This window comes from Pelodiscus sinensis, chromosome 7 (genome assembly GCF_052426305.1).
Source record: "Pelodiscus sinensis isolate ZL-2025 chromosome 7, ASM5242630v1, whole genome shotgun sequence".
Taxonomy (NCBI): domain Eukaryota; kingdom Metazoa; phylum Chordata; order Testudines; family Trionychidae; genus Pelodiscus; species Pelodiscus sinensis.
Window position 1 is genome coordinate 35815522 of NC_143058.1, and position 72089 is coordinate 35887610.

At 40.8% G+C, this 72089-nt stretch overlaps 1 protein-coding gene across 4 annotated transcripts; it reads left to right on the forward strand.

Moving 5' to 3' along the window:
* The first annotated feature begins 10022 nt into the window (after nt 1-10022).
* TANK (TRAF family member associated NFKB activator) lies at nt 10023-49973 on the forward strand. 4 transcript variants are annotated; one of them, XM_006114832.5, is made up of 11 exons: nt 10023-10156; nt 13837-13947; nt 21880-22026; nt 26052-26160; nt 27122-27252; nt 36055-36234; nt 37301-37377; nt 39508-39626; nt 39752-39835; nt 43043-43629; nt 48392-49973. In XM_006114832.5, exons 3-11 carry the CDS (start codon nt 21928-21930, stop codon nt 48584-48586), a joined length of 1581 nt encoding a protein of 526 aa, XP_006114894.1. In that variant the 5' UTR covers nt 10023-10156; nt 13837-13947; nt 21880-21927; the 3' UTR covers nt 48587-49973. The 4 variants fall into 4 exon arrangements, with proteins under 4 accessions (XP_006114894.1, XP_006114896.1, XP_006114895.1 ...); XM_075933500.2 differs by lacking the exon at nt 10023-10156 and adding an exon at nt 10178-11018; XM_006114834.5 differs by lacking the exon at nt 39752-39835.
* The last annotated feature ends 22116 nt before the right edge of the window (nt 49974-72089 follow it).

Genomic DNA, 72089 nt, shown 5'->3' on the forward strand with positions numbered 1-72089 from the left:
GGAGGCTTTTCCTCCACTGCTCTGATTGGCTGTAATTGCAGCCAATAGGAGCAGCAGAGGTGGTGCCTGAGAGTGGTGGGGGATATGGAGCCATGTGTATTGCCCAGAAGCTGCACCAGTTAAGCGCCCTCTATTGCTCAGAGCCTGCACCTCCATCCTGCTCCTGCACCCCCTCCTGCCCAGATCCCACCCCTACCCTACTTCTGCACCCACCTTCCCCCAGATACTCTACTCTACTCCTGCACCCTATCTTCCACCTATACCGCCAATCCCCAACCCATTCCTGCACCCTACTGCCCTCCAGATCCACCAATCCTTTCCTGCATCCTCCCTCCTTTCCAGACCTGACACCTAAGCCTGCTTTCTAGCAATTATTTTCCCCCACCCCAGAGCCTAGAAGGGGCCCACAAAACCTACTAGCCCGGGCACCCTAGGTTCTACTGTGCAAGGGGAATGTGGGGAGTATCTTTCTGCTTCTCAATCAGGGGACCATGTCAGTGAGGTGTGGTTTTTTTGCTTCTCACTTTTGTGCAGTCCCCAATTGATTTTTTTCTGTGGGTCAGCAGTCCCCAACCCAAAAAAGGTTCCCCTCCCCTGTCCTAAGGAGTTGGTGTCTGCATTGCTACCTGCCCTCACTCCTCCAACTCCATGTGGTTTGTACAGGAAGTTATCATATGTAGGGAAATTCTTGGAAGTCTGTATCAGTATGATGTCTCTAAGACCATGCTGCATCAGAAGGGTGTGAGAAGAAGATATGCCACTGTTCCCAGAGGAGAGAAGAAAGGAAGTTTTCTCAGATAGATGACCTCCACATTCTAATAGCAAAAGTTAATTTATAAGTTTCTCTAATTTTTTTTTTTTTTTTTTTGGTGGGGAAAAGAATTTTCTCTAGAGATAAAATCTACCCATGCTCACAGTCTGCACCACTAAAGTTCCTGTGGAGCAGGGCTACTCAACTTTGGAAGTCCCAGGGGCCACAATGAAACTCACAGCACATGCCAAGGGCCACAACTTAAGTATTGTGGCACATACATGCAAATAGCTTCTTTCACAGTGACGGGCATGAATACAAAAATAAAGGCAAGACTACACCACACAGAGACCCCATTTAAGTCAGTTCTGCTGATATTCATAAAATGCAATATTTACCCAATTTTCACCCATATGGCAGCATTTTTAATGAGCAATGACCGTCCAGGAATTTAACTATTAAAACAAATATCAACAGGAGACCATTATATTGACTACTTTTTTGTTTTGGCTCCCACCCGTGTTGCCGCATGTTGAGCCCCACGTAAACCCAAACTGTGCGCCGCGGGCCACAAACAAACGGGCCATGGGCCACATGTTGCGTAGCCCTGCTGTAGAGCTTAAATGAGACTTAGGTGATGGCTTAGGTTTTGCTCAGGCTCTCTGCAGACTGATGAATTACATTTTGTATTTATATACCATATATAGCTAACCTCTCTGTGTATATTTTATCTAGGTATAGACAAAGTTGTTGCTATTTACTATCACCATTGTTAGTAACATTTCATGCACATTTTGGGACTGATGTTTAGCAAAATATTAGAACAGTAAAAAACAAGTTATGAATGGAATAGTTTTATATTAGTTTGGAAAAAGCAGCCATTTATATGAATAGGGCCTGAGTCTGCAAACTTTACTCACACAGAGTAGCATTTACTCATGAAAATAGTACCATTAAAATAATTGAAACTGCTCAGAGTAAGGATTGCAGGATCAGGCCCATGCTAGTTTACAGACTGTCTTTTGCTAAAAGATTTTGTTGCTGACAGTATCTGATAATGATTGGCTGTTTGCAGTTGCATACAAGGAAGTTCTTAAGTGGGGGATTTCTCAGTGGAAGTTCCCAGCTATCGTCAGTCAAAACCAATATAGGGGACTGGCTGAGTTGCATTTCAAAATCCTGTTGACAAAAGCTTCCAGCCTACGTAAAAATTGCTATCTTGTTATTGAAAATGACTGAAGAAAAATATTCTTAAAGAGATTACTTATAAAGGTAATCAAAAACTTTAGCTGTTATTGCTTGTAGACAAAAGATTGCATGCAGTCAAACTGAAATAATTAAAACAATGTCAGACTAGGATTTGCTCCTCTATCTATCATTTTACTTGATCGCTATAGGGTATGTCTACACTGTATTCCTCTTTCAAGAGAGGAATGCAAATGCAGACAAACGAAATTGCAAATGAGGCACAGATCTGAATTTCCCGCGCTTCAGTTGCATAATCACATCCAGCTGCTATTTCAAAATACCCTATTTTGAGATAAAAAACACCATGTAGAAGCTGTTTCAAAGGGGTTTCTTTCAATGCATTTACACTGCATGTTTTATCTCAAAAGAGGGTATTAGGAAATAGCAGCTGGATGCGATTATGCAAATGAAGCATGGGAAATTCAAATCTGCGCTTCATTTGCAGTTTCGTTTGTCTGCATTTGCATTCCTCTCTCGAAGAGGAATGCAGTGTAGACATACCCAGGTTCTGAGATGTAAGTACTATAATTGCACTCACTTTTGCCTTAACATATATTAGATTGAGGAGGATTTAAAACCGCATTTAAAGATAACTAGCTAGTTTGTTTAGTTACTCTCTAGAACTCAAACTTTTCATGAATTTCCTTCTGCTGTGAAAATATCCAATGCAAAAATCAAACCCAATTTTTTTAGCCTACAGCTAAAGTTTACACTGTCTCAACATATTACTGGTTTCTCAGAAAAAAAGTTAGTCTCCTGTATCTTATAACAGTTCTACAGATTTGTTCTGAATTGCTCTACAATTCCTGCTCCACTCGAGTTGATACTTTATACCTGCATCAACATAGTGTAGTGTAGATCCTCCCCTAATTCTGACATGTTAGTTCTGTGACCAAACTTCAGATTTTGTCTCCTCTCTTAGTCTTATAATATACCTTTTTGTGAATATCCAGAGTAACACCAGCTTCTCCATTTGATAGCAAAAAAATGCCAAAAGCTATGTCTGAGTCTCATTATGTATTACAGACAAAGCACAGAAGTTAATAGTCCTGGAGAAAAAAATTAAACATCTGATGTGGGCCACCTAGTGTTTGAAAATGTGGCTACATAAAGAAGCTTGGAGAAATATGTTAGTCTTTCAGCTTCTCAAAGTTGATTTCTAGAGACCAATTCATATAAGACCAATAAAACATCATGAATGATCATCCTTAAACTAATAGTTAAATGTGGTCTTCCTGAAGCTATGTTGCATTGCAAACATATCTGTAGTAAGTTCTACCCCACAGTGTATTGCTACTTGATTTATAATGGCAATAGTCTGACTGATATTATCTACAATAATACATTTTTTATATTGACCACAGAGAGAAATATTTGTATCTTGGTTAAACTGCCCTTTATAACAGAGATGTCAAACACCCAGCCTGAGGCCAACTGCAGCCACTTGAGGTAGTCATGTGGTCCATCTGACCTATTCAGTTTGTACAGAATGTGAGCTGCAAATAACTTCCAAGTATAACCAATAAGTCTGCAGGAAGCCTGGAACAACACTTTAGAAATGTGAACTCTTCCTCTCCCACTAATCTCATTTTAATGTTACAGCTAACGCCTAATGATGGCACTTGAATATCATCAATGATAGTGTCAGATACTAATGTGGGAGTGAAGCCCATATGGAATGGCTAGTGGGAGTTGCTGCAGGGAAGGAAGTGCAAAGGGAAGAGGAGAGGAGACACAAATACAGTGGAGAAGAGATAAAAGAGAAAGTAAGATGGGGAAGAGAAACAGAAGGCAGAAACCACAGTGATTCTATAGGGGAATGTATTGAGCGATGCAAACTATGAAATAAGGTTATAATGGGGCTCACTGCCTTCCATGCACTCTCTTAGGCTACGTCTACACTGGCCCCTCTTCCGGAAGGGGCATGTAAATTTCACGAGTCGTCGTAGGGAAATCCGCGGGGGATTTAAATATCCCCCGCGGCATTTAAATAAAAATGTCCGCCGCTTTTTTCCGGCTTTTAAAAAAGCCGGAAAAGAGCGTCTAGACTGGCCCCGATCCTCCGGAAAAAGTGCCCTTCTCCGGAGGCTCTTATTCTTACTTCAAAGTAAGAATAAGAGCCTCCGGAAAAGGGCACTTTTTCCGGAGGATCGGGGCCAGTCTAGACGCTCTTTTCCGGCTTTTTTAAAAGCCGGAAAAAAGCGGCGGACATTTTTATTTAAATGCCGCGGGGGATATTTAAATCCCCCGCGGATTTCCCTACGACGACTCGTGAAATTTACATGCCCCTTCCGGAAGAGGGGCCAGTGTAGACGTAGCCTTAGGGTATGTCTCCCCTCAAAGTTAATTCGAACTAACGGACGTTAGTTCGAATTAACTTTGATAGGCGCTACACATGCAAATCGCTAGTTCGAACTTAATTCGAACTAGCAGAGCGCTTAGTTCGAACTAGGTAAACCTCATTTTACGAGGACTAAGCCTAGTTCGAACTTACTAGTTCGAATTAAGGGGTGTGTAGCCCCTTAATTCGAACTAGTGGGAGGCTAGCCCTCCCCAGCTTTCCCTGGTGGCCACTCTGGCCAACCCCAGGGAAACTCTATTGCCCCCCTCCCAGCCACGGACCCCTTAAAGGGGCACGGGCTGGCTACAGTGCCCGTGCCAGGTGCAAGCCTGCCAGCACCCAGCCAGCAGACCCTGCACCTGGCACGGCTCGAGCCAGCCACCCGATGCCCCCCAGCCCTCCCCCTCTTCCCGGGACCAGGCTGGCGGCTCCCGGCAGCTTGCCCAGGACTGCAAGAGGTGGGCACCCGCCTGGTCCAGTGCAGACATCGTGGACCTCATCTACGACTTCCGTACTAGGCACAGGAAAGTGGCCGTCTAGGGCAGGAGAGCTGCCAGCCTGGTCACCCAGGAGCAGGTTTGCATGAAAATCAAGGTGGTCCACTGAGACCCCCGACCCTGAGCCCTGAGCTTAGAATGGCCGTACTGGGTCAGACCAAAGGTCCATCTAGCCCAGTATCCTGTCTGCCGACAGCGGCCAACCCTAGGGACCCTGGAGGGCATGGACCAAAGACAGTGACCAAGCCATTTGTCTTGTGGCATCCCTCTCCAGCCTTCCACAAACTTCTGGCAGGGACACCACTCCTACCCCCTGGCTAATACCACTCCATGGACCCGACCTCCATGAATTGATCTCACTTCTCTTTAAACTCTGTTCTAGTTCTAGTCTTCACAGCCTCCTGTAGCAAGGAGTTCCACAGGCTGACTCTTTGCTTTGTGAAGAAGAACTTTCTGTTGTTAGTTTGAAGCCTGCTACCCATTCCTTTCCTTTGGTGTCCTCTAGTCCTTCTATTATGGGAACTAATGAAGAACTTTTCTGTATGCACCCTCTCCACCCCACTCGTGCTTTTATAGATCTCTATCATATCCCCCCTCCATCTCCTCTTTTCTAAGCTGAAAAGTCCCAGTCTCTTTAGCCTCTCTTCATATGGGACCTGTTCCAAACCCCTCATCATTGTAGTTGCCCTCCCCTCTCCCACCGTCTCTCTTCCCCTCTCCCACCTCCTTTTCCCAGTCTCCCCCAGTTTTGTTCAATAAAAAGAGATTCTATTTTTGAACACAATTGTCCTTTATTTTGTACATCAGGAAAGAGGGCTAGGGAGGGGTAAATAGAAGGAGGTGAGGGAGGAATGGGGTACGAGCCCCCGATGGGGAGGACTGGGCTGGCTCTGTGGGCTTATGGGGGTAGAACCTCTCCTGCAGCCCCCCAATTGTCCCCTCTCCCCAGATGGCAGCCTGCGGCAAATGCAGCCAGTCTGATGGCCGAGTGCTGTGATGTGCCCAGTGTGGGTACTCCGGGCAATCCAAGCCAGGACTGCTTTGCAAGCGGGGCACCCCTGAGAACTGTCTGTCCGGGGTGGGGGTCGGGTCCCTTTAAGCACAGTCCTCGGCTAGCCTGAGACAGCAGCTCCACGCTCTAAGTCCTCCTCTGATGCACTGCTGGCACTGTTTCCGGCCATCCTTAACCCCGGTTCAGGGTCCACTCGCTAGTTCGAATTAGCAAAACGCTAATTCGAACTAGTTTTTTAGTCTGGATGCGTTAGTTCGAATTAGCTTAGTTCGAATTAACTAATTCGAACTAAGTTAGTTCGAATTAGCGCTGTAGTGTAGACATACCCTTACATTGTAAGGTCACATTACAGGCACCCTGCCTGAGTATCTCATCTTGGGCTATTCAAGAAACTCTAACTCTTTAATCCATTCCCATCCCTTCTCAGGTTTCTTAACTTTGTTAAATTATTAAACATTCAAACTAACGTTTTCAAGCCCATCCTAACGCCCACACAAACATTTCTCTTTCTCCTCCCAGGCTCTACCTGACTGGAGTCACAATCTTAACTCCCAGAAAGCCTAGTTCTATATTTATATTTCAGCCTATAGTCCATAATAAAAAATAGAAGTTGGCCATTTCCACCAAAATATCATCACATCTCTGATTTCCTTTAATCCTGTTAGAAAGTATAGGTTTTACACTGTGGTTTTAGAGAGTTATTTTTCTTTTTAAAAAGACTATAGAACTAGGTTTTACTTATGATATTTGAGATTTCTGAGGAAAATTAGGGTAGGTCTTTGTACAGCATGTGCTATTTTATATATCAAATCATACTTGGGGAAACAGAAAAAGACTGCTAAATATTGACCAAGGGGGACAGACTAGCTTCCCTCGTAGCATATCACCAAATGATATTACTGACAACGTGCTAAGCAGAAGAATAATGTACATGAACTGAAAAAAATTCTAAATGGTTGTCATTTTGCTCTGGCAGCTTTAATAAGTTCACATGAAATTTGTACTGAGTGTATTAGAGTTTGATCAGAGAACTTCTGTTTCCTGTAAAACCATCAGCACATACACTGAGGAAGCTGCTCAGCTGGTATAAATTGTCATAGCTCCGCTGAAGTCAATAGAGTTATGACAGTTTACACCAGCTGAATACATGCCAGATTATCTTCACTGTTGTCAGATAACATTATTTGATTTATGACACACTTAGCCTGTTTTTAATGTGGCTTATATTGTACTAAATTTAGCATAGCTTGAATTGAATACAGCAGCTGGGGAGTTCTCAGTTATTTCAGCTACTTATTGGGGTCAGAGCATACAAATTGGAGCTAAAAAGCAGAATGCTGAAGTACAGCTGGTAGGTGGTAGGACTGGGTCAGCTGAAGTTCAAAAAACTTGTATAGTAGAAAAAACAAACAGTAGGAAGGATTATATACCCCTCCCCCCAAAATTTAAATAGCTCCAGAATTTGAGCCTTGTAAGTTTGTTGGTGATTAACGCCCCCTCCCCCAATGGAGGAAAATGAAGGCCTAGTTCCCCCTGTCTTTAACAGGAGAGAACCTTCAGCAAGACTTGGGAGGCATGTGAAGGCCTCACCTTAGGAGGCCTCAAAGACAAACTAATGTCCTGTCATCTGAAGAAGTGGGTTGCGCCCACGAAAGCTCATGATACCATCTACATGTTTTGTTAGTCTTTAAGGTGCTCTTAGGCTATTTGCTGTTTTTTAAGTTTTTCCTGTTAAAGACTAACTGGGCTACCCCTCTGAAGCTAATTTCTTTGTGGCTGCCTTCACAGTCATAGTAGCATAAATGGACCCAAACTGGTCCCGTGTGCTTCAGTTGTCCTGGGAATTACTAGTTGTGAGCTATCAACTGTGTCAAGTTGGGAGAAACTCCTGGTTCCTGCCAGGATGTATCCTCTGCTCCACCCCCCACTGCTCCACTGATTTCTGGCCAATGGGAACTGCTTGTTGTCAACAGGCAGTTTACAAAGCACCTTCCTCCCCTCCCCTCAGACTCCTAGCTGGTCACAAAACTCCCTGCAGCCAGTAGGGACAGGCAGGAAGTTTGCTTAAGAAGGCTGCTGACTGGGAGTCAAGCATGTGATCCTTACTGGGTGATGCTTACCGGATACCAGTTAACCAGAACCTAGGAGTAGCCCATGACCTGCCATGGGTAGAGAGCTGCTCCAGCCTTGCGGGGATCAAAAGCTGACCCCCTTGCTAGCATTACCAGATGGCTTAAAAAAAATACTGGACACACTTGATCCCAGATGGGGGTGGGGGATGAGGGGACTGGCTGGGAGGGGGTTGGGAGGAACGGGCTGGGGGGAAATGGAGGGAGAAAATTGGCCAGCGGGGATTGGGGCTGGCCTGGGCGCACTCAGATCGAGCAAGTTTGGCCCCAGGGAATCCATCCCACCTCAGTCCGCCCCCTTCCCCCACCTTGCTACTGCGTAGTTGCGTACTGCCTGGCTGGTAGACACACTCCTGCAGCATGAGCGTGTCTACCAGCCAGGCAGTACGCAACTACATACTGATACTCAGGGCTCGACAATTAATGTAATCTACTCGCTCTTGGTGAGTAGATTTTAGCCACATGCGGCTACACAGCACGGTCAGCACATGTGCAGTGCAGTCTGCGCATGGGCAGAGTGCAGTTCTGTGGAGCTGGCGAGCAGGGCTCGCTGCTGCTTGGCCAGCCCTGCTGATACTCATAATAATAAAACGTACTTAATTAGAAAATACTGGACATTTATATGTCTGCTATTTTCTCAATTTATTTCCCAGAAAGAAACCTCAAATACTACTGTCCAGTTCAAAACTGGACACCTGGCAACCCTACCCACTGGACATGGGGATCCGGAGCAGGAACTGACCCTTTACACCAGGTGCTGGGCTGCCAGCTCCTGCTGCTGCTGCCATTCTGCACAGGGAAGCTGGGAGCAGCAGCTGGAAGCCTCATGTGCAGGGGGACCAGCAGTAGCAGCCAGGAGCCCCACACATGGGGGGAGGGGCAAGAGCAGAAGCCATACTCACATGTGGCTGCGGCAGGGGAGGAGGGGCAGGAGAGGGATTCCGCTTACGTTTAACCCAGGGGGTGGGGTCTTAGGCAGAAGGTGTGGTGCCTTGGGTGAAAAGGGGCAGTTCCCTTTATGCCCCGCCTGGGGGTAGGGTAGCAGCAGGGCAGGCCAGATCTTGACCACTCCTTGTTTAACCAATTAACAGATGAACTGGGATTTTACATCCCTAGTTACAATGAGAATTTAGTTGCAACCTTGGCTCTGGAGTGACAATTTTGTCATCCATAATCAATATAGATAAGAAATGACTGATGAACTTATTTTCTCATCTTATTTTCAAAAAGAGACAGAGCAGAGTAGCTTGGAGAAATAGAATTATTTGCCCAAATCAATTGTGTGGAAATGTTTAGTATCACCTTAAACCCATGGGCAGGATTAAAGATATTTTCAAATCCCTCGATGAAAGGTGCTCTGTGACTTAAGTGTATTATTTTTGTCTCATATGTTTCTCACACATTACAACTTTACAAATGGCATGAACAGAGGAGGAAGAATCATTCCATTAGCCATGAAAGAGCAGCCACTTCAGGAAAGGCTGAGGGATAACACACAGGCACAAAATTAGCAGGTAACACTGCAGAAGAGTGAATGGAGTAGGGATGGCCAAAGGCACTGAAACAATCATTCTCCTGTTTTTAAGAATGGGTTTCTGGGCTCCTTCTGGCTACTCTACACTGCCAAGCTATTTCAGGTTACCAGAAGTATCCCAAAATAGCTATTCAGTATCCTTTGAGTGTGCCCATTATTTAAAAAGGGCTTGCTATTCCGACATCCCTCATTCCATGAAAGTTAAGGGATTACCTCAAAATAAAGTACACAATTGGCATAGCGCAAATTGTGTAGCTCATTTCGAGATAAGGGTGCAGTGTAGACACACTTCATGTCCAGGTTGCAATACAAAGTGTATGTCTGCCATAGACTTTAACACCTAAGTTATGTCTTAGAGGGGTAGCCCTGTTAGTCTGTAATTAAGAAAAACTTCCCACAACAATGGTCCGGTGGGTGCTACGGGACAATTGTTGCCTCTTTAAGTTCTGTCTGGTTTAACCCTGCAGCAGCTGGTAACCTCTGAACCTGGGGGAAAGGGCAGGGCTGTGAGGCTCTCCCGTACACTGTCACATGGGCTGGGGCGGGCGTGGGACACAACAGGAAGTAAATGCGGGTTCCTGAGTTAACAAGAGAGGCTGGGGAAGGACCGGCTGCAGCGCTACAGTGCGAGCCCAGCAGAGTTCGTAAGTTTAACTCGCTTTTCAGCCTTTGTCTTTCCCCTGGGCAGAGCAGGCGGGCCTGGAGTCGCTGCTCGGAGAAGAGGACTAGCCCAGTTCTGGCACATGCCACTCAGCGGTCGCTGCTGTTCGCTGCCTGCTTGCGTTTACAGCCAGCTTCCTTCTCCTTCCGCCCTCTGCCCCGCAGGTTCGGGGCGCCCCTGCGCCCCGCCGCTCAGTATCTCGCAGTGGAGCAGGCGGCTCGCAGCCCGCACGGGGTGAGCCGTGCAGAGCCTGACAAAGACGGAAGTGAAGCGCCTGCCCGGGGACAAGGGGAAGGGGGATGTGGGGGGCTACTGAGCCGCACCACGGCCCTGTTTTCTCCTTGCCCCTGGCAAACTCAAGCGCGGGCTGCTGGGCTTGTTTGGGACGGGGCAGGCAGGGCTGGGGGTGAGGAGTTGTTCTCTTTGCTGGCAGGCGGGGGCTGTGTGTAGAAGCAGCTGCAGAGCTCCAAGGGCAGGCGGGTTTTTTCGCTCCTCTGCGAGCCAGCGTGTCAGGCATATAAGAAAATGACACACACCCACACACCCTTCTCAGGTTTTATTCTGCAGGGGCTGAGCACAAGTGGCTGGGACAATGGGACAGGTGGGAGATTTTCCAGATCAGGAGGGGAAAATTCTGTTGAAAGTAACACAGTGGGAAGGACTTTGACCACACTTTTTCTGGACCTGAACAGAGAGCTTTTGTAATTTCTTTGTTCAGTTATTTAAAAAAAAACTACCATAAAATGAATCGATAGTAATAATAATCTGTCCTTATAGGATGTACAAACAGAGGGGTCCCTGATGCTTTATTGTGAATAAAGGTGTCGCAGCACCAGAGGCTTTGGGTATGATTCTACTTTCGCTTAGTGGTGGTATAAAAGCAGGCATTATTGGGTGCATTTGGGGGAAAAAGAGCCCAGCTGCTGACAGTGCCTCAATATTTTATGAATGATTACTTCAGCTGCTTCACTATTCCCAGTGATGGTCTAGCTGTGGCAAAATAATAAAAGATATTCCTGTGGAGGAAAACTGCATAGAAAAGTGGAAGAAATGTACAGAAGTGCTTTCTGCTGGAACACCAATATTCTGATGGGAACTTTTAGCATTAAGGGGGTGTGATTATATGTATGTACACACTCAATTTGATATTTTTTAAGCATTTAATTAGGCTTTTGAAAAGTTGCTCGCAAGAACACTCATGGTGTTCATCTTCATTGTCAGTATGCTGAAATATGAAATTGTTCATATATAAATAGTGACAAGCTAAGTTGTTACTTCTACTTCCTTAGAGTATGCTCACTGGCTGTGCAGTAGTTCTGTTAATGGAGCAGCATAGCACAGCATTAAGGAACTCACTGCTTTCAGCAAACCAGTGGGAATCTTGTGTGGAGATTGCCTACAACAGGCATAGGTTCAAATATTTTTTGTTTCCTCTCTTTCATGTATAATGTCTGATTTTGTGCCTATCTGAACACTTGCTAATGTTAATACTAGAATGTCTTAGTCCTGATGCATGTAGCCATTTCCTATTGTAATATATTTTGCATGTTATTGTACCATCTTGTAGAAGAATGAGCCATCAAAACTATATAAATATGGTTGTGTATTTAGACGGCAAATACTTAGCGAGACCCCACTGGGATTCTATATAATTACAGCTGTTCATCTGCAAGGATTGGGCCTTATGGATGTCACATTGACTTTGACTCTTCTCTCTTCTTCAAATGCATTTCAATAAATATTTAATTACATGACCACAGAGTTTGTACAGGGATGTGATGATGTGTAAACAGTGTAATGTGTAAGAAGTATCATGTAACAGTGTAAACGTGCTTCTCAATACTGTTACATGATACTGTTTGGCAAATGCAATACAAGAAGGGCCCTTTAGTCAATTTCACAGTCAAGTCTCATGAAAGTTGCAATTTTAAAAATCCTGATTTCAGCTGCTTAAATCTGAAATCTCTTGGTGTTGTAATGGTAGGCCTCCTGACCCCCAAAAGGAGCTGTGCTGGATTTGGCAAAGCAATTGTAGATGGAGGTGCAGTATTGCTATCTTTGGGTGTGTATACACAGCACCCTTAGCTCAAAATGTGCAAATTGCGTAGCTTATTTCAAGTGCATTATGAAATAACTCGCTATGAAGCGAGGGCTACCGGAACATCGGAATAAGCCATCCATTATTTTTAAATCTATTTCAAAATAATGGGCTACTTCAGTAGATGTGGAATCGTTATTTCGGGATACTTCTGGTATCCTGAAAGAGCTCCGCAGTAGACGTACCCTTTATGTCTGAGCTGCTGCTGGTGGTGGCACCACTTTCAGAGCTGAGCAGCGGCTGCTGAATGGGAGCCAAGCTCTGAAGACAGCGCCACTGCCAGCAGAGATGGGGCCCTAGGTTAGAAACTGCCATTCTCTGGTTGTCAGAAGTTAGGGTGGTACAGTATGGTATTGCTACACTTACTTTGGTGTTGCTGCTGGTGGGGCACCTGGCCAACAGACACTGCTCTCTAGCTACCCAGGTCTGAAGGCAGTGTAGAAGTAAGAGTGGCAAAACCCATAATCCCTCTAAAATAACTTTGTGACCTCTTAATACCTCCATTTTGGGTCAGGACTCTCAATTTGAGAAATGCTGGTCTCTCCAGTGAAATCTACTTAGTATAAGGTAAAAGCACACAAAAGACCAGATTTAACAGTCAGTGACATGTTTTTCATGGTCATGAATTTGATCTGGCCCTAAATACAAGAGTAGATGTATATAGCATTTTGTATTGCTCCCTCTGTGCTATGTTTCTTTTGTAATTAGTAAAGGGGCACAAACTTAATTTTGGAGGATCAGACAAGTATCCAGAACTGTGCATGCTTTTTCTAAATCTTTGAGATCCTTGTCTTTTAATGACTTCTCCTCCTTGTGTCATTTCCTCTGACACTAGCGCTACGTCTACACTGCAGGCTTCTTGCGCAAGAACTGTTTTGTGCAAGAGTTCTTGTGCAAAAGGTCTTCCACAAGAGCGCGTCCACACTGCCATGTGCTTTTGCGCAAGAGCATCCATGGCACTGTGGATGCTCCCTTGCGCAAGAAAGCTCTGATGGCCATTTTAGCCACAGGGCTTTCTTGCACAAGAAATTCACGTGGTCTGTCTAAACTACCTTCTTGTGGAAGAGCTCTTGCACAAAAGGGCTTATTCCTTGTGGGGAGAGGAATAACTCTTCCGGAAAATGCCCTGTTTTCCGATGCTGTACTGTAAATTTACTTGCGCAAGAACGTGTGTGCAGTGTAGACGCTCTGCAAGTTTTTGTGCAAGAACAGTTTTCTTGCGCAAAAAGTCTGCAGAGTAGATGTAGCCCTTCTGTTTACTATCAATGCTTCCCCCAAACAGTGTTAACGTTAGTCTGGAATTTTTTGACAACTTTTGTTGTTGAAACTGTCGTTGTTACAATAACAGGGCAGTTTTGACCAGTCTCCTGAGTCAAGCTTTTTAAAGTGTCAAGGTTATCAAAATGACTTGTTTTGATATTTTTCAGAATGAAAATTTCCAGTTTTCCTGTTCAAAACAGCTTTTTATGTAGCATTTTAAGTCAATTAGACTGAAAAAGGCTTTTGGGGGGGGGGGAGGTGGAGTCAAAACCGAAACAAAACCGTTTAACTTTTTATCCATTTAGGATAAGAAATCTCTCAAATACAGATGGGACATTAAGTGTTTCCTGCCTAGCTCTACTTTGATTCTGGAATGAGTCTTCAAGGAAGATTTCTCAGCCCTCTCCCAACAGCAGGTATGGGTAATATGATGCCTCAAAAGACCTGGATTCCTGAAATGATTTTTTTTCTAGAGTTTATTAAGTGCAGTCTAGTCCTCTGACCTGAGTGATTAAATACTAAACAGTACAGAAGGAGCCATATTTCAGATGGTATAAGTCACTATAGCTCTCTTGACCTTGGTGGCTTTACATTGATTTACACTAAGGATGTAAAATTTTAATCCGTAGTGGCTAGAGCAGCTCCCTGCCTGCGGCAGGCAGGGGCCTGCTCCAGCCCCATGGGGCATGCTGGAACAGCCTGTTGGTGGCAGGCCCAGCTGCACCCCTGGCACATGTTATACGTTGGCTGCCAGCCCCTCTCCTGGGGAGATGATTGCAGAGCCTACAGCAAAGTTTCCTCCCTGGAAGTGGCACTGGCATCTAGGGAGGCTTTGCTGTAGGCTCTGAAGAATAAAGCTTTATTTAAGCTTTATACTGCAGAGCCCACAGTGCATGTAACCACTATAAATTTTAGTGGTTACACTGTTAGATTTTTAACTGCATTTGTACATCCCTAATTTACATCAGTGGCTGATCTGGTCCCGTACCTTCAGTACTCTGCCCTGAGTGGTACGCCTCAGTACTTAGCATTTAATCACTGAATGACTGTCTCAGAGAATTTGAGCTAAACTGCCCAAGTACAAGACACTAGGCTAAAGGTATTTTGGAAACAATCTAAAGGGTCTTCATATTTCTAAAGAATATGGGTCATCCTTCCTAACAGTCAGAACGGTTAAACACTGCAATAAATTGCCTAGGGAGGCTGTGGAATATCTATCACCGGAGATATTTAAGAGCAGGTTAGATGGAAATCTATCAGAGATAATCTAAATGCAGCTTGGCTCTGCCATGAGGGTAGGGGACTGGACTTGATGATCTCTCGGTCCCATCCTGTTCTAGTGGTCTATGATTCTGTGTCTAAAGCTATGAATTGTACCTTCCTGTACTTATGTTCACAATTCTAAGAAATCTTTCAAACTCCACTACAACCAGTTCCTATCCGCTTTAGTCACAATTATTTTTGTTAGTAGTACAGGTTGAACCTTGGAAATACGGGATTCTGTGGTCTGGCAACATTTGTGGTCCAGCAGGATGATGGATGTTGCTGGATCAGAAAGCCCCAGTGTGCGGGAGTACAAAACCCATCCCTGGGGAGCCTGGGTTGGGCAGGGGACAAGGGGGGCCACGCAGCTGGGGAGCTCTATCCCCGGGGAGCCCCAGCTGGCCAGGACCAGCAAGTCCCATCCCTGGCAGGTGGGGGAGAAGTGGGGCTGTACAGCTGGGGAGTTCCTTCCCCAGGAAGTCCTGGCCTAACAACCTGTGGGGTGGTTTAAGGGAAGTTATAAAAAGGTATAAAAAACAGCTTCATTGTCTTGTGCCAAACTTGAAGGAAAAGAAAAGCACACTTTCAGTCATTCTGATTTTTAACAATGCTTTTCCTTTTTTACTTATTAGAGACAACCTCTAGCTTGCCCATCTCTTAAAAAACATAATCCATAGACTACAGTAAGGAATATACCATTTAGTGGAAGACTTTTAATCTTGAGGTGGGGGAAGAAATAGTGTTCATTACACAAGATGCCTTGAAGCCATATGCCTTGCTGGAGGAAAATGATGCCTTTCATAGGACACAAGCTCACCTGGCTGCTTATATTCTAATAATCTTACATCCATGTGGTGGTTTTATTCCTAAAATCCACAAGTACTTCAGAACCTAATATATAGAAATCCCTTCACTTGTTACAAAAGTGCACTTTTGGGTTGCATTTAATTTACTTCAGCAGCACTCAGAAGTATTCCACAACAGTGAGTGAAGAGTTACATTATTCAACTGCATGTACAGTACAGAAAAGTGGAACGGTGCTGTCATCCTTCATTCTTGTGAAAAATACTTGAGATTTAATGATCAGATCAGACAGTTACTGTTGTCTCTTCCCATACACTTACAGACTCATCTATATTTCATATCTAGAAAACAAGAGCAAGGTCCCAGCAACTCTCTTCTTTATGCTATGCTGCATTTAATCACAATGTAGACACAGATTCTGCAGGAGAGGAGAGCTCTCCATTTTAAGAAAACAGTTCAAATAAAACAAATTAAAACTAATACAACTACATACCCAACCGTTAAGGTTTTTGGTTTACAATTCAGCTGAAAGATGACCCCTTGAAGTAGTTTGAGGACTTGTCTGTACACCCACATACTGCTTTAACTATACTGGTTATCCCCCCCACCCCTTGGATACAACTGTATCAGCATACAAGTACTTTATTCCCAATAAGGGAAGGGGAAAAAGCTATACTAGGTTAAGGCATCTTTATACTTGCATACCTACATTCACATGAGGGGTTGCACTCAGAACTAGTTCAGTAAAAGATCACATCTCTAAATGAAGTAATTACACCAATGCAAACATTGTGTAGAATCTGTCTACAATACTGAGGGAGTGATTCATTTACTGATTCAGAAGCAGTAGTGCCACCTTGTGAATCACTGACACCATTTCCTGCAGCACCTGGGTTTTTCCTGTAGTCTTTGCAAGTACTAGCCTACACTGACCTTATTCACCTTATGGTAGCTGAAGCTACCACAACCGTAGGTGATATGTAATGTGATAAGAGATCTACCATAAATGCTATATAATGTATATTTCCTTTCTCTGGTATAAATGTGTGTGTTTGTACCTGTTAGCATATTTATAAGGATAACACTGTATGTAAATAGTGTTGAGTGACTCTCAAAGCTGATAGGAACCAAATGTAACTGTCTAAAAAATGCTGAACCAAGTTCTATGGCTGGTGTAAATCACTGTGGTTCTTTTGAAGTTAATGAAGCCTTGCCAATTAACACCAGCTGAGGATTTAGCCTTTATGGCCAGATTTTTCAGAAGGGCTCAACACTCACAATTGTGTCACTTAAAGCACTGAACACCTATCACCTCCTATTAAGAACACAGAGATCTGTTTATTGCTTTTGAATGTTTGGCCACTTTGTCTAACTGGGAGCTGAGCTGCTTTTTTTTTTCTTATTTTCAATCTAAGCCCTTATTGAAAATTTGGCCCCACATTTACTTAATTCCTTTCCTGATAAGTGAACTGGCATTCCCTCATAAAGGGCTGCAGCTATGATTGTTGCTGGTAGCTCACCAAGCAATTAATTGCAAAATTGTGGGTATCTACTTTACACAGCTGCATGTTGTACCTTCCCTTTTTCTGCCTTTCTATTCAGGTCTTAATTATACACTGAAATATATATAAAAATATATATAGTCAAAGTACACATCCCCTTTACATCTGCTAACTTGTCCAGTTTTAAAATAGTATCCCACTCCATAGTAGCCCATTTCATTTATTTAAATATACTATTTTCTTTCCCTTGTAGCATAGCTTTATATGTGGCCCTTCAGTCATAAGTCACTAAAAATTCCCATCCTAAAATCTGCCTCTGGTCAGTTTACTAGTTCCACATCTGTAAGGCCAAACTCTCTTCTATTGGAAGATAACTAGATTATTTTTCCTTAATATAATGTATAGTATGAAAGATCAGCTTGTGCATTCTGCCTTATGTCCCCGTGAGTCTCCTTGCTTTGCAGCTTACCAGGAGTTTAATTGCGATGATGTAGTAGGGATTGTGATCTACAATAATATTTTTGCTTCTGCATTATTGAAGCTTCATTTAAAGTTGCCTCTTTAACACCTACAAAGAATGGTAGAAAAGTGCTGTAGTAGCAGAAATGCTGTTAAAACACTGTGGATATGCTGACTGTGGATTTGATGAAGAACCATCTTTAAAGAGAAATAATGAACAAGAACTCAAGTGCATCTTCTGATTTCTAATTCATCTGAAACTGTTTTAATTTTCATGTTCTAATTCCTGTAGCAATAGCTGTCTATCCAGCCACGTCATTAATGTGAATTTAGTAGAAGACATACCTGGTGTAACCCTCAAAACCATTAGATCTGAGGGACTCCTGTAACCAGGGGCATCAGTGTAGAGGTTCCCCTTTTCCTGGCTCACCCTCACTAGCATTATACCCAGAGTCCTCCACAAGCTTCAGGAACATGAAGTATGGTATATGGTGACAACTGACTCTAGCCTGTACAGAAAGGGGAAGGGCTATCCTGCTTAGGGAATCCTCTGGAATGGTGCATTTTATTCCCCCTCCCAATTGCTGCTCTTTCTTTTCACTTGTTTCTTGTGAACTTACACACTTGTTGCCTATATGACACATGATGTACCAAACTTAATCTTATTCTGTAGCTTTTTAAAAAAAAGTCTTGAAACTGGAAGTTTTAGGATTTTTCAGCCAAAGTAATGTGTGTGCATTTTATTTCTGTAAATGGTAACAGAGTGTTGTGCTTTCTGTGAGTTCTGTAAAGTTCAAATGTTTTAGCAAAATTAATTTTCCTGTGGTGGTGATGTGCAAGCAAAATATTTATGGCAGTATGTTTTCACTCTGCTTGAAATGGAAGTCTGTTACAGTTGTGTCCTGGGAACTGTTTGTTTGAGAGCATGAGAGGAGGCTCCTTACTCTCCAGCTCTTAAAAATTAGTATTGTTGTTGTTCATGTTTACATACAATAAATAGACACCCCTGTGACACAGCTACCTTCTGAATACCTCACTGTGGTCAGAGGTCACTCAGTAGTACCCTGCCTTTGTTATCCACTCTTTATTGGATTTTATATGTTTTCTGTGATCAAAATATTCCTTCGGGGGAGGCGGGGAGGGGGAGGAGAGGGCTGGGTTCATTCACAGAAGAGTAATTCAAAATAAAACTCAAACTCCACCAGACATACATTATCCCCTTCTAAGCCTTCAGGCTGGGCAGGTCTCTGTTAGCCACTCGCAAATCCTACCTAGTTGAAGCCTTTGTCCCAATTTATTGCTTGCACCTGCTCACAACTAGCAGTCTGCCATCCCTGTGCAAGTGTAGTTTATTGCTGCTGTTTATAGGGGAAATCATTGATTCCTCTCAGATGTGCCTCTTTTAAAGTAATCAGAATTATCTAGCCCCCAACTGTCCATCCTTTGCTATTACACATCTCAACAAATGGAAATAGGTCTGAAGTAACGATTGGTCTTTAACTTTTGCCTGTTTATGAAAAGTAGGTCAAGTTATTTTCGATACAGAATGTTAATTAAAAACAGTTGCAAGAAAACCAACAGGAAAAGCTAGATTAGTACAAACAACAAAGCCTAATAATATGTCAGACTTTAAGCAAGTCAGATTTTGTAAATAAGAAAATGTTTAGAAATTAATATTAGACCTAAATGGTTGACACATAATGAGGAGATAAGCTATTTTACCCATCACACCCTTTTTAAGCCCTTAAATAAAATGGGACAGGGAACAAACGGAGGCTACTAGAACAAGTTTCCCCATCATGTCTGTTGCTCCTTTTCCTTCAACCTGCTTCCCTGTCACCTGGGACTCTACACCTTTATCTTAATCCTGAGAGATGTCCTGACCAGCTCAGGCCAAAGAGAGAGCTCCAGATGATATTGCTACACCTAGCAGCTCCAACGGAATCCCAAATGCCATCTGAAATTAATCAAGATTAGATTTTAGCAGCAGTAACAGCTTCAGGTCATACCAGCTAACTTTCTTTTTTTTATCCAAAAAGACAGTTGGTATACTCTTTAATACTATCAAAAAGATTGCCAAAGGATTCTTTCCTTCTAATGCTCTCTCTAGCTAAAGGGAACAAGAATGTTATTACAAGCCTTAATTAATATTTTACACTTCAAATACTTTAACTCTTTTTCTTCTCTTCTGTATCTTTAATTCATAGATTATTTTAAAATGTCAATGCCATGTTTGTAATTGCATTAAGGAGACTGCAGTCTCCTTACCAAATCCCAGATCTCATTTAACACTGAATGTTAACACCGCTAGCCCATTTATTCAGTCTAAATTAATACAGCAGGTCCTAGGTTTTTTGCTAATTTTCACTGCTTGGTATTGTTTACTTGTAGCTAAAAAGTGTTCTGATATTCATGGCAGCGTTTCTCATATTGGCCATCTTAGATCTGACAGGAAAGAGGATGGGTCTGTGGTATTGTTTAGTTGGTTATTTTTTTAAATTTATTTTTGTTCCATAGTAGAAAATTTTCTGGTGTTTGCACAGTTGAATAATCATTAAACTCCTCAACATGTGTGTTGAAATCAGAAAGCTGATGATATATAACAATCAGACTCAGTCTTACAAACATTTAAACACGCATGACACAGTGGGACTATGTATGTGCATATATAGCTTGATCCAAAGCCACACTGACTTCATTAAGGCTTGAGTCAGGCCTACACTTGTATCAATGTTTGCATGAGCAGAGCCATAGTACATAACACTTGGTTATTTTGATAATTTATCCCATGTACTTGTTTTAAGCGTGTGATGTTGATGTAAGTTGTGACATGATAAAATTATAAATTTACCTTTGTATGCATTGTTGGGTATAGCAATGTTTGGACTCAGAATATTAGAGAGAGAGAAGGTGAGTGAGGTAACAGCTTTTATTGGACCAACTTCTGTTGGTGAGAGAGAGACAAGCTTTTAAGCTACACAGAGCTCCTCTTCAGCTGTGGGAGTGGTACCCTAAGGCTGCCTCTACACTAAGGATGTAAAATCCAGTTTAATTAGCTAACCAGTTAAACCATATTGTTTAACTGGTTAACTGATTGAAGGGGAGGCACGTTCCTGTCCGTGGCACCTCCTCCCTCCAGTTAAACCTTACCTGTTAACCAATTAACTGGTTAAACCTTTACATCTCTACTGTACATTACTAAAGTAAATTGACCTAAGTGCTGCAACTTCAGCTCTGTGAATAATGTAGCTGGAATCGATGTACCTTAAGATGACTTACTGTAGTGTCGACAGTGCCCTGGGTTGATGGAAGACACTCTTCCCATTGATTTACTTTTACTTTTTTCATTCGGATTGAGTACGAAGATTGACTGGAGAGCCATCTCAAGTCGAGTTAGTGGGTTTTCTTCACTAAAGCCCCTAAATAAACTCTGGTGCACCAACTGTTGGAGCGTTGATCTGGCTGCAGTATACATGTAGCCTGAATGTCTCAGCTTCACCTTGTGTTTAACTGTATCATCAACATAGGTTGTTGGGCCATTCTCAACCTTGAATATGTGGTGTTAACAATACTGTAAGATAAAAGGAGGGATTAAAGTGTTTCAGATTAGTGTAATGAACCCTAAATCCAGAGTCTGTTAGTACTTAATAGAGTTGTGAATTTAAGCTCCGAGACTTGTCTTTTGAAAGTGTTGTGCAAGTTACCTTTGGGGATGACTGATAGCAGATACAGAGTGAAGGCTTTGTGAAGTGTTTGCCTACAAGTGCTAGGGTGTGTTAGTATTTTTCAGTGTGAGTTCATTCAAGAGCATAGTAATTATCATTTTTTCTGTGTGACAAAAGAAACACCCTATCACCTGTGAGTTAACACTTTTCACAAAGTCATATATAAAATGATCGCTCAGTCCTCAGCCTCACCTATGCACAACACATTAAAAAGATGAGTTTAGGAGTTAACTTCATAAGTCTGTGAGGCACTAAAAATTATGGACTGAAAAGACACGGAATTTATGGTTTATTACCCCAATCTGTAACCCACTCATCACATCTCCTTTTTGTCCTATCACTTCATGGGTGTTAAGGAGTCACTCCACCCTACATGGTCCCTTTTTTTAGAATATGTGCTAACTACCTATCCTAAACAGTCTGTTCCATCTTGGACTGAGCCCTGACACTGAGTTCCTTTTCTAGACCTGAAGAAGAGTTCTGTGTAGTTTGAAAGCTTGTGTGTCTCACCATCAAAAGTTGGTCCAATAAAAGATATCTCTCTCAAGTTTACCTTTGTTAATTAACTGTGCTTTTCTTTCTGATCACTTTTCAGGTCCATTAATTTGTCCGTCTTTTCAGTGATGAAACAGTGCTGGGAAGTATGGATAAAAATATTGGAGAACAGCTTAATAAAGCTTATGAAGCCTTTCGACAGGCATGCATGGATAGAGATCAAGCCAAGAAAGAACTGCAGCAAAAGGTATGTATTGTCTTTTGTTTTTTTTTAAAGCTAGCTCTTTTGTTGAGACTCATGGTATATGTGGAGAGTTCAGTTTTGCTTTACTTCAGCCACTGAATTTTCAGTGCCTCTTGTTGAAGATAGAAAGTGCAATTTAATAAACCAAACTACTAAATCCAAGGGTTATGTCTACACTGCCCAGTCTTGTGCAATAACATATGCAAATGAGCTGCCATTTTTGTGAAAGGGGCTCTTGCGCAAGAAGGAGCAGTCTATACCGCTCCTTGTGCAAAAACCCCCCTCTGAAAATAGACTGAGCTTTTCTGCCTGAAAATAGACTGAAAGCCCCTTGCACAAAAATGGTGGATCATTAAGTATGCAAATGAGGCACGGTGGTATTCATTGTCATGCCTCATTTGCATATGGTCTTGCGCAAGAGTAGGCAGTGTAGACATAGCCAAGGAGAATTGCACATTATGGTGTGAGAGAGAACTCCCAGTATGCGTATGTATCATCTGGCATGTCTTTATCTTCTATTCATTTCTAATTTTGAGGTGGTTTTAGATGTGGGAAAGGTCTCTGGAGATGAGGGACACTTGTATTTTTAAAGAGCTATCTTTGCTGTTGCCAAAGTGTCCATCCTTCATGGAAAATATTAAGCCTCATTTATCTTACTCTTATTTTACAAGAAATTGATAGGGAAACTTGAAGGTCTTTCAAACAGTTATTTACATTGTCACTTAGCTGACAATAATAACTAGTAAAACATCTTACGTGTTGTTAATAATAATTAGTTATATTGAGATAGTGACCAAAGTCCACAGCATGCTAGATGCTGTACAAGCACATAGAAATATACCGCCTCAGAGGGGTAGCTGTGTTAGTCTGTAACTTTAAAAACAAGGAGTAGTCCTGTGGCACCTTAGAGACTAACAAATATATATGAATAATATCATGAGCTTTTGTGGGCAAAACCCATTTCTTCAGATGAGTCTGGGTCTCAGAATTTATAACAGAAGAAGAAGAGAGAGGAGGGGGAAAATGTACCTGTCAATAGTAATGCCTGTGCTAATGAGGCTGAGTGGGCTGGCAGTGTCCTAGACTTAGCTTTCAATGTCAATGATGTGTAAAATGTAAGGAAGACTGGTTTTATAATGGGTCATTCAGTTAATGCCTTTGTTCAGGCCCAGGAAAACTGTGTCAAATTTTTCTTCTGTTATAAATTCTCATAGTCCCCCTTTTTTCTCAAACTAGTTGTGGCTTTTATAGAAATATACAGTTCCTTCAAGAATTTTCAATTAACTGAATATTAAAACAGCTTGTAATTTACAGCCTCAGACTATATAGTTATAGCCTTTTATCCAAAAATGAAGCACCGAAGAGGGAGATTCAAGGAAGATTCTGAACAGTTTATAGCACTTTAGGGTTTTTCCAGGTTTTTGGAATGATGCTAACAAGCATTTTTAGGGATATATTGTGACCATCATGTGGGGGGAGGGAGGGGGACACAAATGTTGTTGAGTTGCCTGGAACTGTTAGTCACACAGTCCAGTACTCTGCAAAAACAGCAGTTCATATTTTTGTGATACTGCTTAGCACATAGTGGTCTCTAGAGCATTTCACATCCTGCTCTTGAATGAGAGATTCCGTTTTTCCTCAGTTCACACACAATTAAATGGAGGTGCTATAGTGGGGGGGCCTGTCTAAAGGAACATGGGTCTATCTTGTCTCTGAACTGTAAGATACTTTAATAGAGTTGGGGATAGAATAAAGTGTGCTGTGTGGCACGCATTTCATTAAATCCAGTATACTATTCTCCTGCCCCCATCAAAAAAAGCACCCAGTACAGAATAGCCTGGTGATGGGGGCTCTTATTTGGATGTGGGAGACCCCAGTTCAAGTGCCTTTTCTGCCTGAGTCAAAGATCGGACACTTGATTCTGGGTCACCTACATCCTAGCTAAATTCTTTACCCATAAGCTGTTTGCTACTCTGGATTGAGTGGGTCTCTTTCTCTGTCAGAATTGAGAAGCTCCTAAACTCTAAACCTGTGATCTTTGAAATAATTGCTAAAATATCATTTTAATTTTGTCCTCCTTGTATACGTATGCTGCATTCAAAAGAAAAAAATACATATTTGTTGCATAACCTTTCTAAAGCTAGGTGGAATATTAGAACATAAGAAACAAATGGATGAGACTGGTGAGTATTTCTATGGTGATGGAAACAAATTTTTGGGGGGGTTATTATGCATTTTTATTCTGTTTATGGAAAATCTGCTTATTGCTTATCTTTAAAGTGTTCATAATAGTTTAAGTCTTTGCCCTAATCAACCTTCATCCATTTTTTTCTGACTGCAGAAAAGAACTATTATGGGCAGGTTGACTTCCCTTAGGAAATACTTATATAGACACTGCAGTTTTTACCAGATATGCAGTTTTTTGGATGACCTACATATATTCCTTGCTATAATGTTTCCTCATCCTTCCTCTATTCACTCCATGGCCTCAGCACTTTGTTGGCTTGTCCATCATTCTGTTGTTAACAGTTTACTAAAGTTACTGGTAGGCCACTTGTTTTGCCAGTCTCTAGAGTTGGGAGCCATGTCAAACACACAGAAGCCAGAGTCATCTTGGCCAGATGGTGTTTGATACAGATGGATAGTTGGTTGTCATGCAGATCTTCTAGTTGGTAACTTGTTGCTGCCATCTGACTCAAAGAATAATTTGTGCACACTGGCTGTCAAAAGCATCTTCTCTTCTGTCTGTTTTAGCTGTCATGTCTGTGCTCTGTACAGAAGTGTTGACAAGACATTGCTGTTGTACATTTTCAATTTAGTTTTCAGTGCTTTTTTTCTGTTTCCTGAGGTCTTTTATAGCTGCTGAAGTTTACTGCTCTATGATCACTTTTTTTTTAAAGTGTTGTTATAGTGCAACAATTATTTGGCCTTTTAGAGTAACCTGTAATCAGATTGTAGGTTTATTCTTGCGTGTTTTATGGATAAGTGCATCTTTTCAATAAAAAGTCTTAGGCTTATAATACTGGTACATTAACCATGAAGTAACTAAATACATTACTGTACAGAATAAGTGGGGGAAAGATGAGAGGCTGCTCTCAGTCAATGTATGTGTCATAATTTTAGAAAAATTCAAATAATCCACCTAAAACTTTCTTGTTGGAATTTCACAAATTTTTCACAACTTTACCACTATTATTAGTGTTGTACAATCAAGAATGGGCTAGTGGAATACTGTATATGTTTGAATATCTGTTATTCAGCTACCTGAGTAGTACCTGTTTGTTAATCAGTAAACTGGCTGACTAATACTCATAAATCCTAGAGTTAGCTCAGTGATCTGGGAGGTTCTGCCTGGCCTAACTGGGTATGTCAAGCTAGGGGAGGAGATGAAGAATTCAACATTGATCAGCTATTATTTTCCTTGCTATTTGGGCTTTCCCCCAATTCCTCTTCCAGAAGCCTTGGAAGGTAAAGGTAGCAAAGACATGCGGTTTGATATATTAAATATAGAGGTGTGCTTATTTTTGGTTAAACTGAAAACATGGGAAGTGGAACTATAATAGTATTTCAAATTAAGTTTTCAAAAATGAATCAATATATTTATTTACACATTGAGATTTACTTCCTGAAGAGTTAAATTGGTAGTGTCCTTATGTAGACCTAACAGATTAACTAATTGGCCTTGAGGAGGAGCAAATACACGAATCCCAATTTTAAAAAACAAACACTTTAATATGTGGTTATGAATGAAAATTGTCTTGTAAATGTTATCCTGACATTTACTACCATCACTGTTAACCAAGATTTACAGCACTCTTGTTTCATCTGGTGTTTGTTACCTTTTTTCCCAATCAGTACAGACTTAAAATTAGACCAGTCACAGGTGACAACTGTTGAGTTTCTGTGCACAAACTGTAGCCACAGGCATCCTAGAAAGAAAGCTGATAAACTGTATCTGCTAAAACTGAAGCCCATAATCAAAACAAAATAGGACTAATGCTAATTAAATTAAATTATTGTGTTTTCAGACAGAAAACTATGTGCATCAAATACTTGAACAGCAGGAACAGATAGAGTTTCAAAAAAGTATTATTACAAAACTTAAATCACAGTTGGCTCCTATGAATGCTAACAGAGGTATGTACTCTAATTTATTGCTTTATATATCTTTCTTTTTATCCTGTATTGTACTGCAGAATATTTTTCACTTCTTTTTACAATGTGAATCCACAAAAGGACATTCAGAAGTACTGCTATAATTTTTGGAAATAAAACTATTTCTGTGTGAACAGAAAGAGTTAGCATACTTTCACATTTTCAAATTCTGATTGTAAAATGAAAAAAAAATTAAAAACATTTTCGTTTCTACTTAACGAAAAACTAGTGAGTTGGTTTTGTGTTTTGTTTTGTTAAATATAGAGCTAGTGCACATTGGATGAGTAAAGGCAGAGAAGTTACTGTTTGTAATAACAAATGATCTGTAAACAGGATGTGACTTATTTTTATGAATATTGATCACAATTGTTTGACTAATTCATATGAATGAGTTTTAGCTTCTAGTTTGTTCTAAAACTGAACAATAGGTGTCTGCTTCTTAATGCTGTGTGGTCAGCTAAGCTTCATGTCAATCTTTAACTTACTGGATGACTTAAGCTTTATAAACAAGAGTTTCTCTTTCTGGTCAAATTGTCAGTGAAAATTCTTTATTATTTGAATCAATTCTACACAAGATAAAAATGAACATTTCAAAATAGCCATTAGAACTCGTTCAGTAGAAGCACTCTTGTGAATATTTATTTATTCACACTAATCTAACGCTTTTCCTTTTCATCAACGACAGCAAAGCTGATTGCTTTATTTTCAAGAATGTGTTTATTGCTGAATTTGCCCATCTGTATGAGTATTTCGGGACAGAACTGGTTCTATGTTGGATTAATACTGGGTCCAGTAAAGGAAACTAAAATAAACTTAATATGCATCTATAATGATTACCTGACCCAGTGAAAATAAGAAATTCATAAAAAGCTTTTTTGTTTAAATTTCCCCACCCAACCCTATTAAATGCAGTGATGCTCAAAGAGCTATTTTTATTATACAGGTAGCACACATGGCCATGTTCTGGTGCCTGAAGATAGTGAAACCTGGAGAAATGATACCTCCCCTAATCTACCTTTTGATCAGCTCCATGATAAACTTAAACTAGCAATGCAAAGAGAGAAACTTCTAAAGGTACAGTACCATGAGTGTCTTTAACCTGGTTATTGTATTTATGCTTTGAGACTCTAAACAGATAAATGAACTTTCTGAGATGCCCAGAATGATGCCCTCCAACATAAGCTAGTAACAGTCGAGCTATGCTTATTTCCACAAGCCGAGGATAAGCCTCTGACTTCTCCCAACTTTGTTGCTGGTTAATAGCCTAGGAATAATGGCAATAATGTTGACTCAGAGAGAGAAAATGAGGGGGGAGGGTGCTGTCGGCTCACTTATTTCTTCACCTCACATAAGTGACAGTCAAGAAGGAGCTCCCCCTTTCTGTCATGAGCATTTGCCACAATGCAGTCCTCACAGTGGGAATGGGAACTTGGAAAGTCTGTGCAAGTGATTGGGGTGAAAAGTTACTTGCTGCCTAAACTGGCTGGATCTATTCCTTTCCCTTCAGCCCACTGTTAGCTGAAGCCACATAACGGATTTCATCATAGACCTAGAGAGGATGGCAGGGATGAGAACAGAGTAGCAGTGTTCAGGAGACAGGACGTGATTTACATGAGACTCCCACACCCATAGCAGACCATGGCCACCATGCTGATCCTTTCCTTGAACTAGTCAGCCTCCTGAATCTTCTGGGGCTTGCACGTCCCGTATGGCTGAATTTCAGTCCGAGCATGACCCCCTAGTGTTGTCTTCATAAACCTCCAAATACCAGAAGCCAAGACTAAAAAAGGTAATTTGGGGATTTAATTGCTAAATCTGAGCTATGCACAAAATGATCCTGCATTTCTGTGAACTAAGCACAATTTAATCAGATGTGTTAATTTGAAAATCATTTTATCAGATTAGTGACAGTTGCTAATTATCTTGTAGGAATCTAATTTGAGACTTTAAAAAAATAACCATTTTCAGTTTATTGTTACTAAGGACATTTTAGAATGGAAGGAAGACACAATGTCATCCTCTTATGGTCCCACTTTTGAATTACCTCTTGAAACCCAATATAATGCCGTTGATAGTTTTTGTATTTAAATTAGGAAATAAGAGTAGAGTTTAGCTGAAGAGTTAACTCCTTATCAAAACATCTATGCAGGTCTTTATTTTTCTCTGAATTTAATTTCATAATTATTATTTGTATTCCAGTAGAGCTTAGAGGTCTCAGAGTAACTTGTATTGTACAAACAAATATTAAGACACAGGTCCTACTTTGAGGACCTGACAATTTATCTAAACTAGACAAAAGACTGGAAGGCAAATTATCCCAATGTTATCCATAATCTCTGTCTCTCAGATCCCTATGAGATGTGCTTGCACTGTCATGGGAAGTTTATGGCAGAGCTGGGAATGTAACTCTGATTTTCTACATTTTAGGCCTGTGCTGTAACCACAAGACTGTCTTTTTCTTTGAGGCATAAACTATCTGCACCTGCTTCTAGACTATTCAGATATCTCTCTGATACATCTCTTAGTCATGTACATCATTTTGTGTATCAGTTGTGAATTTAATCCCTTATTTAATGTGGTTCTTTTGTATATATTGAACAAAACTGATGCTCAAGTACTTTTGTTTACCACCTCCACCCAATTTAAATTGCTTCCTCTTGTTGTAAATACTGGCTTCAGTAGAAAAGTCAGTTCTTTAGCAGCCCAAGCATGGTAGTTAACTCCCTACAATCCTTTTTTTTTTAAAAAAAATGCTCTCTCAATTTTCCCCCAAATTAGGTAAACTATATCTATATTCATTGTCCTCCACCACAGGAATTACTTTCTGCTACATTCCTAAAAAAAACTACCACACTCACTATATGTAAAAATTTAGTATGGGTAAATCTATACTGATGGTGACATACTAAAATATAGTGTGTGACCCCTAATTCTGTGTCTGGTTAGTGTTTAGAATATTCCCCAATTGTGTAGTTGTCTGAATCTTCCCTAGAACTTACTTTGTGTATTTAAGTTATCTTCACCTGTGTCCACTGGAATCTTTGTTGGCTTAATCCTGCACCCACTGAAGTTGGTGGGAATGTTGTCATTGGTGTTAATAGGTGTAGGATCAATCCCTAATGTCTAGCACTTCGAAATATTATTTGCTTAAATGTTCAGAGAGATAGTTGCACCATCCAGTGCTAGTCCTTTTCTCTGTTTCATCTGCATTCCATTGATACTGTAACCTGAACAATTTCCCAGATGAACATTCTCACACATTTTGATGAAGAGGGGTGACAGAGTAGAATCTTATACAACCCTACCTCAGAATGTCTTTGGGACATATGGGCATTGCTCAACGTTTCCCTCTGGATCTTCTTGCAGAGGAAAGATCACTCTCTTTCCAAAGCAACTCTGTCTTCTCTGCTGGACTCTGCAGTCATGTGAGCTACACCTCAGTGTCAGCCTTCTACCATCAAGTACTTGTATTTTTAGTTGAATAATCTAAAAGAATTATCATGGATAGGATCACCATACACCCGAAAGGAATTGACCAAAGAGACTAGTACAGTCTCTATACCATATCCAGGCTACAACCAGAATGAAGTAATGGAAATCTGTGAGACTTGCTTATGTCCAGAACTGCCTCACCACAGGAAAAGGAGGTTAAAGAGAGTGATGTCTGGCATAATTGTGAAGAACAGGAGATAGTAAAGAGTGATCAAAGGAACTGAGCCCTGGTTTATACTAGGGAGTTACTCAGCCCATTATTTTGAAGTATGTCAAAATTTGTATTCCTGCTTTCCTTGGACTAATGCTATTTCAAATTTATTTCAGGAGTTATTTCAATGTTATTTATTTTGAAATCACTTCCTAGTGTAGACATGCCCTGAGAGTGAGTGCTTTGTTAATGCTTTTCTTTAGGAGACCAAGGCATCAATATCCCATTCTGTTGCAAGAATGGTTTTGAGTATTTCCCAGCTACATTTTTATCAAATAGGAAGGATATCAGTTTTCAATTTTCTTGTCACAGTCCAAGCCTCTTTGGTACAGCCTTGACCTTTGCAGGAAAAAATACATGAAATACAAGCAAAGAAGACCTTGCATTCTCTCCCTTTGACACACAGCTCTCCCCACAAATGCAAAAAGTGCCATGTGAATCAGTGTAAGTTTACCTTTGAAGCGCGAATACTTGACCCCACAACCAAGACAAGACATCCAGATTTACCATGCTGTTCACATTCCTCCCAGAAATATTCCAGGATTTTAGATCAGTAGTGGGCAACCTGCAGCCCACAGGCCACATGTGGATCATTTGGAGTTCTGTGTGTGGTCTGCAAGACGTTTTGTTTACTACTGCACGGTTACCGGATTCTGGCCTCCGTCCGCATCGTTTTTATTACTACTGGTCTTATTAAAGTGACATGCACATAAAACAAGGCCCAAAGAAGTGAGGTGTGTGCTAGTTGCACACAACAGTAACTGTGAGAGCCATGCAGTCCCTCTGCATCCAGTAAGGTGCTCTCCAAGCACACCCCACAAATTCTAGGCACGCAAGGGCAGTTAGCAAAACTACCCTATCGCGGGAGACATTCTTGGTTACAACAATCTTGCAGTCCACTGAGATGGAGGGCCACTTATGCAGCCTGCTCACTAGCCTAGGTTGCCCATCACTGCTTTAGATTCTAAATCAGAGGTGAAGAAATGCTTCCTGCACCTCATGCACAGCCAAGACATTCGATCTCAAAAATGATATATGATGCAATAAGCGGTGAGGAGTCCTGTGGCACCTTATAGACTAACTGAAGTGTAGGAGCATAAGCTTTCGTGGGCAAAGACCCACTTCGTCTACATGCATCTGACGAAGTGGGTCTTTGCCCACGAAAGCTTATGCTCCTACACTTCAGTTAGTCTATAAGGTGCCACAGGACCCCTCGCCGCTTTTGCAGATTCAGACTAACACGGCTACCCCTCTGATACATGATGCAATAAGTTAGACTTAGTGATCTAGGTTCAGATTGTTCAGAGCATAAGCAGAGCGGTGAGGATTGTGCTATAAGTCATCTTTCTGTGGCCCAGATTCTGGGGTTGAATTGCCCCCCCCCCCCCCCCCCCCCCCCCCCCCCCCCCCCCCCCCCCCCCCCCCCCCCCCCCCCCGTGTGAATTAAAGCAGCCTGAGAAGCAATTATGAAAAGCTGACTCTGCTGGATTTATACCAGATGAGGACCTTGCTGTATCTACCTGTCAGAGAGCTATAATCCTTCCTTTGTGCACCACTGGAGTGATGCAAAGTAGAATTAGCCAAGTGACCTGTGAAGCAGATGCTAGGGAGTGGGACACTTATGAGTAAACTTATCAATAATCAGAGAAAAGATGTTCCAATAAGAGTATTGAAAGAAAGCCAAACAGCATTTTTCTTTGGACTGTGCATTGCCATGACATCACACCAAGATATTTTTCTTTGGACCTGTCTGAAATCTTACCTATTCAATTACCTTCCAAGGACAAACCATTAAAATAGGTTCCCACACCTTGACAAGGACAGTATGTCATAATGGAGAGGTACTGGTCTATGTATGACAAGAGTGCCAGACAAGAGTCCCTGCTGCCAGTTCCAATGCAGAAGATCCAAAACATGGCCTCATATGTTAATTGAGCCAGACACCATCTAGACAGTCCCATAACTGTCCTGGGATCATGGCCACGTTGATGTTGAAGCAACCCAGACCCAATCAATCTCGGTGACTTTAATTCTTAGAGATTGAATTTTTGCTGTTACGGGGTCTCTCGGGATACATCTACACAGCAGGGCTAAAGTTGAATTAAGTTATGCAACTTCAGCTATGTCAATTGCGTAGCTTTAGTCAAAATAGCTTAACTCGGATTTGGTGCTGCCTACAGTGCAGGAAGTTGAAGCAAGGACACTCTTCCTTCAACTTCCCTTATTCCTCATGAAATGAGGATTAAAGGAATTGGAGTAAGAAGTCCTCCAGCTCTGTTATTTTGAAATAAAGGCTTGTTGTGTAGAATAATGTCAGTTATTCCAAAATAACATTGCTGTGTAGATCTTCCCTCAGGTAGGGGAAAGGCAATGTAATGACTTGGATGGATAGCTAATTAACCCAAAACATATCTTGGTGTGATGTCATGGCAATGCACAGTGAAGCTGACTTTCATCAACATGTGATGAAATGGCTTTTTCAAAACAACATCATGTTCATCTTAGCATTGGCTACGTCTACACTGGCCACAATTTCCGGAAAAGCCATGCAAATCAGGTTAGTCAGGATAGGGAAATCCTCGGGGGATTTAAATATCCCCCGCCGATTTAAATAAACATGTCCGCTGCTTTTTTTCCGGCATGGGGAAAAGCCGGAAAAAAAGCGTCTAGTCTGGCGCGATCCTCCGGAATAAAGCCCTTTTCCGGAGGATCTCTTATTCCTTTGAAGTAGGAATAAGAGATCCTCTGGAAAAGGGCTTTATTCCGGAGGATCACGCCAGTCTAGATGCTTTTTTTCTGGCTTTTCCCCAAGCTGGAAAAAAAGCGGCGGACATGTTTATTTAAATCCGCGGGGATATTTAAATCCCCCGCGGATTTCCCTATCCTGACTTACCTGATTTGCATGGCTTTTCCGGAAATTGTGGCCAGTGTAGACGTAGCCGTGATGAAATGGCTTTTTCAAAACAACGTCATGTTCATCTTAGCACACAGACAGGCTGTTGTGTTGATCCATGGTGACTTCCCACTGACAGTTTCTCTTCTCTTTGCCTTCCATATACCCCATTGCTTTTGTTCCCCCACCAGAGGAAGAGCAAAGCAATTCCCACACACAGCTTATAGTGTTGACTTGTGTTTCAGGGAGCACACTTGTAATCTGTGTTCCTCTTGCTTTGCCTGACTTTTGGCCAGAGCACAAAGAGCTATGATCTAAGTGATATTGCATATTTGCTTGTTTCTAATGTACTTGATTCTTTTCATACTTAACCCTGCTTAGCAATTGTTAACATTTTTATTCTTAACGTTACTGTGTAATGTTTTTCAGACCTCCTCATGCTTTATAACCTTTACTCTTACAGCCCTTTCCTCACTCTAAGTACTTCAACCTTATCCAACTCCTGGTTCCACCATAACTTCCTTCAACTTCAGCACATTCAGAACTGGTAAGACTACCTTAATCCAAAAAAACCACCATCCCCACCATCTTGCGTTCACCCGAATAGTCAGGAACCATGTGTTTTAAACTTCAGGCACATTAGTATTTCTTCCAGCTCACATCAAATATTGCCTTGACTACAGAAACTTTTAATGCCTTCTACTCCCCTCATTTCTGTTATTATATCCTATGCACTCCCTAAGTCCCTCCTAGTCGATCTCAAATTTAGCTGTCATTTTGAACAGTCTCATCCCTCTCTGGAAATTGGGAACATAGAATACTAGGACTGGAAGGGACCTCGAGAGGTCATCGAGTCCAGTCCCCTGCCCCCATGGCAGAACCAAATACTGTCTAGACCACATTGACATGTGACCTTTAGTCTAAAATCTTCAAAGACTTCCTATCCATTTCAGAACGGAGTACAAAAAAAATCTCTTCCTTTGAAATCTTCATGTCCCCTCAATGCTAATCCTTCTTTTGCTGCATCTTTTCTCTTCATCCCACTCCTTGGATTCCTTCAGTACTAGATTTCATTTTTACTCCCTATAATGGGATATATAGGTTCCAACCTGGACAAGGGCAAAAAAGGATTAACAGTCTGTCCTGGAAACGGAATGAAATCTGTCCCACAGAATCTTCCAGAAGCATCAAACCTGAAAGAAATATCCTCCAGCTGTAGGAAATAACAGCAGCATATACAGGTGAAGGAGGATGGCTATAAAAATGGCTTGTCCTGCAAATTGAGTGTGTCCGGGAACTGGGTTTGCTAGAACTTGAGCCAGTGAGATGAGGGATTTCCTGGGGTGGAGACTGTCCATTTTAAAGACTGTTCTGACCATTCAGTGAGTGAAGGAAGCTCACTGTGGCTCAAGGAAAGGGAAAACTTACTATGGACTAGGTAATCTTTGGGGAGAGGGTTATGCTGATCCTGACTCTTGGTTAAGTGCTTTAAATTATTAAATTGAAACCTGTCGTCTTTAACTTCATCCCAGAGGATGTCCATATTTTGACTCCTACAGCAGTCTCTTAGGGGCTCTGCTGTTGGATTAGCTGAACACAATCCCTTCCTTTTATCACCACACCTGGAGCTGGATAGGCCCTGCTCAGTAATCTCAAAATACATCTTCTCGCTCTTGCAAAGGACTCAAATAAACCAAAAGCTTGTCTTTGAGCCCTTCGGCTTTCTTGTGTTCAGTTCTCACTCTGCCTCCATCCCATCTACACATTGTCATTATAGTACATAATATTTGCATGTACTGGCTTCACAAACATTGATTGTGAATAGTGTATACCTTGAGCCTAACTCTCCACTCAGATATTAAAGTTTTATCCAGTTGGAGCCACATGCCTGGCTTAATGTGGCTCATCTCTTGATCTTTCTTTCTTTGTCTTCCCACTAACCTTGTCTTTAAACCAATTATTTTTCCAGATGACATGACTTGCATTTTGGTACATTATTCATCTTGACATTGTATGTAACTTTTCTAGCCTTGGGTCAAAGTCAGTGTTTCTACTTAACCATTTTGATCAGTTACACTTGTAAACAAATATTTAATTTTTACTAAGTCTCAGGAATGAAACAGTTTCCTTACTCTGTTATTTGGGTGACTTGGAAACCAATTCGAAATTTCCTTTCGAAAAAGACTTGTCCTAATTTCAAAATTATAAGAGCAGGATATTTCTGGTATATTTGGTTACTCTGGACAAATATAGTAAAACTAATTTCAGCCAAGTGAAGGTCTGTCTCCTAATTGCATTGTGGCATTTTACAAATATAGTTCAGTCCTCTATATTCAAATAGTTCTCTTTCTATAATTTGCCTTTTCTTCTCATTGATTATCATAGAGCTTCCTGAATCTCTCCAAAATAACTGCCAAAATTCACTCTTATATAAATACATTTGAGAAGGGGGAATATGTAGCTGGCTAACAGTCACTACTGCTTCTACTGTCCTCCTCAAACTTGCTAGGAATCTCATGCTTCTATTAGTATAGAAACTTCGGATAGAGACATTTACACAGCTTTCAAGGGAAGACAGCTTGTTAGCTGTTTTAACTGCATCTCTGTGCCTTTAGCCATATATTCTTTTACTGAGAAATAATCCAAGAATTGCCTCTTCATATACATAACAACTAAATTTTATTTTAGTGACCTGCTAGAGTTTTTTCCTCCCACATGCAGTTTCTTCATGTGCATATACATTTCTACAAAATTCTGATTTTAATATTTAGGGTAGGGATTATACTTAAAATGTCTTAATTGCTTATCATTTCAGCATTGCATGCAGCTTGGGTCTTTGGAAATCTAAATCACCTAAGTGATAAAGAGCTACATATCTAACTGCTTCAGAAATTAACTCTGAAGACTTTGTCACCTTCTTGAAAATTGCTGTAACTTGATTCTAGCATGCTATGAACCTAATTAAATGTTACTGCACACAGTGTATATAAATGAAGTAAGACAATGTCTTCCACTGTTTTAAAGCATTAATGTGAACGTCTGCTGGCTTGGTTTTTATAAACTCAAAACAACACATGATTGTTTTGAGTAATTGTCCATGATCAGACATATCTGCATATAACACTAAATGGTATTTAATTATTTCACGCAAACTGACATTAGTGAGTAGATAAGACTCATTTCGTTTAGGTTGCCAAGACTTAATATAGTCTATCCCAGGCTGTTGCATAATGATCATCTTCCTATTCTGGAAATATTAACCAATTGTGCTATTTTTTAGGAACAATTGGAAATAGAGAGCAATAAATTGAAGCAAACTGAGGAAAAAAACACTCTAAAGGAAAAGAAACTTGAATCTATTATTGCCAGTCAAGAAGAAGAAATAAGACTTCTAAAAAACAGATTAAAAGAAAAAAGTGAAGCACAGGATTGCATACATATGCCAATATATGAAATGGAGGTAAGTAAATAAAATGATACCACACCTTTGCACATAATTATACTTATTTTAGATTTTGTTTATACAAATTATTCTAGTTAACAGATTTTTAGATTACAACTGTAAATTTAAGAAAATTATTAAATATATATAGTAGCACTAGCTGTCATGTTACTTCAATTAAACCATAATATACTTGAATCTTATTTTGTGCATCTTAACTGTTCATCTTATTTTTATTTGATTTGATTATAAAATTAAATGTGATATTGGAGGGGAAATTACATAGTTTATTGTAGCTGCTCTTTGCATTTCAGATTGAATCAGTCTTCCATTTTTATATTCCACTCTTTTGGTCAGATAAATAAAACATCCTATCAAGAAAAACATCCAGGGTAAAGCATTGGTTTTCAACCTTTGATCCATGGACCTCAGCTGAATTACAGCCTATGCCTAAGATTTCCAAAGGGATCCATACCTCCATTTGACATTTTTTAAGGGTCTGCAAATGAAAAAAAAGGTTGAAAAGCACTGTTAGCCTACATTTAATGAACAATTTGCAGCCCATGTAATACTGATATAATCCACAAGGTGGTAGTCAAAGGTAACAACTTGTTTAAAAGCATGCTAGAATATGTTAATCTGCTTGTTGAAAATAGAGACTGAATTGATTTTTTTTAACCAAAATATATCAGTTCCTTTAAAATGAGCCTATAATATGATACATAATTAAAACAGGATTATAACATTAATCTGTGCATTAGCTTCTCTATCTCTAAAGAGAAGGATAATGCTTATCCATGTATTAAAGTCCTGTGAGTGTCTCAAATGAGAGCTTCCATATAAGGGCAAAATAGTGAAATTATCAAATTTGTTCTAGAAGGGATTTTAAATCAAAGAATGAAGCATGAGATTTCTTATGCATTTGGTTTTCTAAATGGCTTCTTGGGCTACAAGCAAAATTGGTTGATTCTGCTGATGTTGAAGAATGTTGAGACATTTGTTAATCTACCTTTGTATTAAGTCCACATGAATGTACGAATTAGCACACCAAAACAAGCTCCCTAATTCCATGTTTTACTTTAAGATAAAACCTACGAAGGTTGTTCCAGCTAGACAGGATTTATCTCCAGCGATCCCTGGTATTTTAACTGTGCATGAAAGGTAAATAATTTTGCAGCATTTTTATAAACAATTTTGAAGGTTCACAATTGCTAAAGAGGAGTAAGGCCAGCTGCTTCCCTCCCTTTTCACCATACAGAAAGAACAGAAAAAGGCCAAGAAGCCAGCACAGGGAGGGGAGCAGAGCCAGTGCAGCATGTGGAAGCATAGCTGGTATTCTATGGGTATATCGGAAGGGCACATTTGATGCAGATGGGGTATAAGCTACGTGGGAAATGGCTATGGATGTTAATGCTGGTTATTATATCAGCCTTGACTCCTTTTGTGGGGAATGTACAGCCATGCTGGAATAACTAGTAGTAGCACAGGATAGAAGCAGCGCTGCTAGGAGAAAGCTCAACAGATTGTACAATGGACTAATCCTTCAACTTTATGATTCCAAATGAATCTGAATGCTTTGGTCCAGGTTTAGCTGTGGCGCATCAGCCCACAACACCATGGAGGCCTTACAATCCCTATATGTTCAAGAGAAGGGCATTGGAGAGGAATATGACACTGTATTTAATGAGCAAGTACTGTATTGCTCTTCTGCATGTCTTATGGTGAAGGGGGTTGACCACAGAGCCTTAGTTAATAACAGTCTCCTGTAAAAAGTACAGATCTAAGCCAGGTTTTTACCAACCTTTACTGAATGATTATGTAGATGGAGATCCCTAATAGTGTCATATGGGATGAAAAAATAGGATTGTGGATTTGTTTTTTGGGTGTGTTTTTGCTACTCTATTTTTTTTCTAAAGATGATTTGAAGTGTCTTTTTAAAAGCTATCCTTCCTTCCACACTTTTTTTATATTACAATTTAATTGTATGCGAAGTTCTTCTTGGAAAGCTGTGTGACTGGAGAACTAGCAGGATTATGATACAGCATCAGAGATGCTAAACAAGTGAAATGTGATTTAAAAAAATATCAATTGTATTAGACTATTAAAATTTGAGTGGAGTTTTGGTGTGTTTAATGACTAATGAACTGAAACCCCCGAGAAACAGTTGTAACACAAGTTAAAACTACTCTCACCAGCTAACCTCGTTCTTCTGAGTGAGTTCCTAATCCGCATCTCTGGATCCTCCAAAGGAGATCTGTAGCAAAATGAGACAAGCAGCACTTAATAGTCCAAACTCTTATAAAGTGAATAAACATACAGAAAGAAAAACCTTTTTATAAAAGCAAAAACAAAACCCTATGGCAACATAAGGCATGAGCCCTGTGTGTCAGTCTTGCCCCAGCTCCCATATCTTCAGATCGCTATTAACTAAACATCCTTTTTGAAAGATCTAAGAATTTGTACTTAATGAGTCTGTGGTCTAATGTGCTTCAACTTAAGTATTTCCTATGCATAAATAAGCAGAATAATGTAATATCATATTTTTCAAGAAGCCAAAAGTGCACTTATTTCCCATTTTAGTGTGATTTACTAAGTATTTGACAGTCATTTAGGAACCTGTGAAAGCTCCCGAGGGAAACAAAGCAAGAGGAAAAAAAGCTAGGATATAGGTTCTGCAGAAGGGAATGGCAACTATTTGAGCAGTTCTCCAGCTATCTGCAAAAATATCACATAGGCAAGCAGAGGAGGGAGCCAGGTGACAGCTGCTTTTGCATATCCTATTTCTTTTCCTGCATGGGCTAACGTCCACAGAAAAAATAGGAATCCATGTTCACAACAGAATTAGCTAATTTCTGTGGACTGGCCCTATGTGAGCACAGAAATGCTATAATTGTCAAGGAAGTGTTGTACCTACCAATGGCTGGAGGGAACTCAGTGGAACTTGAAATGTCTCTGGCTCAGGTTTCCTTTGAATTCCTGGTCTGTAAAGGTGTATTGCTCCATTACATCATTTTCATGCTGGAGGCCTGTGTGTATGATTTATGACAAAACAGTTACATGTTTTATTGTGTTCAACTACTTTCTTCCCTTCCATTTTCTTTTGCAAATGAGAGTGTGTGCATGTGTGCGTGGCATGCACAAGCATGCAAATTAAGGAGAAGAGTATCAGAGAAATTTAGCTGGTAATACTATTTTCTGGTATCCAGTTGTGGAGTATTATTTTTCTTTTAATTCAAGGTCATGAAAGAACTGAATTCACTGACACTTTGATTTAAAATATTGAACTTTTAGGGAAGATCTAGAGATGGTTTTCCAGGACATGAAGGAAGAATGTCATCGAATATGCACATTAGCAAGAAAGCAAACAGACCAACTCAGTAAACTTAACATAAAGAGAGAACCTGTAAATGGTAACATCTTACTTTAGCTCTTATTGTGATTCAAGTGTTTGAAAGCTTTGCTTTATATTTGAAAATACTGTAAATTACACATACATTGAAAGTACTTCTACTGTTTACCATCTGCTTCTTTCAAGTCTGCTCATATGATGCTCTGCAGTTCACTAAGAAAATGCACCGTGGATTTTGGAATTGTATGAGGAACATTCTAAATGACATGGGTGAGAGACAGTCATTGTGTAACTGATTTTTCAGGTTCTTTTTTGTCCCTTGAAGTAGACTGTTGGCTCTCACTCAATCTGATGCCCCAGCATGTTTTGAGTAATGGAATTTTTTAAATTTTTTATTTAGCTGTTTATAAAAATGCCCATTATGAATATTTCCAGACTCTCAGTTGTTACAAAAGACTGCTGGATCACAGCGCTCGTACGTGAAGAGATAGAGGACTTTAAGACAAAGTGCCTTGTGCATCCTCGAAACACTTTTTAAAAATTAATAGAGATTAAAGGTGCTACTTACACTGAAGTGAGTGGCAAAACTGTCCGAAGCAAGATCTAGAGAAGATATTAAGAACCTGATCCTGCTAACACTTGACGTAGTACAAACTACTGGTAGTTTACTTAGCTAGATCAGGACTTGATCTGGCTTTATAGACTACTTTTCAATCCTTGCAACCTTTCCCTCCTCCCCCCCCCAAAAAAAGTATTTAGTTTACCCTTCTAACTCCCTGGTTCTCTCCTGATGTCTCTAGTACGTATTAGCAAACTACATGTTACAACTCACATGAAATAAGAGCTAATGGCCCCTAACTTAGGGTGTGTCTAGACTACCTAGTTTTGTCGACAAAAGTGGACTTTTGTCGACAAAACTATACCAGCGTCTACACTACCGCTGAGTTCTGTCGACATAACGTCAACAGAACTCAGCAGTTTTGTCGACGCTGGTATACCTCATTTTACGAGACATAACACCTTCTGTCGACAGAACTCTGTTGACAGAAGGTGTTATTGCCTGTAACATTGTGTCCAGACTACGGAGTTCTGTCGACAAAGCAGCTTGCTTTGTCGACAGAACTCAGTGTGTCTGGACGCTCTTTGTCGACGGAAGTTTTGTCGACAGTATCTGTCGACAAAACTTCTGTCGACAAAACGCAGTAGTCTAGACGTACCCATAGTGATTTTAAAAAAGGAAAAAAAGGGTAGATAAAAGATAATCTTTTATGTGCCAAAAGTGTCCTTTTATCTCTGTGATTTGTGGCACTTGGCAAATTATTCCAAAGCTGATGGTTTTTGTCTTTTCTTGAGGCAAGTTCTGGTTGGACCTCCTGGTCCAGCACCCTCAGAATCTGAGGGGTCCTGAAGGAGGGAATTTGTTGGACATGGGGAGATCAGGCCTTAGGTTGTCCTGGGGCTCCCTTTCTGGCCGCCAGCCCGGTCATGCCCTGCCTCTGGCTGGCAGAGCTCCACTCCTGGGTGCCAGGGCTCTCTGCTCCTGGCCAGCAGCAGCTCTGCACTCCTGGATGCAAGGGCTCACCTCCTAGCTGCTGGGGCTCCCTGCTCCCGGCCAGCAGCAGCTTTGGGGCAAGTGGGGCTCACTTCCTGGCTAGCAGAACTCCAGCTGCTGGTCAGGCTCCCTGCCATCAGGCCACGGCCCCAGAAGGCTTCCTGCTGCCAGACTGGCTGAACTCTCAGCCACAGGCAAACTCTGTGGCTTGGATTCTCTGGTCCAGCAATATCTGTGATCCTGCCAGACCAGAGTGTCCTGGACCAGAGAGCTTCAACCTGTCCAATGAAGTTTTGACCAGTACTTGTGGTATATATTTGTTGTTAACCTGGCTTTCAGTTCTAATAAGGGGTACATTGGATTCCCTTTAAACTTGCATTCCCTGGCTATGGTTTAAAGGGTAACCATGAAATTTGTTATAATTTCCCATAAATAACAAATAAAAAAAAGAAAAAATTAATGGTACCTGATTTTTGGCTGTGTGCTCAGCTGAAATGAATTTGTACAACTGCCTTCTTAGTTCAGCTACATCTAGGTTTCAAATGCTGAAAAGAAAATACTGAAAGTCTAAAATTATGCTTCTAAGCCTATACTTTAATAAGGGATTTGATACTCCAAAGTTCTGTTAAGCTGCTTCCAGTTAATTGATGCCTGTAAAATTGATTTCTGTGGGCTTTTTGACACTACATTATTATTTTGTGGTGTTTGTTATATGCAAACAACACTGTCCTTTTTTTGCATGAAAAAATTCACTGCCTCATTAGGAAGGGACACGGTGGGTGAGGTAATGTCTTTCCCACCAATAAATGGTAAGCTCTTGAGCCACATATAACACTTCCCGAGACCTGGAGAAGAGCTCTGGGTAGCTAAAAAGCAGAAGTGGGCCCAGTAAAAAGATATTGCTACATCAACCTTGTTTGTCTCATATCATGAGAGCAACATGACTACAACTGGCAGAGAAGGGGCAAATTCTCCGAATCATGAGACCGAAGTGATTTCAAGAGGACTTTGCAAACATAAAAATGTACAGTGACACTATTCCCCAACTTGATTATAAGTAATATGTAGATTATTAGTTTAATTCCCAAAATGCATTGAGAGTACTCAAACACAGAAGAAAACAATCCCACCCTAAAGATCTATGCACTTCAAATATTTTGGGACTACAGTGCATAGCATATGGTGGCACTCCATAAAACTCCTGAGTTGCAGCTTCTTTTTCTTCAAAAAAAACTTTAAAACTTGTACATATGTTGGTATTAAGAATATGGGGCAATATGAGTTTTAACTAGTGATAGTAGAGTGTAACCAACTAACTGTTTAGCTGATAAGCTGATACTTATCAGTTATTGGTGTTGGTTAAATTCAGCTGGCTCCCGGGGAGGCAGCTGGGCTCTGGCAGGGCAGCCAAAGCCTCTTCACCAGGAGCCAGGCCAGCAGAGGTCCCCGCTCCACTCTTGGGGAGAAGCCTTTACTGCAGCAAGGAAGCTACAGTCCCCGGGAGCCAACCCAGCAGGGGCTGGTGGCTCCATTCCCAGGGAGGTTTCACTGCAGGCTCTGCAGTATAAAGCTTAGCAGCATGTAATAGGTGAGATTCAGTGGTTACACGGTTACCAATTAAACTGACTTTTAACAGCCCTAGTTTTAACCAAATCCAAGAGGGTTAAAATCGCTTAAATAAATTAATCTGGATCCGTTATTTCATGTTTTTGTGGGTTGGGGGGAGGGATTTGATTTTGGTTTTTGGTTTTGTTTTTTGCACTGAGACACCAGGCTCAAATTACTGGCTTCAGGAAAATATTCTATCAAATCATGAAAGAGGATCAAGAAAAATAACTGATCTACATGTTTGATCTTTAACAATTGCTTTGAACTATTATTTCCATAGATGGTGTCTGACCATTTCCTTTTTCTCCCCTTTACAGAAATTCAGTGTTCCATGCCTATTCAGTGTACTGATAAAACTGATGAACAAACAGAAGAACTTTATACGCCTCAGGTTAAAACAGATATAAATAGAAGTGTATCATGCATAACATCTATCACACCAAGAGGAGTGGGCCAAGATGAGGAAGACAACTCTGTAGAATCACTTTCTAAATTTAATGTCAAGTTTCCACCTACACACATGGACTCTACTTTCTTGCAGAGCACTCCCGAAAAACCAACAGTTCCTTGTACTTCTATAGCTCAAAATATGCTTCAAGAGCATCATTTTAACATGGAGAATGAAGTCCACACTATGAATCTGAATAAATTGGAATGTGAGGCATTTGAAGCTCATGGAGTTGACCACATAACCACAGCTATGCAAAACCTACCTGCACTTGACAAAACAAAACCCCCAAGCCAGACAAGCATGCTCAAACAAAATACTCAGGACAAAACATCATGTTTGAAAACAGCAGACAGTGGTACCAAACTTGTACATAAGTTCACAAATCAAGATGCCACTGAAGTAAATTTTCCCTCTTCAGAGGCCACTGGAAGACCTGTCAGAGGACCTCAGCAGGTATCTTTATATTGATACTGTATATTTTAAATATTAATATTTCCTTTGAACAAATTAAGCCTTCGTATGAATCATACCATTTTTGTGAATATTTGATTTTATGTAATGTTTTCTGACACTGAATTTGTGTACATTAACTTCATTTTCAGTGAAATAATAGTGATTTAAATTACATTTAAGAATATAGTTGGGTGCATAAATTTCACTTCATGAAGATTTTAACTGTTTTTGTATTCATTGTAAAACTAATTTTAATCACAACTATTCAAAAACTCTCTTTAGCCAAATATTATTCCATAGAATCGAACATAATATGCATCACTAAACTTTTTAAAATGTACATGTGGACATGTGCTGCTTTAAAAAATACCAGGTAGTTCAGTGTACTTCCTTCTGAAAAAAAATCTATTTTTAGATCTAAAGAGGCACAAACATAGAACAACTTAAAAGGGATAAAATATCCCTTAAAAGGAATATTTTAGAAGTTCTTGTAGAATAGGAAAATATATATTTCCACACACAATCATAAATGGACACCCAAAAAATGCAAGTAATTGTGCATCTACTTTTTAAGGAAACATTTTAGATGTGATTTTTAGAGGTGTGAACATCCAGAACTTTAGCTGAAGTTAGTGTGAGCTGTAGATGCTCATCATCTCTGAAAATGTAAGGCCATCTGGCCAAATTCAGCAAAACAATTATGTAGGAAAATCCCACTGAGTGTTCTTTTGAATCTCAACCTTTGAGTGACATCCTGGACCCATTAAAGTCAATGATATAACTTCCACTGACTTCAATAAGATCAGGATTTCACTTTTTGACCTTCTTTCTCATGAGTGGGAAGATTATTCAAAGCTAGAGCAAGTACTGATATTTAGAATTTTTGCATTTTCTTCCTTACTCTTCCAGTTACTCATTTTGACCTTTGGGCAAATTGCCTTAACCTCTCTGTGCTTCAACTTTGCCTTTAACCTAACAAAAAGAGGAGCTATGATGCATAAATAATATTTACCTTACATCTGAGACACTCTAGAGCTAGAGATGTATTATTATTAAAGCCGGCCGAGTCTAGTTTTACAGTCAACCTTAGTCTTTAATTTTCTGAAAAATGTTGGCAGAGAATTCTAGATACTTGCAGTGCTGCTGCTTTACATAATTTTATTTTTTAAAATTACCATATATTGTTCAAAATACATGAGTGGTGATTATATTTAAGATGGATTGCTTTTGTAGATTTTGTTTTACCCTGAATTATTAATTACATACTCCTTTTATTGTACTTTATTTTCCTCCAAATTCTCAGTTAGTTGTTACCAAGTAAAATAAATTAAATAACTTCTTTTATTGCAAGTAGAATTCCTGTGGCTCTACCGAGCATCCATTCTGTTACTTGTTACTTTTTCCCCTTTTTTCTCTATTATCTCTCCTGCTTGTTCTTTTACTAGCTAGTCTGGGAATTCATTTTTCAATAGATGGCACCCTGCATTGTATATTACAGCAAGTAAAACAGCTGGTATGTGATTACAAGTTGATAGGGAAGCCTGCAGCTTTTAAAAGTGCAGGAGAGTTAGTGGACAAGAGAGCATAGGGTTAGATAATTGATATTTGTGCAAAATAAGGAAATTACTTTAGTTTGAAGGTATCATTTTAGCATGTGAATTATCAGTACTATAGCTCTATGGGGAGATTTTAATATTAAATGTTACATTTTGAAAGGAAACTGGAAATAGAAAATAGTTTCAATATTTATAAGTCAGATCCAAATAGCATAGTAGTACTAAAGGACATTGATTAAAATGTTGCATCCTATCCAGAAATGTGACAGAAGCCTATATTACTTTAGAATCCATTAAATATACATCCTTATAAATTTAAGTAAATACAGATCATCTTTATTTGCCTCAAAAATGTTTTCATGCATTTTGTTTTGGATGTATTGAATTGATCTGTATTGCCTTTCCAATTATAGGGTCACAGATTTGATCTTAGCTGAGTTCAAATGCTGAAGTATCATCAAGTTGGATGAATGCAACTCCTTTTCATTGTATTCACATTGGCAAAACTTGGACATGTAGTTCTCTCCACTAGGAGTAGCTGTAGCAGTTGTGCTCTAGTTCAGACAGTGCCCAGTGCTTTTTTTACCACCTTGTCCTATAGGGACCAGTAACATACATCCAAGTCTTCTCTTAGGAGGCCTGCCTGAGCCCTGTCTGTAGCTACTCCTGGTGGAACTCCAACAGTGATGAATTGCTTACTGGATTTTTTTTTTGCTAGTGTTAATTATGTAGTAATATGACAAAGACCTATGTTAACTTATAAGATGGAAAAAATCCCTAAAACAATGAACCTTTGGAAGCTGTTACTCTGTTTGTGGTAAATTTAATTCTTTCCAGCTGTATAGATATTAAATGGAAACCTCAGTGCTGTTTCCTTAAAAATACATGGCAGCATAGAGATTTTTGAAGGCCTAGGACAAAATCTGAAACAAACCTTCCTCCTCATTTCCCCCCACTCCCCAGATTCTAAAAACAAGGGGAGGCTGCAGGAGAATGATTTCCACCCCATATATACTATGTAGCATTGGCTCCTGTACTGTAATGCTGGCTCTGGCTACCCACTTTGGGCATTGTGACCAGATACACAGGGTCACAGTGCCAAACCTGAGTGGCACTGCAACCTCATTTGTATGGTCACAATACCGCTCAGTTTGGGGACCCCTGGCAAACAGCCTCTTTTCCTCCCCTCCCGTCTCCATCTTGGTGGCCCTAAAAGGATATAGTACCTCTTTTAAAACAATGATTGAAAGCTGTAGCAGATTAAAATAACATGCATCTTACTAGACCTAAGACCTTACTGAATCATAGTTAACGGTGTTTGTACGTATGCACACATTTACAACATTATGTATGATTCTGCAAATATTAATTATTCATGTAGTGCTTTATTTAGTGGGAATACCAACTCTAGTGAGGTCACAATTCAGAAAACCATTTAAAATGTATAACTTTAAGCACAAAAATAGCCCCAGCTATTGCTTGAAGACAATTAAATAGATGCTTAAGATCCCAATTCAGCATAATGCTTAAGCATCTCCTTTTAATCAGTTCCTATTCAGAGAAGTACATGATTAAATCCCCAAGAAATCAGTGTTATTTAAACATTTTACTGTATTGATACCTAGTCCTGTTAGTAATTTGTAACAATAGAACCTTACTTTGTCCTGAACACATTTCATGAAATGTTACAAGAACCTTTTTTGCCTCTTTAAATGCCATGCCTCTTTATATGGTTATAAAAATTGTCAGTTTATTCAAGGTGATGTCGCAAGTAACTAATTACAAATAAGAATCGGGAGAAATATTTATAGAATGTTTGTGTCAAAGATTTCATATGAAATTTACCTCAACTGCCCACTATCTACAATCAGTAGATTATATTGCAGAAGGAAGTGATATAACTAGACTTAATAAACAATGAACAACAACTCCCTGACATGCTAAATGTTGTTTAGGAAAGGAATTGACTTCTAAAAGAAATTGCATAACCACTGGGAAAGCCAGATTGGTAGCACAGTTTGTTGCCACTAGAGAGGTAAGCACTGGCTTTTTAGCCTGGCAGAGTTTGGGAACATGAAAACTGAAGCTCTCTTATGGAGATTGACAGCAAGAGACTTCAAGGGAAACGGCTTGCCTTTCTACCCCCAAAATACTCTTCCCCTCTCTGTGCATAGGTGAGATTATAGCAAAAAGTCTTCTGCAAAAAAGACTGTAGGAATCTACCGTGTCCCTTCCTGCCACTTATGTGCTGCCATTCACTTTGGGTATGTCTAAGTGCTACCTCACATCTTCACAAGCCACCCATTATTTCAAAATATTTTTCAAAATAAATAATGGGTGCGCTGTTTCAGCATCCCAGTAACCCTCATTCCACAAGGGTTAAGGGATGTCTCAAAATAGCACTTTATTTTGAAATAAGCTATGTACCTGATTTTGAGTTGAGTGCAGTGTAGACAGCCTTTGAGTTCACTTCATCTTATAATTTGATGCCAAGTAGGAAGAAGAAACAGACTCAGATACCTCAGTAGCCACACCAAGGCTTTGTGATGAAGAAATCAGTATTGACACGAAAGGATAAGGATTGGTTTAATTGTATTACTGTAATATTAGCAACAGATAATTCAAGAGATAAAATACAAGCTATCCTATACTGCCGGAGAGAATGTCTTCTGATTAGATTCAAAAGTAGATACATACCTTTAGGGGGAATGTAAAATAAAATCTGCCTCATGTCAGTTGTATTTAGTAAACATATGCTGCACTCTAATGTAATATGTATATTGCTTATTTTTTAGAGAGCTATAATATCTGTGCAGGAATGTTTATACAGTATCTCAGTACAGTACTTACAGGTGCCATGGTTTAGTTTTCCTATAATGAAATATTTAAAGAGCCCATAGAAACCTTAGTATTTATTACAGTGACAAAGGAAGCTTTAATTTATTATCATAAATGCTTGTCTAATACAAGAACATCAGATTTTAACTGTTTGCAGATATAAATGTTTAGTTTCTTCTTACTTCACATTTTAGCAAAGATAAAAAAATATTTCTTGATTTTAATGTAAAGAGAACCAGAGGTGCCATTTTGTTGTTAAGCTAAATCAAGTATATGAAAAATCTAACTTGCACAAAACAAAGGTGGGTAGTGTTTGTTTGTTAATTTTGAACTGTATTTCTTTAAATACCTTTTTTTTCTTCTTCCAGCCCTTCTGGAAGCCATCTCACACTCAAGACAATAACATACTGGCACAAGATTATACAGACTCAGAACTGAATCAGTCTGGAATATGTGAATTCTGTCAAAAAGTTTTCCCACCATCTAGTACATCAAGAGGGGATTTTCTCAGGCATCTTAATTCACACTTTAAAAAACAATCAATGTATCCAGAAGCAAGCTGAATAAGTCTTTGTAGAGATACGGGATTGCACTTTTGTATACATTTTATTTGTAATTCAAATGCATATGTTAATTTCAGAATTAAGACTTTCTATGTTCATCATGACATAATTGAAATGTTTTCAGCTAAGTTCATTTCAATTTTTTAAAATTTAACATTGTAATTTTACTCATTTAAATTCCCCAATAGAAAAACGTAATTGTTTCACTTGAGTTTGCTATGCTGCAGTATGAGCTTTGGGCTTGATGCTACAAATCTTTTCTTGTGCAGGTTATCTTCACCTGAGTAGACCTAGGACTGCTTGCATGAATAAAGGTTTGTAGAACTGGGTCTTTAATTTGAGGAGAAAGTATGAGCAGTGCTATCAATTTTCCTCAGCACCCTAAGGTTTGCTTCTACTCCTACTGTTGTGAAATAGGTGCTGGAATAGACCTTAAGAACATTTGATGTGTTAATGAGGATTCTCCAAATTTGACTTAGGACAGGTTCAGTGTTGTATTTAAATTGTAGATAAGATTCTTGTAAAGTCACTAGAGCAGCCAAATAACAGGTATGTCATACACTTAGGATACTCTTATGTCTTTTTTTCCTTACATCTTTGGAAGAGATTAGTGTAAACAACAGTAAAACTGTTGACTAAACAAATTTGTCTCAAATACAGTGCAATACTCACTCTTTGGCTAAAATGAAGATAGGAATCGGTATGTATCTTGTGCAGAGATGCACAACTAAATAATTGTTAATGTACACTGTTAGCATTCGTAACTCATGGAAAATACTTATTCCTCGATGAGAGATGCTTTTGTATAGAGAGAAAATCAAATCAATCAGATGGCACTTCTCCTGAAACTACACATTCAAAATGTAGCATTTCTTGTGGTGTCTTATTGGATGTTACTCAAACTTTCTAAGGATTTAAAAAAAAACACACACACACACCTGAATACAAGTCTTCAGACCAAGATACATTTTAAATGTTGATGTTTCTCTGGTGCATTTTATGGATGCTAGATCAGCTAGTTTGCATTTTTAAACCATTCAAGTGTAGTGATCTCTTCAAGGAGAGCCTTCTGCACTTCTGACTGGACACACTCTGTCCAGACCTCTGTAGTTATTAGCATTAATATATTTTTTTCTGTAGCTAACGGTAAGCAGGGCCTGAACTTCCCTTTTTTAAAGATTTATTGGATGATGGTAACCATTTTTCAAAGCTTAAGTATAAATCTTGTAGTAGTTGTAGAAGTGGATTTTTAAGTCAGCTGGAAAAGGCTGGCTCACTAAACATTTTTCTACAATTGTTTAGGTTTTAAGTACCTGGTGTGTATGTGACTAGCTGTTGGCTGATGATGTACTGTAATAAACTGCAGTGCACAGTGCTTGTCTGTTAATGTGACCTAGGGTGCGTTTGTTACTCGAGTAGCATTAAACCCGGTTTCCTACATCGTGGTGTGGGTGAAGGGTCTGAGGCAGGCAGGTGGTTGGGCTAGTCAGGCGTGTGACCACGAGCAAGGGCGGTGCTTAGTGTAGCACCAAAGGGCCAGGGACTCGCGCTCCAAAATAGCCCGAGACACACCTGCCTTGTGCTCTGACCCGGGAAAGGCGAGACCCACAACTAACGTGGCTAAGAGCCGAGCAAATCGCGATTTACCTTTCTAATCCCTTCCACCTTGTTGGTATCTGCGTGCTGTCTTCTCTAGCTTTCTGCCTGAAGGGGGGGGGAGCCCTGCTCGGAGCTGAAGTGTCTGGACAGGGCCCAGTGCTCTCCTTTCTGCACAATGGGGTCAGGCCTAGAAATGTCCCCTCACCTGGATCACAGAGGGGGGCGGGGAAGAAGCCGAAGAGGGGGGAGTCAACATCTGCCTGCCTATGCCCACAGGGCCCTGGCTGCGAAGAAGGTGGTCTGGCCAATGAAAATCCTGCCGGGAGGGGGGCAGGCCCTAAGCTGTGCTCGGAGCCCAGCAGGAGCCTTCAAGAATCTATTCCCAACAGCGCCCCAAAGCCCAGCCTGGCCAGCTGTGAGCCAAGGGGGGCGCGGTTCTGCTGCGGTGGATGGTTGCGAACATCTGTTTACTGCGCTCAGCCCCACAGCGGGTTCCGCTGAAACGACCCCTCCCCACAGCTGAGGCCGACTGGAAAGTGCATTAAGAACCCATCAGTGGTAGGAGGAAGGAAGCAGGCTTGGGGAAGGAGCAGAGGGCCACGGTGTTGTGCTGTTTCTCTCCCGCACCCCTCTTCTCTAGCGCGAGTGGCGTTTAGTCCCCTCCAGCCCTGGCGCTATACAGGTTTACAAGCCTCGGTGCTGACTCACTTGCAGCGGGGCTGCAGGTGGCAGTGAACGCACGTGTTCAGAAGCGGCAGCCAGCGAACCCAAGTGGCCGTGCCTATGCCAAGAGCTTTCCCGGGGGCCGTTGGGTAGCTTTTGGTGTCTCATCCTAGCCTGGGGCTGGCGGCCCGGGAGAGCCCAGGTCGCTCCTCAGTCTCGCTGCTGCCTCGACAGCCGCATGTAGCTCCAGCAGTTCGCCTGTCAGTGCCCGTGAGAGGGGAGGAAAACTCGCCCGTGACAGATTCCACGAGTCCGCCGGGGCGTGGCTGCTGAGAGCTTCGGGATGTTGAGGTCTCTTCCCTCGCTGGAATCAGTTCCCTCTGCCCCATTCCGCCGGGAGCTGTTCCCCTTCCCCCGCCATCTATGTCGGCTCAGCTGGGGAGTCTCGAGCAAAGCTCAACTCTTTCCCGCTCCGCACAAGAGTCTCCAAATGGCCACTAGATTTCCAAACCCCACTTCCCCACTGATCAGGTAACAGAGGCAGAAATGTTGCTTTCTTCCCCACTCCTGAGTCGGGATGGCCCTCGCAGTATTCTCCCCCCACCCAGTGTACAGTGAATTCAGGGGCTCGGGTGAAGCCATGTCTCCCAGATAAGGGCACGGAGGCTCAGACGCAGCTATTCCTGCTTCCCACCCGTGGAGAGCTCAGCAGCTGGGGCTCAGAGGAAACGCTGTCTCTTTCCCTCCCTGCCGAACATCCTCCTTTCCCCCGCAATCGTACGAGGTTAACTCAGCAGAGGAGTTTCAATCCAAATGGCAACTGGGATTGCATTAAAAAAAACGAAAGAAGGGGGAGCGAAAAAAATCAGAAATAGGGAAAGAAAAGAGAAAAAGCAGCAGGCTGATTACGAGGTGTCAAAACTGCCAGGAGCAAGAAGGTGATAGCAATCAGGGGTGAGAAGAGTGCGCCATTCGTGCGGGGCAGCTAATTATCCGTCTCATTTGAGAAGAGCAGCATTCGAGGCAGCAGCGTTCGCCTGCTGAACGGTGACAGATTGGCGCGGAGGAGAGGGGAGGTGTTAAAACAATGGAGCCGGGCTTGCGAGCGCTTCTGCATGCTAATCAGCCCGGCCTCCTTCCTCCCTCCGCCTGCCTGCCGCGATCCCTCCTTCCTTCCCGCCCTCCGCACCAGACAACACTGGGCCGCGTGTGTATAGCCTGGAACCCGGCCCGATCCTAGCAGCCCCAGCTCCGATAGAACACGTCTGACTGCAGTGGGAGCAGGGACTGGCCAGGCCTGCATCCAGCAGAGTCGCCTGGGGCAGTTCCCGTGCGCGCCCCTAGGAGAGACGGCCTAGCCCCTGGGGGCAACGTGCACAATCCCTTGGGGTCCACACACTGCAGCGCCAGCTGCCCGCCACGGCATAGGCGCTGATGCCTTCGGGCACTCGTCTCTCTCGTTCCTGGCCTTGCAGCGGGCCGACGATCCCACGTCAGGGAATAGGTACCAAGAGTGGGGAGTCTAGGTGGAAGCTGCGCACTGCTGTGCCGTGTTATCAGGGCTCTAGCCCCGCTGCTCTCTAGGCTGGAGTTCCCTGCTGTATTTGTGTAACGCTGCTAGGCCCCACAGCCGCCCCGGCCCCCTTTGAGCGCGCCCTTGTGCCTTGCAGACCGCTTGGCCTTGCAAGCCTGAAACGCGGCGCGTCCTGATTCAGTCGCTGGCTGCGAGGAGTCACAAAAGCGAGCCTTCGGGTGGGACAAAACGTGGCGCTCACTTCTCCTTTGCTTTACATTGGGCGGCTCACCCCACTCCAGGCGGGGAGGGAAAACAGGCTTCCTGCCTGCTCTGCCTTGCTCACTGCCCCCCATTTCCAACACCCCTGGAGTTCACCAAGGCAGCTCCTCGAGTGATAGTATCTACAGCTCTACTCCAGCGAAATGCGCCATATTCGTAGTGTGAGGCAGAAGAATGAGCGTTGGATTGTTTACTGTCAAATGTTTCTCAGTTTCTATTCCATCCTGCCCCTAAAGATTTTGATTACTATACACTTCTCCTTAACATTAAAATATTATTTATTACAGATTTACACAAACTGGATGTTTTTATGTTAAGGGAATAACATATTGATGCTGTATTATGTGCAGGAGTTTGTATGAACGATGTAATCTCTCCTTCAAGAGGGAGAAGGTAGTTCCTAATAATACACATCCCTTGTTCTCTGGATTAGACCGGAGAAATATGTACAGGAGGATTTTGTTCGCAATACTAGTTACTCCACAAAGTCATCCCACCACCCCATTCGTGTTTTAAAGAAATTTAGTATCCACACATCTCGGTTTAGTTTAAACCTCTCGCTTGCAAGCGGTATTTAAAATCATTTGTGCGCCTTATCAGGGAATTTGGGGGTTAGGCAAACAAAGAAAAGTGCTAGCTTTAGGCCTACGATGAGGACCCTGCTAATATCCAGGTTGAACGCTACTTTCGATAGCTTTTTAATTGTTTAGTTATTGTTGGTTTTTTTTTAAATGATGCCTTTATTTAAGAATATTTTATGAGAATTTCTATGAGCATACAGATGGTGAGATTTTCATGCGTCTGTGGCTTTCTGACATCCCAGGCTGCAAAAACAATTCCCCAGATCGCTACAATACCCAGGGTGTGGAGAAGTCTAGTACATCGCGATGCTAAGCATTAGATTTTCTTACATTTTAGGAATGTTAAAAACGCTAGGTGCACAATTTAGAATATATAAATAATACTGACCTCTTAGATACACAAATAGGGGGGAGACATTCATTTTAACCTTTGTGCCCTTTGCTAAGTGGGAGACTTTATCTTTGCTTCTTAACTTAGCCATGGAGGGGGGGGGGGGATGAAATCTCGGCTCTCTTTTATACATGGGATTTTTTTAAAAAATATTTGCACATAAGGAGACAAAGATGAACTGATATTTGATCCCTAGTGGAACCGGTTAAGTTCCCTGAACATATGGCTTATTGGGCTGTTGCTTCCTTTGACATAATTTTCCAAGATTGTTTAACATATACATCATTTTATTATACACATAAAGAAGACTGGCCGTGAAGGGGAATGCAGAGACTGTGGATTCCACCCTGGCTATCATAATAGTCGCCTTTTTCATGCCAAAGAATGTTCAGTGGAGACTAGCCTGTACCTACAGAAGTGCATTGCATCTCTCTCGCTATTTAGCTGGGAAAGAAAATCACTTGCTTGGACAATATTTGACCAGAAAATAAAGGCGAAGAAAGTCTGATTTAGAAGGGTTCTGAAAACTGACCGAATTACAGATTTATTTGTAACAGGGTGATATGGTGAAAGTAAACTAAAACGGAAACATTTTGCAGAGACAACTACATACTTTCAAGGAGGTTATAAATGTTCAATTGGTGAAAAGAAACACGTACTTGTGAAAACGTGTGTGTTTCCGTTATGCTTAATTTGCCATTCAGAACAAGTTTTTCTTAATAAGCTCTATTGTTTCTTTCTGTTTTGTGAAATTTAATATGTGTGAGACTGAAAGCAGACGCGGAATGCGAATGAAGTCTTTTTTGTTTTGTTTGTTTTACCACTTTCTTTGTAAACATCTATAGGTAAAGGGGATGTATGGAAGAAAAGTGCCGTGACATTTCTGAGGGCAAGAGCTGAAAACATTAAATGCGAATCTCACCTGCTGGTTTTTTCTCTATACCTGATTACAATACACAAACCTCGCTAAGCAAAACAGTAGCTGGCTAGCAATTATGCTTTTTACTCTTAGCAGGCACACTGAGGCTATGTTAGGGATTCATTGTTTGAATGCAGTTCATTAAAATACTTTAATGAGAGACTCGTTGTTTTAAAATCACCACGCTATCACCTGTATACAAACATTTATGTCATTCCATCCGGCAGTGTCAAAAGTACAGTCTCTTAGGGCAAAAGGTTATGGAACCTTTATGAAGGCTCCATATCTGTCAGCCAGCCCCGCACCAAGCCCTCCAGGTGCTGTGGAAGTGGTTTTCTCCCGCACACTCCAGCCCAAGATGCCATCCTCTTAATTACAAGTACTAGAGATCAGGGACGCTATTGTGTTCCCTGAGGATTCACAAGAAGATATGCAAGAGGAGTCTCTTCTGCTAATTCCGCTTGTCTGCCAGTTTAGACGTGATTCCGTACCTGCCCACAAACTGGTCGGATCTTTTGCTAGGAAGAGCTGGATACAGCTGGGCAGCCTGCGCAGCTGCACCGTTAGTGCTACCCTTCTGACAGCACTAATGCACGGTCATTACAAGCATCATTTTTATTCTTGATCGTGAACATTGAGGCGATAAATAATGATCAGCTGCCCTTGTCTCCACCACTAGGCGCATGTACACCGGCTATTAAAAACAATTACTGATTGGAGAGTGGAATGAAACAAGACATTGAGATCCTGGATTTAGACGCTGTCGGTAAAATACGCTGTTTACAACAGGTACTCTGAACAAAAATATTGAAAGCTATTTCTAGGGTCAATAAAGGTGCATGCAAATTGCGTGTGTGAAGTCGAGTCTGTAGGGGACAACACAGTGCCTCCATAGCATAAACTCAACCTACACGTTGGTAGGGTAGGGTTACAATCTATGCATTAGCATTGTCCCAGAGGGGGCAACCAGTTGTAGGAGCATCGGAGCTATCAGTTTGTCGACAGCAGTTTATTTGTGGTGGGTTAAAGGCAATTGCAATACCCATGTCTTCCTTTGGGAATTACCCCAGTCGTAAGCGGTATATAACGATAAGGGAGCAGAAAAAAAGAATCCTAGTTTTGCACACTATTCACCAGTACAGCACTAGATGAATCGAACTGTTCGGAGAGCTATGTTCCAGAGTACAAATAGATCTGGTGTGTATGCGCCCCAAGAGCCTTTGTTAGCCTTGTCAGTCTCAGCAGTGTAGACTACATTTTCAGTATGTGGAAGTACTGTACATAACTGTGGCCATAAGGGTGGGGGCGTAAAAGCCAAGTCCAAGCTCAATAGGAGCACTGGAAAGAAACCTCGGGCTTCATGCCAGTCAAGATGTGAAAGCCCACGAAGACTCAGCAGCCAAAACCACAGAAACTGAATTTCTAATAAAGTTCTCAACCATGTGTCCATTTTACTGCAGTTTGTATGGAGTCTACCAAGTACACTTGTTACTTATAGATTCGCAATTGCTTCAAGTGGCAACAGAGAATGGCAAAAGGAATGTCACCCCTAATTTAATTAATATGACTTTCTTGCTCATGGAATTTAGTGCCCATAGGCCTCCAAGAAACGGTAAATATTGTTAGAACATTACAGCTTTTGACAGCTTGGTCTGCAGGTCTCGTCATCTTTCAGCACCAGGAACAGGCACAGCAAGTTTCAAAGTGGCTTTGCTTAATTCCTTGTGCAAATCTTACCTAGCATGCCAATATCAGCATTTTCCCGATAATTTTTGCGATTAATGCTTTTCTAATATTATTTCAATCAAAATTAATGTAGAAAGAAAACCTGCTTAGAAAGTAATATGAAAATTGCTTGTGATCTGGCATAAAATATCCTGCAATAATATATTACGATATTCAGGGTAGAGAATTTTTAATGGAACTTGTTTGATTACACCTTTAAAAATTCACAAATATTACATATTATAATTGTATTGCAATTGTTTAAATAATCTATTCATTAATTTTACGAAAATCATTTATGTAATCACTGACCCAACCCAAAACAGTATGGCCAGATTCAATCAACGGTGACATTTCTTTTAAAGGTAATTTCACTTGAACTGTAGAAACGTAATTGTTTTACTCATTAAATATCTGTATGCCTTTTCTAGTGCAGCCTTAGCAAAACTTTCGGTGGCGTCATGGAAGACACCTGGCCACTAAGCATGTAGGGAAGGCACGCACATTACACCCGCAAAGCCATGAGTGTATGTATGCTCACCTGACCTCTATTCTGCATCCCTTGTTCACCCAATGAGCACTGGAATGAATGGCCTTTATCCTGTTTATTAACCTTAGCAGGTGCTCTTCAGCTGACACTTAAAAAGAGCCAGCAGCCCTCCCGCAAGCAGATAGCGCCGCTGGTCCCAACGCAGGTCAATGGGGGTTGCCTGTAATAGGCGTTTGTGAATGATTCACGGTATTATTTATTATATTTGTATCACAATTAGGTCTGGAGATTGCAATCAGGATGACGCTCCCTTGGGCCTGGCCTTCTGCGAACACACAATAAGAGCTATAAAAATAAAGGCGCATGTGAAGTTTTGTCCAAATCCCCAAAGACCTCAAAGAACTCACGTGGCTCCTACCCAGCAGGAGGACATTTAGTTTTTAGCAAAAGCACCGAAACTTCATATCCATATTTCTCTAACTTGATTTTAGGCTGAGAAGAGATTGCTGGAATGGCAGAACAGCAATTCCCCGACTCCTTCCCTCAGTGTAAGAGGGCCAGAAAGCTGCTAAGACTCCCACATTACAGAAAGGTCCAGATTTCCTATTGGGCCTCCCTGGCTTTCCCATGGATGGGCGAGGAAATATTAATATACAAGAGGCTGGCTACATCCTTCCTGTAACGGCGTGGAAGGATTAGCAGCCAATAAAGCAAACATGTGGATGTCTTATTGGGTCGTTGACCTTGAAAATAGTTCACTTTGTTTTATTTTTCCAAACAAATATCAGTGAGAGTTTTCCCCAAAGGAAGTTAGTAGATTATTGGCTTCCTTTAAGAAGTGGAGGATATTTAAATAATCAAGTGGAAAGTTGAGTGGAGATTGATTTGTGACTTTTTTCCTGATTTCAGTAGTGGGTTGTACTCGATAACTTCTGAAGGTTTCTTCCAACCCTATGCTCTCTCCCTCCCTCACAGGTAAAGACAGTAGTTGTTATTATTCGTATAGAGTCCCAAAATTATTGATCAGCTGCATTCAGTCTACATAAATCTTTCATGCCACGAAGATTTCAAACTGCTTTTGAAAGAAAAAAAACCTCATTTTGTCTTTTATACCCAGAGTTACAGTTTCGTATTGGAACGCCACTGTCAGTGGGTGGGAAAGCCAAGCTAGGTTGCTTTCTTAAAGTTTACTTCGGTGGCATTTTCTTAGCTTAGCTGCGCTCCCTACGATGAGATGCCGTGACTAATATTGCAATTCTTAGAGAGGAACTTAGAGTGCTGGCCGCTACCTTACCTGCCACCCTTGGTAAATCAGCGCCTGGAATGTACAGGGGACTGACTTTACTATCTTATTTAAATGTGCTGATTTTCTCATTTGTTGCATTGTTTGTATTAATAAGAATATCTTGTTCTGTTTGTTTTGTCTCATGGGAGCCAATAAAGCTGTGAAGTTTTTCTTTACACCAAATGCAGCTCTACGGGCGATCAATCAATGGGTCGTTTTTGGATAATCTGTGAGAGTGAGAAATCTAATAAAGCAAGCAACTAAAAAAAGGAAAACACAGTCTATTTTCTGTTAGGTTAGCGACGTCAGGCCTCATGCTTTCCAGTAGGCATTTCAATATTTTAAAATATATATATTTAAGTATCAGAAACCGTTAAGGCATCTTGCTGAATTCTCTTCCTTGCATATAGAGAAAAGTTTAGACTTGATGACCTCAGAAGCAATGCGGGTGACTTAGTCTTACAATTAAATTTGCTTTGACACTTCCATTTCCCTCTCTCTTTCTCACAGTTGATTTTCAAAGCAAGCCAACAGGAAATAAGGACCAATCATAAAGTGAGAGGAAAATATAAGTGAGTTTTAAAAAAATACTACGCCTGTGACACATACTAAGCCTTATTTTAAAAAAATCTGGTTAGCCAAAGGTAGACCCGGATGTCTAGAAGTGCTAGCAGAGTACAAGGAACCTGGCTATTAATTTCCTGGCTGGAGTTCTTACTATAGCAAAATGATTTATAAAAAGATCAAAATAACGATCTGAATTATCTAACATTAGCAGTTGAACTGAAAAGCCCCAGATTACGAGATGAATTGTTAAATTGCAGTAGCATTGTTTTGGAATTGCTAATTAAAAATAAGTAAACCCCCATGACTCTGGATATGACAACTGAAAATACCCACAAATTATTTAATAAATGAAGCGTCTAACAACTATAACACTTCCTGGTCGCCTTGTTAATAAATGTAATTTGAGGTAGATTTAAAAAATCTCCCATCTAAACAGTGAATTCATTACGCGGCGTTCAGATCTCCAGATGCCTATGGACTCCACCGAATTAGGTGTTAAATAGACAAAAGTGAACCAAACTGCCTTTAAAAGCACAGCATGACCATGTAATTCTTTTTCCAGTTTGTGGTAAAAAATGATGAAACTTCTTTCCAAGTAGCTATCACCCAGATTTAGTGTGAAAAGTAGTGTAATTGTAATTCACGCCATCAGGGTCTATCACTGATAGACTATCAGCTGTTCTGTAGTTAGGAAGGCTTTCTTTTCAAATAGGAAAGCTGCCAAGTGCTCTGTGATACCTCCAGCAAGCTTATCGGATGGGAGAGCGGAGCCAAAACAGCAGCTGCACACATATGCAAATTGGCAATTAATAGTATAACATTCTGCTAAAAAGAAAAGATTTTTGAAAAAAAGAAAAATAGAGCGGAGCTACCTGAACATTAGCCTTAACAGTGACAGGGGGCTCCCATACTGCATGGTCAGGAATTAATTACCCTCTGGAGAGGACTTTCGCTCTATTACCTTCCCTTCTCACACAAAGATCAAATCTGTGTTGTCCTGCAGAGTTTGTCTGTATCATAAAAGATAACAATAGGATACCTCAGGGGGGAAATACCCAAGGCTCTTCAAATACCCCAGGCTCCTCGCTTCTAGCGAGCGAGGAATCGCTTTCACTGGTGATCCTGTCCTTTGTTTTTCGGAAATAACTGCTTGCCATCTTTCTACAGAGCATAGTCCGTGCTATCTGAAATGCTGGTGTTGTGCCGTGACAGCCTGCGTACCAGCTCCTTAGGGCGACTTGTCTAACGCTAAAGCAATAGACAAGAATATGGTTTACAAATGTCACCCAGCCTGCCTTAACCCGCCCAGGCTAAGTTCACTTAGCCAAGCATGTTGGCTCCCAATTGATGAAGCCTGGTGCGTTTTTTCCCCCGGCGCGTTCCATTTCTCAGCGTTCTCACTTGATCCTTCTCTGGTGCTAGCGGGGCTGAATTTGGAAAGCCCATCACAGGACTCCTGCATTTCACACCACACTGTCCCCAGTGCTTTCCCCACGTCTCTCTCTTCCAGCATGAGGATGGGGGTGATTAGCTAATGTTTTCCATAACCTGTGAATTCTTAATAGTCATATTTTCACGTGTAAAGCTCTCAGTGTCTCTGGATTTGGGAGGAAAAGACAGATTATAAAACGCTGCAGCGTGAATGCAGCTCAGGAAATCGCCATTTCTGCTTTCTTTTTCTGTGCCATATACGCTCCTACACTTATTAATTGCTATTGCATTGCTCATTAACTGTGTCTTTTAGCTGAAAACCCTTCCTGTTCTTCCACCCCCAGGATACCTGATTGCAAGCTGAGACAGTTTGGGAACGTGATGCAGATGAGATGTCACCGTCAAGAAGTCTATTTAATCTGTCACCAATGTACATGCAGATCTGTAAAAAGAATCTTCGTGCCCAATGGAGGGAAGGTTTACAAACTATCCACGCTTTCTAATAACAATATCCAATCCCCCTCCAATGCTCACCCAAGCGCCCAAAGTAACTTCCTGCTTGTCTTCAAAACAGGGCTTTTCCATCAGAGTTTCAGACAGTTCTTCAACTAGGTTCAGAGAAGAAAAATGAAGTTAGCAGGAATAACTATCCATCACTTCATATTTTTAAGAGAGCCCTTTCCCCAGTAGCCTACAAAGGATACCTGGAAGCCCTGTTACACCAAGAAAAGAAAATATTAGTGTAAAGAACACGAGTCAACATTTCGATTTTCATTTGGAATATGCACTTATTTGGCTTCCACTAATCAGCTCCTTGAAGACTAAGTTCTTTGGGGAATTGTAGCGACTAAGGAAATATCTGAGCTTCCAGAGTGTGAATTGTATAATCCTTATCTAAATAGAAGATGCTAGCTTGGTTTGACTTCTATAAATATTAATTTAACCAGGGACATGCACAGAAATCCATATACCAAAAATTCAATAAACAATAAGTCCACATAGATGAGTTTGTCACTTCTGTGCCTGCCTATGTATTGAGGATGCCTGCCAATTCTCCATTAAAGTTATGAGTCTTACTGGGGTGTCCATACATACACACACATACACAAGGTGGATTTAATGACTTTGTCTCCTACATGAAAAATCTATTATTAAACGACTGCCTGCTAGTGCCACTACAGTTAATAGTCTTCTGTCTGAATTTCCATTCCAAACCTAATTTTCCACATGTGTATGCCACCTATTAATCTAAAGAAATTTGTAAGCCTGTATTAGTCTCCACCTCAATATTTTTGTACATTTTTTGTAAGAAGTTATTTAAGAGCCTGCTTAAGAAGTGCAATAAAACTGTAAATAAATGAAGTAGAGGATGCATTTTTATACTCTATACTAAAAAAAATGTTATGGAATATGAGGGACATTATATAAAAACAATAGAAAGTATACAATTACTAAAATGTGAAGAATAGTCTGTTTTTGTCCATATTAAAAATCTAATGGTTTTATAGTCTTTAAGGAATCTTATGGTTCATAACTATTAAAGGGCCTGCTAAATTTCTACTGAAGGCTTTGTTATTGGCTTCTGTTGGATGGAGCAGGACTGGACCTATCTAATAAATATGTATCGTTATGTATTTAAATCCAGATTAATACCAGCTAATAAGAGCAAAGGAGCCATTTCAGTCTCTTTCGTCAACAAACTTCCAGAAAAACATGTTAATAATATTTTTTTTAAAAAACACACACATCTTAAAACCTAACTCTACAAAAAATAAGCTTGAAGAATATTTGGGATTCATCTTTAACCAACCAAACCAAAGAAATTAAGTGAAGTTATGGGACCAAATGCCTGATTAATGGAATTATGGAATATGAAGGACATGCTATAAAACAATAACAAAGGGAACAGAATTTGGGCCTCTGTCATTAATTTACTGCAGTAGGTGATGATTTTGCAGAACATATTCCATGTTCTGTTATGGGCCATGTTAATCCTCCATCCCTCCTGTCTTTTTGCCCTGAAGAAACTGCACAGATTTCTCAGGGTGTATTCACAGTATCATTTGTTTGAGCTCCCTTCTCCAGTACTACAGTCCCCATGCAACATTCTCTTTACAATACCCTCTGTGATTTCAGCACTCTCCTCAGGAATTGAAAAGATCAGAGGTTGCCTTTTCCTGAAGCCTCTCTGGGTATGTCTATACTGCAATTAGACAGCCATTGCTGGCTCATGCCCTGAGCCATGTCTAGCTGGCAGGGCTCAAGCTAAGCAGCTGTTCAATTGCAACACAGTTATTCACAGGGTCCTAGAGCTCGGGCTTCAGCCAGACTCCTCATGTCTACATGGCAATTCAACAGCCTGTAAAGGCTCACAAGCCCAATTCAGCTGGCACAGGCCAGCCACGGGTTTTTAACTGCAGTGTGGGCAACCTTCTGACACTGGGCTCAGCTAATCCCATCTCTGATCTCCCCAGCACTTCCTTTCTAGGTCTCCTTGTCCTTCTGTGCTGATGGGCTAATTGTCTCTTTATATTACCCAGCCCATAAGCCTGATTAGCTAGTTTCCTCAATCAACTTTCTCTCAGGGAAATAATTGATGTCCCAGTATCAGAGTGCAGACTTACCCTCAGCCTTCTGCCACACATTTTCCTTCCCTCTTGCCAGCCAGGTTTCTCTTCTTGATACCCTCCCTCCTACTCATGCTTGGGATTAGACTGGTTGCCCATTCTCCATCTGCAGAAGTCACGTTTTGTGAATGGGGGGGGGGTCATCCTCACCACTCCATTTCTGCCCATAGATCCCCTATGCCCAAAGGACAGCCTACTTCCCCACTTTGCCTATTCTCTGTTTCTGTCCCTGATTTTCATCTCCCACTAGGATCTCTGGTTTCCCTAACCCCAGAAACTGCCTTCAAGATTTCACCTCCCATTATACTGGTGGTGAGGTTCCCTGGGTTTGGCTGACTTTTCTTATCATCTTCTCCTATGTATTGTTTTGGGTGGTCTTCTTCTTCCTTTCCCTCCCCTAGGGATATCCTATTTTTCTCCTGGCGGGTGTCCTTTGGTCTCAGGTTTTCTGATTTTTCTACATCAAGATCCTTAGTCCTATTTCTGATTAGCCCTACTTCCTGTAACAGGGGACTCCAGACTTCCATTATTTTCTTATAAGGGAAAGGGTTACAGTCTGTTCCTATAACAACTACCTGCTTGCACTTAAATGCCCCCTTGACTTCTAGGGATATCTCTAACGTTAGATAGTCTCCTCTCACCATGGATGCATTGTAGTTTGAAGGTCTCTCCTGGAAGCATCCAATGGAGCTCAAATAAATTCCTTTGGACCTGTGAACATTCTGAAACAGTGCCCACCAATCCCATTTGGTACTTCCTCCCTTCTTTGACAGGGATGTTATGAGAAGGGTGGTGGAGGTTTCTGCCTGCCTCATCTAGCCACAGTCCACTCACAAAACTCTGTGAAACCATACTCCAAAACCACTTTTTATGCACTGGGCATCCTTACTGATAGCAAACCATTCCCCAGTTCCCTGAATGAGGTATCCGCATCACCTCCTTTTGCTTCTTCATTGTCCTTGGTGTGGTAAAATCGCCCTTCCCACATTCTTCCTTGAGTTTGGACCATGAAATGGCCGTAATTCTTTCTTGGGAAAGTCTATGCCCACAACCTCTTTTGCAAGCTTTTCTGCTTCTTCTAGTGCAATTGACTGCTGCTTCCAGACCTAGATACATGAGCTTTCATGAAGGTTCTAAAAAATCTAAAAAAAAATTCAAAGGAGTGTTTCTTTCACCATCCCTGTAAACCTCATTTTACGAGGAAGAAGGGATATTCTGAAAAAGGGGTTTTCCCCCATATTTGGCCCAATGTAGACAGGCCAAATGTCGGAAAAGCCTCTTTTGAAAAAAGAAGTGGAAAAAGCTACGCAAATTGCGGTTCTCAATTTGCATATCTTTTTCCGGAAGAACTGTGTAGTCTAGAGACAGCCACGCTGTATCAGTTGCACTTGCACCTACTGTATTCCTTTTTTGAACTTTTGAATGCTCATCTGATGTTCAGTCTGCCAGGCCAGGAGGGACTGCTGTTCCATCCAGTGGGACTGCTGGAACAAATGCATGGTCTTGTGCTTCTTTTACTGTTGTTCCACCAACCATTGTAGACTCTGTTACATAGCCTGAATATCAACTCCTTGCACCAACTTCCCACTTAGGGTCCTCCACAGATGGGGAAAATCATGATCTTGGACAATACCCCACATGTAAAAGGGCACATTTCTACTCTTGTTTTCTTGCCCTATAGAAAATGCACAGACTCTACTGGTAGTGCATTAACGGTGCCATTTATTTGAGTTCCCTCCACCAATACGACTTCAGTCCCCATTTAACAGTCTGTTTATAATATCCTCAGTGTTCTGTGTTTTCAGTTTTTATTTGTTAAAAAAATCCAAAATCTGAGATTTTTTCAGTGATTATTTTCCAGACATTAAAACCAGTATGAAATTGGGTTAAAATTTTGAAAAATCAGTGTAAAAAAAAAAAAAAAAAAAAAACCTTTTGTGATAGCCACATTTTAATATAGTATAATGGAAACTTTTTTGTAATGTACAAATATATACTTTATCTCTCTCAGAGCTTGTAGTTTTTCCAGAAATCCTGGTTTGTGTTTGCTTGCATAATTTTCTTCAAAGTATCTCTCATGTTGAGCTTCTTGCTGTCTTGGAGGTTGTCCAACTTTGAAAATATGTGCTCTGCATCAATAGCACCGTGCCCTTTGTTGAAGTTGGGAAATGTGTCTTGATGACTGTTCCAAAAAGCCATCACACCCAGTTTCACATTGTCAGGATTAGGCAAGTTCATTGAAGTAGTAAATTCTCTTTTCAGATTTGAAATTTCACCTTTAGCGGCAAATAGTTGAAACACTCTGGCATAACAGTCATAGTCTGCTGCAAAATTCACATTAAGGAAGGGATCCATTATCTGGATAACATTCCAAAAAGAAACTTCAGCACTTTGGGGTTCAGATTAAGGGCAATGGGTCATCTCCCATTTCTTGCTGACGGTTATGTTGAAGGTTTTGAATATTTTTTGGTTTCCCTTTGTGCTGGCATGAGAATCATTTCCTTAAATAACTGGGGGGTTTGGCTGTATGTGTCTCCTGAAGCTTTTGTGCCCAGTTCATCAGAGATTTTGCTTGTCAAAATCTGGTAAACATCTGTATTGGCAAATATGTTGGCAGCACTTGGAGAAAACTCCAGTGCTTTCTTTTAGTCATACAGGCCTGGTCTACACTAAAGGGGAAAGTCAACTTAAGGTATACAACTCCAACTATGTAAATCGTGAAGCTGGAGTCGAAGTATCTCAAAGCACATTTTGGTGTTGTCCACACAGCAGGAGGTCGACGGGATCTCCCTTGCTTCTCATGAGGAGTAGGACTATTGGCACCGAAGGAGGTGCCCTCTCACTTCAAATTAGCAGGTCTTCACTAGACCGGTTAATGTGAACGCTAGAAGATTGACTGCAGTAGCGTTAATCTCTTTTGTAGCGTAGACAAGTCCACAGTGATTCCAAATTTTCAATAGTGAACATTACTTTACAGATCAAACTTTAGCAGTCATTTTGGTTATTTGCCAGTCTTTTCAGTGTTTCTTTTTTAAGAATCAATAAACTGAGGAATATAAAGAAATGCTTTAGCATAGCCCATTCATTATTTACAGAGAAATACAAGCTCATCCATCAATGTGGCACAACAGGGCTACGTCTAGACTGGCCCCTAATTCCGGAAAAGTCATGCAAAGCAGGTAAGTCAGAATAGGGAAATCCGCGGGGGATTTAAATATCCCCCGCGGGATTTAAATAAACATGTCCGCCGCTTTTTTTCCAGCTTGGAAAAGCCGGAAAAAAGCGTCTAGACTGGCGCGATCCTCCGGAATAAAGCCCTTTTCCGGAGGATCTCTTATTCCTACTTGAAAGTTTGTAGGAATAAGAGATCTTCCGGAATTAGGGGCCAGTCTAGACGTAGCCCAGAAGTAGGTAATCAGCAGCTGGCTCTGCATCCACCTTACACCATGTAAACACAAAGCCTTCAACTTGTTTGCATTCTTGAAAATGACCCCAAATTCAGGGATGCAAGATTTCATATCTTTAATTTTTTCTGTATTAGTAACTGCTGACAGTGCAACATTAAGGAGGTGACCAGGACAGGTAATATGTAGCAGCTACACTGCACACTTAGCTTGAAATAAGCTACGCAATTTGTGCTGTGCAAATTGCATTGCTTATTTTGAGGTAATTGCAAAATAAAACGCTATTCCGAAACATCCCTTAACCCTTGTAGAATGAGGTTTACAGAGACATCGGAATAGTGAGCCCATTATATTTTGAAATAACTGGCATGCTCAAAAGACACGGAATAGTGATTTAAGGATACTTCCAGTTAGAATCTGTTTTAGTTGTGCTCATATTTTCTCAAGTTAGTTGGTACATCTCAAACATGTCAGTTATTGCTGCATTGACAAAACAACATTCAGCAGAGGGGTGAACATCGTATCAGCACAAAACAATGTGGTTTTTTTTTAAATAACCCCCTACTCTGAAAATGAAAGGCCAAGACCAGATGGTCCAAAGCATCAGAAATCTCATATAAAATCAGATTAGACACCATATTTCCATCAATTTTTTCCATCAGTTCAGATACTAAAGCATCATCATTTTCTTTCAGATATTTAGGAGTGAGGCTGTCTGCATTAAGAAGGGGCTTTTGATGATGGGCAGTACTGCCACAGTCACCACAGTCCTCTGCTATTAAACACTGGTGTCCTGTGAAACAAAAAAGCATGCACAAATCATTGACACAATCATTCTGTGTCCTCTTAAAGCTCGGGTGAAAGCTCCTAATATTGATTGTTTATCTTGAAGTTCATTTTCTTCTTCAAGCTTCTTGTGTCACTTGCTTGCATCATGCTCCTTTATTCTGTCAATGTGAGTGCTGATCTCAATACTTGCCATGCAATGCACCCTCTTCATTTCTATCTTTATTTTTCTTGAAAATTTCCAAGCATTGATTTTCTTTTTGGTATTCAGGCATACATTTGTATTTTTGCTCCATGTTTACTTTTTACCTTATATATTTGCAACCCCCAAAGATTTTACTTAGGTTCCTGGGGCTCTGTATGCTAGCAGTTCAGGGCAAGGTACGCTGTCCCAGGTAGAAAGGGGGAGCCCAGGGCAGACTCAATCTTCTAGGTAGCTGAGAGAGGGAGGACAGACACTGTGTAGAGCCTGCTGGTTTTGGGAAGCATTGCACATGTACCTGCCCAGAGGGAGGGGCAGAATCAAATGAGTACAAGGAAATCCTGGGAAGATGAGCTAGCCTGACCAATAGAGAAGCCCTGAAAGAGTGATAAGCAACTTTGGGGAGTGGTCTGGAGCTTGTCACAGAAAGGGCAGGACTGAGAGTGTGGGGACTCAGAAGAAGCTAGGCCAGTCCATCCAACCTGTAAGGAGACTGGCACTAAAGGAAGGAACTAGGTGGACTGGTGGCATTACCTCTCTTTATCTGTAGAGGATTATTGCTTAAGTTCAGTGCTGCACTAACTAGACACAAAGAAATAGGTGGGCAGAATCTCCTTGTGAGCCAGTCATAGTAAGATATTGATGTTTGATTTTCTGACCTCCACCACATGTGTGTTCTATGTTTTGCCCCATGGAATTGCTTCAGTTTCAGAGGTGGAGGACACAACCATCACATAAAACTTTAGTGTTTAACAAAAATAAGTACCTGACAAAATACTGAGTGATTGATAAATTGGTGTAAATCTGCAAAAAAATAAACATCTTTAATAAAAACACCTACTAATTTATCAGTAAAAATGTGTAAAAACTGAAAATGTGGAACACTAAATATCTTCTGTGCTTCAGGCTTTCTCCTCAGCACCAGAGGTCTCTCTTCTGTGAGACCTCTGTGAGGCTGGGCATCGCGTCTCGTCTCGTCATGTCTTGTCCCTTCCTCCATTGGCACTTCCTTCCTGTGTCCTTTTATCCTTTTAGGCTAATTGGCTCTTTATGTCACCCACCTAGCCAGCCTGATTATCTGATTTCATCAATCAGCTTTTGGGATAGGTGGAGGAAATGAAGGGAATAGGAACTAACGGATCTTGGATTGATCAGAATGCAGGCTCACCTGTTCACTCCCTGCATTTTGTCACATGTCTCATTGTATTCATTGTTTAGCGTACTGAGGGACCAAGGACAGAATAAGCTTGTGATGTTTAGTGGTAACTTTCTTCTAATTGTGATATACAAAGTGATGTTAATTTAATACAACTTTTATATGACAGTCAACTTTTTTGACTGTGCTTTTGCCAATGATATAAATATCCTGTTTTTAAAAATTCTAGATGATAGAATCTAACTAAAGACATTTTAAATCGATTTTGCAAAATAAGTTTTGCTTCTAAGGAACAGGAGGAGTGAGTATTTTTTATCTTTTTTGACTTTTGAGTCCCCGATGCTGGACTGTTTATTTCACACATTTGCCTAAGGAATTGGCCAGGAGCTAAGAACTAACCTGCTCAGAGGAAAGTGATGGCTTTTACCCATCAATTAAGGAGTTCCACCAATTTCTCTTTCAATACATTTGGGTCAGGCAAGTTAAAAAGCAGAATTCACAGTTAGAATCATTATCCCCCTTCTCCTAGCTTGTAAGAAAAGTTTCCATGTAATTAGTAAGGTTAGAGGAGAGACGAAATACTGAGTCACAGTTAAATAGCATAGTAACTGCCCTGAACAGCATCCCTGAAAAAGTTTATTGCCATCCCCTCCATTTTGAGGGAGAAAAAGAAAATAAAAACAGACTTCTTCTCTTCCTCCTTTCACTCTCTTTAGGGTATTTCATAATTTTTGTGGATGAGGTGTAAGTTGATGTTCCTATCTACCTGCCATGAATGGATTGGAGTTTTAATCCATGTTGTCAGTTCTACCATGAGGCCATTCAGACAGAGAGTTTTGAGTTCACTTTATTCTATGGGCCAGATTGTGCCCTCTTAGGTTCCCTATTGCAGGTATTGGGACAAGTGGGGCTAAGCCCACCCAAAAACTAAAGATTCACCCCCTCTGTTAAGGGGAGGAGTCACTGAATCCTTTAGCAATTGATTATGGGAGACAACAAATGAATGAACAGGGACCGGAGAAAATGTTCTAGGGCCACAACAAGGGATCCAGAGGGGAAATACACATTGAAGACGTTACATTTTCCAAGGAAGGTTTGCAGAGCTCGAGGATGTACAAATATACTTCTCCTCTATCCCTGGCCCACCCAATCACCACCATCTGTGTCAATTTTGAATACCAGTTTGCATGGAGAGGGTATTGCTCAGGTAAAGTGGAGGGAATTAATCGTGTCACAGAGATGGTTTAACCACTAATTCCATGCCAATGGTGGAAAGATCACATGTGGAGTGACCCTTCTATGTCTGAATCTTGGAGGAAAAAACGTGGGCATATGTACTAGTTAGCGCTAACTAAATACTGCTACAAAAACTTTCTTTGGAAACTTTCATTTTACATTTTAAATTAATTTGCTCTAGTTCTGTTCACAATCCTTTTGGGTTAGCTTGAAGAAGTATAAATACAGATGCAGCAAATTTTAAGCAACTATTGCAAAATATTCACCAAATGAGAATTTTGAATGTGTAATCATATGTATTCACACTGACAACTTGATACATCTTATCAAGGAATAGAAACACAACACATTGCCTTTTTATCTGTGGGAATGTGCCATCTCCTCAGGAATAACAAAAGGAAAATGAGGGGAAAACATAATAGGAATTCAGAGAATTTACCAGCTGAAAGCAAAGGAGATGCAGAAGCCAGCTGTAAAAAAACCATTTTAGCATTAAGCTGGCTGTCTCTGCCAGATTTAAAGGGTCAGCTCCCAAGATGGCCTTCTGGGAAAATAGTCCTTACAAAGAGCTATTACTTGGTCATCATCTTCTGCTTCTGCAGATGAGAGTGCTATTGTGTTGTCTGTTCCATTATTGTATCTCTGTGTTTGGTTAAGACAGATCACCTTTGAATAGCAGATGTTCACAGTATACTGCTTATGAACAAACTGAAGCCAATAATTATTCACAGTAATTATTTGGTGAATAATTATAAATAATGAATCAATGTGAGAAAAGCACGTGTTGTTCACAAACAGTTTTAAAAAACAAAGAGGTATATTAATCATGATCAATTTATTAATATTAGCAATGGGATTGTTAATCCATCTTCTTACAGATAAATTCATTTGTATCATGGTACCAAGTAAGTTCCTGATCCTACTAAAGAATCCTTGCTGCAGGAGCCTTACAACTTTGCAGAGTCTGTCTGTTGTCAGATAATAATTCTGAGAAACAACTCTCCATTTTGAACCTTCCTTGAGAATGTTAAGATAATGTTAACACTGTTAGCATATATTTAATATAAGCTGAATTTGTTCTGTTTTGTAAATAATTTTGCAATAAAGCTCTAGCTATTATAGTCCCAAATATATTGTCTGCTATTTCTGAAATGTTAGATAAATTGAAACAATTAATGTCTTAGCAAGGTCTACTTGCATTGAGTAGAACCTGATATACTTTATAGACCTAAATTTCTAAAATCTGCTAAAGTCTACTCAAATTCTGCATAGAGAGTTGAGGGATCAATCACTGCTAAGGTGCTGGCGTGTGAGACGTCTAAAAAATACAGAATGTGTCTAATCCTGCTTCTTTTCATGGACTTCAGTGGGAGCATGTGCAAAGCCCTAATTTTTTGAACTTTTGAAGGCTCATCTGATGTTCAGTCTGCCAGGCCAGGAGAGACTGCTGTTCCATCCAGTGGGACTGCTGGAACAAATGCATGGTCTTCTTTTACTGTTGTTCCACCAACCATTGTAGACTCTGTTACATAGCCTGAATATCAACTCCTTGCACCAACTTCTCACTTAGGGTCCTCCACAGATGGGGAAAATCATGATCTTGGACAATACCCCACATGTAAAAGGGCACATTTCTACTCTTGTTTTCTTGCCCTATAGAAAATGTACACTCTACTGGTAGTGCATTAACAGTGCCATTTATTTGAGTTCCCTCCATCAATACGACTTCAGTCCCCATTTAACAGTCTGTTTATAATATCCTCAGGCTACGTCTTGACTGGCATGATTTTCCGCAAATTCTTTTAGCGGAAAAGTTTTCCATTAAAAGCATTTGCAGAAAAGAGCATCTAGATTGGCACGGACACTTTTCCGCAAAAAGTGCTTTTGCGGAAAAGCGCCCGTGCCAATCTAGACGCACTTTTGCGCAAAAATGTCCTGACCGCCATTTTCACGATCGGGGCTTTTTTGCGCAAAACAAATCTGAGCTGTCTACACTGGCCCTTTTATGCAAAAGCTTTTGCACAAAAGGACTTTTGCCCGAACAGGTGCAGCATAGTATTTCCGTAAGAAGCACTGATTTCTTACATGAGATCGTCAGTGTTCTTGCGGAAATTCAAGTGGCCAGTGTAGGCAGCTGCTTTTGCGGAAAAACTTGCCAGTCTAGACACAGCCTCAGTGTTCTGTGTTTTCAGTTTTTATTTGTTAAAAAAAATCCAAAATCTGGGATTTTTTCAATGATTATTTTCCAGACATTAAAACCAATATGAAATTGGGTTAAAATTTTGAAAAATCAGTGTAAAAAAAATAAAAATAAAAAAACCTTTTGTGATATCCACATTTTAATATAGTATAATGGAAACGTCTGTTCATGGACTTCAGTGGGAGCATGTGCAAAGCCCTAATTTGTATATTAAGACAATATTTAATAATTAACATTTTTCTTATGTTTACTGTTGTCTAACTTATTACCAGCTGTACTACTGTCCCATCTTACAACAATATTCAGATTAGTTACTTAGCCTATTATAATAGTATTTGTTTTTAAACACACATTGATATCACTTTATTTTACAAGTCGCATGTATCAAATTATTTTAAAGTACAAACAATTGTTCTAACAACTAAAAGCACAAAATAACTTAATGT

What these genes read in the sequence shown, in the direction of transcription:
- TANK (XM_006114832.5), top strand. Translation starts at nt 21,928, where the DNA reads ATGGATAAAAATATTGGAGAACAGCTTAATAAAGCTTATGAAGCCTTT. An exon ending in TGCCAATATATGAAATGGAG is followed by an intron (nt 36,235 to 37,300) that starts GTAAGTAAATAA and finishes TTTTACTTTAAG; the next exon opens with ATAAAACCTACGAAGGTTGT. An exon ending in GAACATTCTAAATGACATGG is followed by an intron (nt 39,836 to 43,042) that starts GTGAGAGACAGT and finishes TCCCCTTTACAG; the next exon opens with AAATTCAGTGTTCCATGCCT.